We start from the raw sequence: 72,089 nt of genomic DNA on the forward strand, positions 1-72,089 counted from the left end.
TTGCGCCGAGCCGACTGAGAGGGCCATGTGGGGCTGAAGTGTGGCTGTTACAGAGTTGAGTTTTGATAACATATTGTTTAATTTAATGGCCCTTGAAGGTCAATAAGTTGTTCAGATCTGAAGTCTTGGTGTGGCTGCTCTGTGGTTGGTGGACGTATCGTGTTGGGTCTCACGTGTTCTCATTAAGACTTATTTCAGCCGGTGAATTGGCATGTGGCAATCTGTGGTTGGTGGGTTTATTCATGTCTTTCGTCAGGCATTCTAATCACGAATTGTTGGGAAAAGAAATATTTTAGGCTCGTTCAGTGGTGTGTGTGTGTGTGTGTGTGTGTGTGTGTGTGTGTGAATCGATTGTGGGGTCGTCATTTCATTATTTCAGTGTGTGCTACATTATGGGGTATATCTTTACATTGCTACAATGTGTGCTACATTAGGGGGTACAGTATCACATCATTTCTGTGTTCTACATCATAGGTATAGTGTTTCATCGTTTCAGTGTGCGCTGCATTACGGGGTACAGTAGTGTATGGTTTCAGTGTTGGCTACATTGCATCATATCATTTCAGTGTGAACTACATCACAGGGTGTAGCATGTCAATTCAAGATTTCATTGTAAATTGAATAAACAACAGTTCCCTTTTTCTTTTCCTTTTTTTTTTTTTTTTTTTTTTTTTTTACATCAAGCAATTAATGAAAAAAACCTATTCTAAAAATGAATTTTTAAAATAGATTTTTTTCTTTTGAGAAACAAGCAGATGAAAAGCAACAAGAAAAAAAATGCACATTATACAAGAACAGTGTGATAAGAATAGCATGTTCTGAGTCCAGTGTGTGATATGTCAGCAGAGGCGGACTGGAGAGCAGACAACGGGACAAGAGGCTTCCAGGATCCACGCCGCCAGAGTGTACCTGACTACAACATAGCTGGATGACCGTGTTGTGCTCGTGGACAGACTACGACCCACCCTGCGGCGCTCAAAGAGAACTGACAGTTTTAAACAACCCGCGTGGAGATGAGCGCAGAAAACACGAACGATCCAGTGCAGATGTGAACATTACGTAACCACGACCAATCAAGTGTATAGAACAGATTCTGTGTATCACCACCTACCAAACTCTGTCTCTTCATTACCAGCATGTTCATCGCCCTGACGCTCACACACACACACCTTCACAGCCAAGCCTCCAGACACACATCACCTGCACATCAGCTGTCGTCATTCCAGCCAGTGTTGTGCACAGGCAACACGGACACAATGTTCTGGCGTGACACGCTCACTATGCCAGTAGCTGACAACAGGAACGGCAGTGGTGGGACAGAACTAACTCGTTCTGCCACCACAGCCACTAGAACTATAATCGAAACGAGCCCTGATAATGACAGCAGCAGCAGCACCACCACCACCACCAATATCTATGATATGGACTCTGACCCTACCGCCACTAATAACATAAACAACGCCAAGAACAATGTCTTGTTAAACAAGCCCAGATTCCGCAGCAACATCAAAAGCAGAACGGCGGCTCCAAGGTTTCGTCATAATGCCACCCTTACCCCATGTGCCATTACCCCCTGTGGCGTGACACCCACTACCATCCCCATCCCCATTACCAACAACAGTATCACCCTCACCCCCAGTACCATCCCCATCCCCATTACCACCACCAGTATCACCCTCACCCCCAGTACCATCCCCGTTACCACCACCAGTATCACCCCCACCCACAATGCCAACCACACATGCAACACCTCTACTCCCATCAACGCCATCTCTGACATCAGCAACCCTGGCGTCACCATCTCTGACATCATCACTGACACCACCACATCCAAACTGAGCACCACCTCCAACACAACATCTTCCACCACCAGTACCACCACCTCCTTTACTACCCTAACTACCACTAGCACCACTGTCAGCACTAACATCCCTACCCCCACCACCACCACCACCAGTGAGGAGCACATTAGCTCAACCACAGCCAGCAGAAGAGGAGAACGTTTGAAACATGACCCCCTGTCCCTCAAACTAGGGTGCGTGTGTTGGTGGTGGTGGTTGAGGGTCGTGCTGATGACGGTGATGATGGTGACCCCATCAGCGGATGGGAGCGTGCTGGACATCGTGTGCTCCAGCATCTGCGGCCACGGCACCTGCTCCTACCCGGAAACCACTGGCGACACGAAGCCCACAGTCGTGTGCCACTGTCAGCCCGGGTGGGGTGGGGATCACTGCCACCTGCCTTGCACTCGCCCCTGTGGTGTCCACGGTCAGTGTGTGTTCATTGGCGACCAGCAGAAGTGCCTGTGTCCCCCGGGCTTCAGCAAGCACGACTGTTGCCGCAACGACCTCCTCCCCAGTCTGCTCCAGCTGCTCCAAGAGGGGCCCTGCCTGATCACTGATTCCTCCCCTCACCCTTCTCTTTCGTCCTCTTCCGGCGACATCTCTCCACGAATGACCAGGGCCCCAGCCACCACTGCCTTTCCTCTTTCACCTCGCACAGACAAAACGGCGTATCTGCATCCCACCACCCCTTCCTCCTCCGCCTCCAAAGAAAAGATCAAATCAACACAAGTCACCACCACCCCTTCTCCAAAAGGCAAAGTGGGATCACCACGTACCGGCCCTGCTGACTCCAAGCACCAAATGCCGGACACCCCCCAAACCCCGGCCCCTGCTGCTGTCGAGAGTCACGTGACTGTAAGAAGCGCGCGTGCAGCTGGGGACACAAAGCAAGCGCTCTTGGTCGCTCTGGTCACCAACCCACGTGACCTGGTGCTGCAGAACGTGCAGAAAGGGGCCAGTCAGTGCACGTCCAATTTCGTCTGCCATCACGGCGGCAGGTGCGTGAAGGGCCGTTTTGGCGGGTTCCGCTGTCAGTGCCGGCCGCCGTTCTTCGGCACGTTCTGCGAGCACAGCTGTCCGCGGCCCTGCCTCAATGGCGCCCGCTGTCTGAGACTGAGGCAGAGAGGAGCTCAGCTGACTGACGACTGGGCAACCGGCATCTTCGTGCTCCGCTGTGTGTGTCCGCCGGGCTTCTCTGGTGCACAGTGTGAGATTCAAACCGCTAGGTGACTCACTCTCTCTCCATGTTTCTGTCTCTGTCTCTCCACGGACCAGAACGAAGAGCCAGCAACTGTCATATGTGCCAGACAACTTAGATCTTTCTTCCTCATCGGTCTGCGACACCTCTCAGTTTCATCAGCAGCATGACAATGACAGTGAGTCAGTAAGTGAAAGTACAGTGGGCGGATTCGATGCTGGCGTTGTGAAAAGTTACGTTGCTACATTAACTGACAGATCTATACAATGACGCTTGAGGGACAAACACAGAAACACAGCATTTCGAGAGATTGTTCTGAATAGATCTGATTGTGAAGATGTGTTGTGATGTGAATCAGACGATAATATCGTACTGGAATATCCGAGCAGTTCAAATAGTGATGTGGAATGTGCATATAGTTCGTAAAACAAGATGAGAAAAACATGTTAAAGGAAGAACGTGTTAATTTGTCCAATTTGAGAAAAGGAAAACGTATCCACAAAACACAATACACTGACACCCAAGCACATGCGGAACGAGATCTACAAACTTTTAGTTGTCTGATCCAGTTTTACCTGGGGTGATGTGTTTGCTGCCCAGCCTCGCCTTGTAAACAGAATCGCTTTTCAGTGACAATCTCGGTATTGACTATAACGGTTGTGTCATATGACTTTACACTGAAAACAAGATAAAACACTGCCATGGTATCCATGTTTGTGACATCGCGTCGCGCATACTGATGTTTGTCGTGTTGCATTGCTGAATGGGCTGAACAGCTCAATGGCATTAAAATTCGTTCGTTCGTTCGCTCTCTCTCTCTCTCTCTCTCTCTCTCAGCATGATGCTTCGATTTTTCCTTGTCATTACATTTTTCTCGTTTATTAAATCATTTTCGTTACGTCCCCCCCCCCCCTCCCCCCTAACTTACATTGAAGAAAATTGTTCTTCTATGCCTATGCTTAATTCTATATCAGTTACGTTTCGACAGTTTGGGATTCAGCCATATTGAGCAATAGAACAATTTCTACTAAAGACACTAAAGATATCAGTGAGTGTTACGAAGGAAGCGCAGATGTGTTACAATATTGTCCAGCATTCCGAATATTTAGAACACCAGTCTGGACTTACAGCGTCTTAATTCAAACATTGGGTGTGCCATTGAAACTACCATTGACAACACGGTTTCGGAGTTCGATGTGGGAGGTGTTCGGAAATCATATCGCCACTCTTAATGTTATATCTCATCACTCCTAAAGACATTGTTTAATGCAAAGACATATGTCGCCATTTTTAAAGTTATATCTCATCAATCCTAAAGACATTGGTTAATGCAAAAACATGTCGGCATTCTTGAAATTATATCTCATCACTCCCAAAGACACTAGTTGATGCAAAAACATTGTCACCACTTATAACGTTGTATCTTATCTTTCCTAAAGTCATTGGTTGATGGATATAAAAAGGCAGAAGTGGGGACCAGCACACACAAAAACCATAGCTCCCAGGGAAATCATTCTGTGTCTGTCAAACAATAACAAAGCATTTCTATGAATGCTGTGAATCTGACGTTATTTTACTGATCTGCCCTTTGGTGTGTGGATTTGTGTGTGTGTGTGTGTGTGCGCGCGCGCGTTTTTTGTTTGTTTGGGGGGCGGGGGGGGGTGTTTGTTTTTGGTTTTTTTTGTGGGTTTTTTTGTTTTGTTTTTTTTTGGTTTGGTTTGTTTTTGGTTGTTTTTTGTTCGTTTTGTTGTTGTTGTTTGTTTTTTGTTTGTTTTCTGTTTTCTGGTTGTTTTCAAACAAAATCAAAACATTTCTGTGTGAATTCGACGTAATTTATTTTCTGTCACTTATATTTACACCCTATCCCGTTTTTCTTATGGATCTCCGCCACCCATCACATCTGTCTTCTTTCAAAGCAAACTTTAAATAGACCTTACCTGTTCAGCATGACCTATGGATGTGACTTAACATAGCCGTGTGTGTGTGTGGTATGTTTTTATGTGCTGATGAATGTCATTATTAAGTATTGTTTGTGTTTATCATCATCGTCGTCATCATCATTCTTATTATCATTATTATCATTATCATCATCATCATCATGGTTACATCGTCAAAGAATAAAAAACATTACGGTATTAATCTGACGTTACTGTTTAATTAAGAATACTGCACTGGTTTGTACTTGGATGGCGATTGTATGTATATATTGGTTGGTATGCATCTTGCGAATATGCTTCATTATGAAGAATCTATTTCAAAATAAGTGATTTTTTTTCGCTGTTCATACATATCTAACCATGCATCTATTTCGAAATGGACGATGTTTTGCTGTTCACATATTTCAAACATAAGTTTGTCTGCATCTTGTGAATCAGCTGCATGGGTCTATTTCAAAATGAATTAGTTTGTGCTTTTCATACATACATACATAAACATATGTCGTTGTTTTTGCTCGTATACTTATGACTGCATTGACATGTGATTTTTTTTTCCTGTGTCATATTTGCTCTGCGAGGGTTTAACAAAGTGATTAGCATTATATGTGTCGTAGGCATAGTATGGTATTGTAGTTTGGTGTGGTGTGGTGTGGTGTGGCGTGGCGTGGTTTGGTGTGGCGTGGCGTGGCGTGGTGTGGCGTGGTGTGGTAGTGTAGGATTGGGTGGGGTATGTGATTGGATATGGTAGGATATGGGATGGTAGAACAGGATAGGGCAGGGTATGGTGTGATATGGTATGGTATGGTATGGTATGGTAGGTTAGGTTGGGTTTGGTTAATCTATGGTATAGTATGGTATGGTATACATGCTCTACATGCCAAGGACTGTTTTTAAATGAATGTGATCTTGTATGAGTTGAAATGGCTGCTTTGCATGTAAATATATTAATATATTGTATATATATACCACCGAGGCAACCATGTGTTTGCTCTGTATTGTCCATGTGTTCTGTGTGGCTTGTTCGGAATTAAAGAAGCTATGCCAGTCTTGAATAAAAGCTTATTTGTGTTTGCACATTTCTTCTGTCTTTGTTGCTGTGTCCACATATCAGAGGATCGGTATAAGGACAGGCCCGGCGCTTCCTTTTTGAGGAAGTGTCTGGGTTTGTTCCAATGTACCTTTTATTTACATGTGTGCTAGCTAAATCGGTAACGTAAGCAGCACTGACTTGAAGTTGTGTACCTTGTGAATGGAGAGAGTTACCACTCTTTACTATTTATAAAACAAGGAAGGTTTATTAGTGCGACCGTATGTGACCAAATCTCTGTATCCTTGAGTGCTAAAGATCAACTGCTTTCTTTGACTTTTTCTCTCGACCCTTTTTTTTTTTTATAAGCTCTCTCTCTCTCTCTCTCTCTCTCTCTCTCTCTCTCTTTCTTTCACTCTCTCTCATAGTGTGTGTGTGTATCTGTGTTACCATGAATTTAAAAAGACGTATTTAATTGTTTCTCCCGCATTGTTTAAAGGGCTTTAAGGCCGAGCTGACAAAACATGTCGGTGTTAGTCTCTCTCTCTCTCTCTCTCTCTCTCTCTCTGTGTGTGTGTGTGTGTGTGTGTGTGTGTGTGTGTGTGTGTTGCGTGTTTACATTTTAAAGAATCCAGTTTACTGAATACGTCGTCATTGGAGACTATACATTAAACAAATTCATGCCAGAGAAGACGACCACTTGTCAGTTTTTGTCATATACAGAAAATAGTCTCCCCTGATCTGACAACAGACCTGACATGCTTGCTGGGCGCCTGTCTCCCAACCCCAAAATATCCAAACTTTTCGAATCAAAGACTTCCATATAGACTGAACCTTGTTGCTTTGATGACAACATATCCATGAAACACAAAATCAGACTCATGCATGTACTGGTATATTCCACCTACCTGTAGCCTATGTCTGCGAGACACGGACCCTCACAGAAAGAATGTAAGCCGTGGAAACGAGAAGTTTACGCAAGATACTTAACATTTACATACACTAATCATTTCACCAGTGGACTCGTGCGCCAAAGTGGACTATATGAAGACCTGCTGACATCAGTTAAGAAAATAAAACTACATAGGTGTAGCCATCTACAAAGATCCAACTGTCATGCTAAAAACAACCCTCCAAGGAAATGCTGAGAGAGGGGATCCAGAGAGGAAGACAGAAAAAAAATGGTAGGTTGACAACATTGCAGATATGGACGGGGAAAAAACATTTGCAGAGACACAGGGAAGCTTTTGGCTCAACCAACAGAACTGGAGGAATCTGGCGAACAGTTCTTCAGTGCGGTGCCCTGATGACTCTTCAGAGTTAAGAAGAAGAAGAAAGGACAGCAGAAGTGGTGAGATAAAAACCGAACAACAGTGGAGTGATGGCCCAGAGGTACCGCGTCCGCCTAGGAAGCGAGAGAATCTGAACGCGCTGGTTCGAATCACGGCTCAGCCGCCGATATTTTCTCCCCCTCCACTAGACCTTGAGTGCTGGTCTGGACGCTAGTCATTCGGATGAGACGATAAACCGAGGTCCCGTGTGCAGCATGCACTTAGCGCACGTAAAAGAACCCACGGCAACAAAAGGGTTGTTCCTGGCAAAATTCTGTAGAAAAATCCACGTCAATAGGAAAAACAAATAAAACTGCACGCAGGAAAAATACAAAAAAATGGGTGGCGCTGTAGTATAGCAGCCCGAATTTCACAGATAAATCTGTTGTGATAAAAAGAAATACAAAATACAACGTACAATAGTGCCCACGAAACGTCACAACAACATTTCCATCAGCCATTATCATTGTTTACACGCCTGAACCCGGTATCAGCCACTGTCATTGATTCTTCTGCCCCCCCTGGCCAGAGGGAAATAGCCCGTGAACCCAGCCATCACCAAAACATACACCGAGATCCATATTGCGTGCGACGTCCTGAATCTGACAGCGTGTGTGTGTGTGTGTGTGTGTGTGTGTGTGCGCGCGAGCGCGCGCGTGTGTGTGCGCGCGCACGCACACGCATATTACTGAGACGGAAAGAGAAGGGGAAAAAAACTTAAACTAAAGAAAAAAAAAAACGAGACAACGCCAACAGTTTCCTTCCCCAACAACAAAAGTGATCAGCAATGCGAAACAGGATTCACGCGTTGATCTCAACATCCATGTGAACGGCAAAGAAAACAACTTTTTGTAAACAGATATTCAACGGAAAAGACTGAAGAAAGAACAGAGATTTTTCGGCGGATAACAGCCGTATGTGCATTGGAAAAACCCAGAGTCTGTGTGTGGAAAAAACGCAGGGTATGTGAATGAAAAACTGCAGAAAACATCCTGTTCTCTCACGCAGCCGGTTTCCCTCTTTGTCAAAGCAGTCAAAGACAGCATTAGCTGGACAGCCTTACATGGCACTGCTGACTTTGAGGTCAGAGGCTCTGGTGACTGGCGGCAAAGGAAATGGCCTGTGTTCTGGAAAAGCCAGTCCAGCCGTTGACAAAGACGTATTGCAAGGTCTTGCGCCATGCCGGCCCGAGTTTGTCAGGACACAGCTGATAAATATTCATGAATTCTGAGCGAATACCACGGTCCCGGAAATGCCGGGGGGGCTCAACGTCTAATGGAGAATTCCCTTATCTCTCTGCTCTTCCCCATTGCAGTTTTTGCACCCACACAGACAGACAGACGAAAAAGGCAGAGGTGTTTGTGCTAGACTCCTGCTGAAGAGGGCCGCACGCATTACGTCAGAGGACAAGGGCATTCAAGTTATCAGTGACATTTTTACCACACGCTCTGCTCTACCCTTGAAGCTTCCTCGGGTTGTTGACTCCAATTTATAGCGCTCCGCTGTTCCCAAGCCCGTTGGACTGTAAAACAGTCATAACACTCTACTGCTCCGAGGCATGTTGGACTGTAAAGTGGAGTGATGGCCTAGATCGAGGTAACGCGTCCGCCTAGGAAGCGAGAGAATCTGAGCGCGCTGGTTCGAATCGCGGCTCAGCCGCCGATATTTTCTCCCCCTCCACCAGACCTTGAGTGCTGGTCTGGACGCTAGTCATTCGAATGAGACGATAAACCGAGGTCCCGTTGCAGCATGCACTTAGCGCACGTAAAAGAACCCACGGCAACATAAGGGTTGTTCCTGGCAAAATTCTGTAGAAAAATCCACTTTGATAGGAAAACAAATAAAACTGCACGCAAGAAAAAAAATGTGTGGCGCTGTAGTGTAGCGACGCGCTCTGCCTGGGGAGAGCAGCTCGAATTTCACACAGAGAAATATGTTGTGATAAAAAGAAATACCAATACAAATACAAATAAAACAGTCATATCACTCTACTGTTCCCAGGTATCATGGAATGCAAAGGATACATAGCACTCTACTGTTTATAGGCATGAAAGAATGTAAACAAAAAAACAAAACAAAACAAACAAAAAAGAAAAAAGAAACATGGCACTCTACTGTTCCCAGACCCGTTAGACTGTAAAACAGTCATAGCACTCTATTGTACGTCATGATGGAATGTAAAACAGTCATAGCACTCTATTGTACAACGGCATAATGGACTGTAAAACAGTCATAGCACTCTATTGTACAACGGCATGATGGACTGTAAAACAGTCATAGCACTCTATTGTACAACGTTATGATGGAATGTAAAACAGTCATAGCACTCTATTCTACAACGGCATGATGGATTGTAAAACTGTCATAGCACTCTACTGTTCAACGGCATGATGGACTGTAAAACAGTCATAGCACTCTACTGTTCCCAGCCATGATGGAATGTAAAACAGTCATAGCACTATTGTTCAACGGCATGATGGAATGTAAAACAGTCATAGCACTCTATTGTTCAACGGCATGATGGACTGTAAAACAGTCATAGCACTCTATTGTTCAACGGCATGATGGACTGTAAAACAGTCATAGCACTCTACTGTTCAACGGCATGATGGACTGTAAAACAGTCATAGCACTCTACTGTTCCCAGCCATGATGGAATGTAAAACAGTCATAGCACTATTGTTCAACGGCATGATGGACTGTAAAACAGTCATAGCACTCTACTGTTCAACGGCATGATGGACTGTAAAACAGTCATAGCACTCTACTGTTCAACGGCATGATGGACTGTAAAACAGTCATAGCACTCTACTGTTCAACGGCATGATGGACTGTAAAACATTCATAGCACTCTACTGTTCAACGGCATGATGGACTGTAAAACAGTCATAGCACTCTATTGTTCAACGGCATGATGGACTGTAAAACAGTCATAACACTCTACTGTTCAACGGCATGATGGACTGTAAAACAGTCATAGCACTCTACTGTTCAACGGCATGATGGACTGTACAACAGTCATAGCACTCTACTATTCAACGGCATGATGGACTGTAAAACAGTCATAGCACTCTATTGTTCAACGGCATGATGGACTGTAAAACAGTCATAGCACTCTACTGTTCAACGGCATGATGGACTGTAAAACAGTCATAGCACTCTACTGTTCAACGGCATGATGGACTGTAAAACAGTCATAGCACTCTATTATTCAACGGCATGATGGACTGTAAAACAGTCATAGCACTCTACTGTTCAACGGCATGATGGACTGTAAAACAGTCATAGCACTCTATTGTTCCCAGCCATGATGGACTGTAAAACAGTCATAGCACTCTATGATGGACTGTAAAACAGTCATAGCACTCTACTGTTCAACGGCATGATGGACTGTAAAACAGTCATAGCACTCTATTGTTCCCAGCCATGATGGACTGTAAAACAGTCATGGCACTCTATGATGGACTGTAAAACAGTCATAGCACTCTACTGTTCAACGGCATGATGGACTGTAAAACAGTCATAGCACTCTATTGTTCCCAGCCATGATGGACTGTAAAACAGTCATAGCACTCTATGATGGACTGTAAAACAGTCATAGCACTCTATTGTTCAACGGCATGATGGACTGTAAAACAGTCATAGCACTCTATTGTTCAACGGCATGATGGAATGTAAAACAGCCATAGCACTCTGTTCTTCAACGGCATGATGGAATGTAAAACAGCCATAGCACTCTGTTATTCAACGGCATGATGGAATGTAAAACAGCCATAGCGCTCTATTGTTCAACGGCATGATGGAATGTAAAACAGCCATAGCACTCTGTTGTTCAACGGCATGATGGAATGTAAAACAGCCATAGCACTCTATTGTTCAACGGCATGATGGACTGTAAAACAGTCATAGCACTCTACTGTTCAACGGCATGATGGAATGTAAAACAGTCATAGCACTCTATTGTTCAACGGCATGATGGACTGTAAAACAGTCATAGCACTCTACTGTTCAACGGCATGATGGACTGTAAAACAGTCATAGCACTCTACTGTTCAACGGCATGATGGACTGTAAAACAGTCATAGCACTATTGTTCAACGGCATGATGGACTGTAAAACAGTCATAGCACTCTATGATGGACTGTAAAACAGTCATAGCACTCTACTGTTCAACGGCATGATGGAATGTAAAACAGTCATAGCACTCTATTGTTCCCAGCCATGATGGACTGTAAAACAGTCATAGCACTCTATGATGGACTGTAAAACAGTCATAGCACTCTACTGTTCAACGGCATGATGGAATGTAAAATAGTCATAGCACTCTATTGTTCCCAGCCATGATGGACTGCAAAACAGTCATAGCACTCTATGATGGACTGTAAAACAGTCATAGCACTCTATTGTTCCCAGCCATGATGGACTGTAAAACAGTCATAGCACTCTATTGTTCAACGGCATGATGGAATGTAAAACAGCCATAGCACTCTGTTGTTCAACGGCATGATGGAATGTAAAACAGCCATAGCACTCTGTTGTTCAACGGCATGATGGAATGTAAAACAGCCATAGCGCTCTATTGTTCAACGGCATGATGGAATGTAAAACAGCCATAGCACTCTGTTGTTCAACGGCATGATGGAATGTAAAACAGCCATAGCACTCTATTGTTCAACGGCATGATGGAATGTAAAACAGCCATAGCACTCTGTTGTTCAACGGCATGATGGAATGTAAAACAGCCATAGCACTCTGTTGTTCAACGGCATGATGGACTGTAAAACAGTCATAGCACTCTACTGTTCCACAGTATGATGGAATGTAAAACAGTCATAGCACTCTACTGTTCCAAGGCATGATGGACTGTAAAACAGTCATAGCACTCTATTGTTCAACGGCATGATGGACTGTAAAACAGTCATAGCACTCTATTGTTCAACGTCATGATGGAATGTAAAACAGTCATAGCACTCTATTGTTCAACGGCATGATGGAACGTAAAACAGCCATAGCACTCTATTGTTCAACGGCATGATGGACTGTAAAACAGCCATAGCACTCTATTGTTCCCACGTCTGGTGAAATGAAGGAAGGAAGAACATGCCTTTTCAAGATCCCTTGCTAGTGTTCTCGCGATTCTTCACTCCATGACTTTTCAGTGATACGGACAGGAAGATGTATATAGTAGCGTTTGGCGAAATCTGTTCTAGTTTTGTTGTGATAAGCCTCTTGGCTCTGGGTACAGTACCCTCCGCATCGGCTCGTGCAGTGTGATGCAGTGGTGTAGCGATTTCCTTGTCCGTTAATAGCGTAGCATTCTCTGCGGGCAGAACGCTGTATGACATGAAGGCCGATGTTATGTCATCAGGTCTGTTGACAGTTCCTCCGATTTGTGGGAATTTCCCGCATCATGCAGATCTGCGGCATGAGCTTTTAGTTCACAGAGTTTGTGTGTGTGTGTGTGCGTGTGTGTGCGCGCGCGTGTGAGAGATTGATTGATGTGGATACTTCTATAGCGCCTATCCTCGGTCAGAGACCAATGTTCTAAGCGCTTTACATACACGGGGACATTTGCACCACAGGCTGCCTACCTGGGTAGATCCGACTGACGGCTGCCACTGGGCGCTCATCATTCGTTTCCTGTGTCATTCAATCAGATTTCAGACGCACACACATACACACTCAGACAGACATGTAACATTTTACGTGTATGACCGTTTGTTTGTTTTTTATTTACCCCGCCATGTAGGCAGCCATACTCCGTTTTCGGGGGTGTGCATGCTGGGTATATTCTTGTTTCCATAACCCACCGAATGCCGACATGGATTACAGGATCTTTAACGTGCGTATTTGATCTTCTGCATGCGTTTACACACGAAGGGGGCTCAGGCACTAGCAGGTCTGCACATATGTTGACCTGGGAGATCGGAATAATCTCCACCCTTTACCCACCAGGTGCACCGAGATTCGAACCCGGGACCCTCAGATTGAAAGTCCAACGCTTTAACCACTTGGCTATTGCGCCCGTCGACAGTTCCTGATTTGTGGGTATTTCCCGCATCCTGCAGATCTGCGGCATGAGCTTTTAGTCCACAAATTGTGTGTGTGTGTGTGTGTGTGTGTGTGTGTGTGTGTGTGTGCGCGCGCGCGTGTGAGAGAGAGAGGGAGAGTGTGTGTGTGTGCATAAACAGGACTATGACAGCACCAACACAAATACGTGTGAAATACGTGCCGAGTGGTGGTGGAAATGGGAGGCGGGCGTGGGGTGTTGACAAGGCGACTCACACATCAGGGGTATTTACTATTCCACGCACATTGCGGGGTCGGGGGTTGTCAACACAAACACTGAGGATCGTCGCAGGCCGAAGAGAGAAGTGGATCGCTTGCTGCCCTGTCTTCCTGTCCCTCTGTCCAGATCATCGCCTGTCTCCCAGCATCACCCGTCTCCCTGTCTCCCTGCCCAGAATATCGTCTGTCTCCCTGCCCAGAGCATCGCCTGTCTCCCCGTCTCCCTGCCCAGAGCACCACCTGTCTCCCTGTCTTCCTGTCCAGAACATCTCCTGTCTCCCTGCCCAGAACATCACTGTTCTTCCGCTATCTTCCCCCTTCACCTCCTCGCTCACCCTTGGTCTATCAAGTTCATCTGACCCAACGTGCCAGCTCGTCAGTCTGCTCGGGAGTCCTCACAGAGTGCCTGGCGTACCTTGCTTCGCAAGCTGTTTACGCGGTGGCATGATTCCAGTGTCAAACCCAACGAAACTACTGCTGTCACTAACAATTGAACCCTCAACCACCAGAGACAACCCTTCAGACCAATGACGCGTTAACCGTAGAGCGCTCAAAACCAATGATTATCAGGTGCCTACAATGCATCAAAACATGTACACTTTGAATCCCTGCGCATACAGACCAACATCAGCTACCTGAAGAACTTACCAGTGCAGCAATATCACTGTAGGGTGGTAACATGAACCATTTTGAAAACAATCACATACCACAAGACACCCTACCACCTGTCCCCCTAACCTAAATCCTAACCCAGCTAAGACGGATCCCAACACAACCTAGCTAAAAATTACCCCGCATCTCCACCATTTGTCATGCGTGCTAAAGCGGACGTGCACCCTCCCCAATATACCCCACTACAGACGCCACAACACAAGCCCACACAGAAACGAAATTATGTAATGCATTTAATGATTGTGTATATGTCTATAGATGTATGTAAATTAAAAAAAATGTTGTTGTTTTTTTTTTAATTATCAAGAGCATACAAAAAACAACCACCCCCCCCCCCACCCCACCCCCCCAAAAAAAACGGCAGCAGAACTACAGCTTTAGTCTTGTCACATTTTTACCACAAGGGCACTGGTAAGTGAGATGTCAAACCACCATCACTAGAAGCACAGGATGGTCTTTTGTTTTCCACGATAAAAAAAAAAAGTATTAAACACATGAACATAGGAGTGTTGCTGACGCTGGCGGACGGAAGACAGGCCCCCAGTATGGAAAACGTCAGCGGAGCCCTCAGCGGATCCGTCGCCGGCTCCGAGAGACCGAAAACCATTGATGAATAATTATTTCGAGAGATATCAATTTTTTTCAAATATTATGGAAAACATACGTTTATAGTTGGTTGGTTGGTATATTTTTTTTTAAGTGAATGACATTATCAATGGTTGCCGGCATCTTTTTCCGCACGCCTCGCCGCCTCGACGCCGTAAAAAGATAGATTAATAATTATCTCCCTTTCTTCCAGTATTTCACATGTCATAAAACAAAATCATTTACCATATACAACAGTACTGTTTTCTACAAGCATAAATTTACTCCCGATGTTAACTCGTGGCCTCTAGTTGGACGAGCTCCTTAAACCTTAACAAAAATATCCAATAAAATTGTCTTGAGCATGTAAAAAGCAAGATATCTAAAATTATCCCCTTCCATTGAAAAACTCCTACTTGGGGGCATACATGTCAAAAATGTAGCTCCTCCCCAATTCTTAAATTTCAATATTTATTCCTTATATTTCCACTATAACATTTGAGCAACATATAACAACTCATCGCCCCTTCACAGGCTTATAACTTCCACAATAATAAACCATGACAAGAGAAAGGTCACAACAAACAGGAGACAGAAAATACAAACGTAACATTGAACCACGACGGAGAAAACAATACATAAACAGGTCTGGAACACAAGCTCCTACCTAGAGCGACGTGACGTTGCCCCACGATTAGAACGGAGGCACAACGCCTCAAGACGCGCGCCAGGCAACTGGAGAAACGCTGACAGGACAAGACAAAAGCCACCCACTGGCCACCGCACAGTGTTCTGTAAACGAACAACGGGTGCTACACCGAAACACAGAAATGAACAGTTCCACTGGCGGACATAAAGTCGTTTACAGAGGGAAAATAAAACAAAAAACGAACATCAGCCGCTAAGCGCTGGTTCTACCACCGTCCTTCTCCAAGGACTGACTCCCTTCGAGTGAAGCTAGGGACAAACCGGCGAGGAGCATTTGAAGCACTAGAACTCCGCTCACTCTGTTCACTCAGCTTCCTATATATTTGTTTCCGTTCAATTGCACGAGACACTTACAAACCATAGAAAACATGACACAACAACACGATCTCTCTCAACGCTCGAACGCCCAGCCACCAAGGGGAACACGCACGATGGAAAACATCGTGCACGCGCATCAGAAACACACCCGCCTCTAAAAATAATGCAGCGACCCACCAGCCTCCGCCAGCTTCGCTTGTCATGATAGAAGAAAAAGGGAATGAGATGGACTCGAACCCCCTCCATAAACGTAAAAGAAAAGAAAAAAATAGCCGAACCATTATGTCGTCCGTGACACAGAGCATCACCTGTCTCCCTGCCCAGAACATTGCCTGTTTCCCTGTCTCCCTGCTCAGAGCATCACCTTCTCTCTGTCTCCCTGCCCAGAACATCACCTGTCTCCCTGTCTCCCTGGTCCAGAACATTGCCTGTCACCTGTCTCCCTGCCCAGAACATCACCTGTCGCCATGTCTCCCTGCCCAGAGCATCACCTGTCTCCCTGCCCAGAATATCACCTGTCTCCCTGCAAAGAACATTGCCTGTCTCCCTGCCCAGAACATCACCTGTCTCCCTGTCTCCCTGTCCAGAGCATCACCTGTCTCCCTGCCCAGAATATCACCTGTCTCCCTGCACAGAACATTGCCTGTCTCCCTGCCCAGAATATCACCTGTCTCCCTATGTCCTTGTCCAGAGTATCGCCTGTCTCCCTGCACAGATTACCACCTGTCTCCCTGTCTCTCTGTCCTGAACACTGCCTGTCTCCCTGTCTCCCTTTCCAGAACATCGCCTGTCTCCCTGCTCAGAACATTACCTGTCTCCCTGCCCAGAACATCGCCTGTCTCCCTGTCTCCCTGCCCAGAACATCACCTGTCTCCCTGCTCAGAACATCGCCTGTCTCCCTGTCTCCCTGCCCAGAACATCACCTGTCTCCCTGCCCAGAACATCACCTGTCTCCCTGTCTCCCTGCTCAGAACATCACCTGTCTCCCTGTCTCCCTGCTCAGAACATCACCTGTCTCCATGTGTCCCTGCCCAGAACATCACCTGTCTCTCTGTCTCCCTGCCCAGAACATCACCTGTCTCCCTGTCTCCCTGCTCAGAGCATCACCTGTCTCCCTGCCCAGAACATCGCCTGTCTCCCTGCTCAGAACATCGCCTGTCTCCCTGTCTCCTTGTCCAGAGTATCGCCTGTCTCCCTGCACAGATTACCACTTGTCTCCCTGTCTCCCTTTCCAGAACATCGCCTGTCTCCCTGTCTCCCTTTCCAGAACATCGCCTGTCTCCCTGCTCAGAACATTACCTGTCTCTCTGTCTCCCTGCTCAGAACATCGCCTGTCTCCCTGTCTCCTTGTCCAGAGTATCGCCTGTCTCCCTGCACAGAACATTGCCTGTCTCCCTTTCCAGAACATCGCCTGTCTCCCTGCTCAGAACATCACCTGTCTCCCTGCCCAGAACATCGCCTGTCTCCCTGTCTCCCTGCCCAGAACATCACCTGTCTCCCTGTCTCCCTGCTCAGAACATCACCTGTCTCCCTGTCTCCCTGCCCAGAACATCGCCTGTCTCCCTGTATCCCTGCCCATATTCTATATATCATTCCAGTACACTTGTCTGCTAGAATCAATACTTGCACTGTAGTATGACTAATATACTAATGTACAAATATTGATCCTAGTTGACAAGAATACCAGTATACCGCTATGCAATCCTAGCTGACAAGTATACTGCTATACAAGTATTGGTCAGGTGGTTTGGGCCAGCTCAACAGACTCGCCAAACACTTGGCGGAAGGCCAAAGTCAGCTGCTGGAAAAAAAAAATCTGCTGGATGATCGATGTGATGGATGGTCAGATGGATGGTCATTGCACAATGTAACAGCCACGTGTCGTCAGCGTAATGCGTCATCGTTTCACGGCAACGATTCCGTGTCAGTACACTGTTTTCCCACGTCTGTGTGTGTGTGTGTGTGTGTGTGTGAGCTTTTTTTTTTAAGCAATAGTTATACACTGGTTATCTTCTCTAGGTGTGTGGGCAGAAATGATGCAACAGTCGTCCGTATGGCGCGGTATATTATGTAGTTATCCCTCACCCCTGCCCACCAAGGACGGGATGAAAACAGGCAAATAATTGCTTATTCCTTTCAGTTCAGTTCAGTTCTGTTGCTCAAGGAGGCGTCACAGCGTTCGGACAAATCCATATACGCTACACCACATCTGCTAAGCAGATGCCTGACGAGCAGCGAAACCCAACGCGCCAAGTCATTCCTTGAGAAAAAATGATACCAAATCAAATAAATAGATAAGTCATCAAATTAATGAATCAGTGAATTAGAATTACTCAGTAAATGAATCTGAAAATAAAATGAAATAAGATTTTTGAAATAAGTAAGCAAAATTTTAGTAGATAAAGTTATAAAATGGACTGTACAAAAAGTATCTAAAGAATAAAATTTATAATAATCATCAACAAATTAGTAAGGAAACAAATTTAGATGGAAACACAGACACGCACGCACGCACGCACGCATGCATGCACATACACACACACACACACACACACACACACACACACACACACACACACACACACACACACACACACACACACACTGCCACAGATTTGCCGCAAGAGGGATCGGAAGAGATCTCCGATGCCATGTCGCGTCTAGCGTGTTGCTCAGTCTGCTGTATTTTGGGAAAGCCCAGAAACACCGTTCCGTTTTGAAGAAAGTTGCACAATGTTGATATGGAAATGATGCCAATATTCGTTTTTGATTTGCAAAGGATCGTGCTCTACCTTTCATGCTAGAGGCGATCAATGGTGTGATGGCTTTGTACCTGGTTTTTGAAGTACTTTTCTGAGGATTTCCGATTTTCCCAGATGTAGGCCGCTCGTTGCTGCGTTACCAGCAAGCCTGTCAGCTCGCTCATTTCCATTTAGCCTACACATGCATGATGACCATGTATGTTTCTGAATCCGATTGTTGCGCATTGCCTCATGTCACTCTGGGCTCCCCATTCCATTTTCATTCCTTTTTTTAAAAAAATTCTTTCCTATTTTATTCCTTTCAAGTTCCCTCAATATAAGAATTTCGATTTCAATTTCGATTTCGATTTCGATTTCTCTCTCTCTCTCTCTCTCTCTCTCTCTCTCTCTCTCTCTCTCTCTCTCTCTCTCTCTCTCTCTCTCTCTCTCTCTCTGGCTGTGCCACTGAACCCATGCTAAGTGTAAAGCAAACAAAGGAAAAACGACTTTATGACAAATTGTCCGAAGACAATTGATACTCTTCCCTGTGTATTGTCTTTAAGAAAAACGTGTCTCTCTCTCTTTGCACTATCATTACTATCATAATTTAATTAAGCGATCTTTGAGGGCATGAGGTTGGAAAGAAACTTACTGGGGTAAGTGTATCAGATAGGAAAGAGAGGAGATAGGTGCATCGGGAAGGAACGCGGGGTGATAGGGTAGGTGTGTATCAGGTAGGGAAAAGAGGTGCTAAGGTAGGTGTATTAGGTAGGAAACAGGGGTGCTAAGGTAGGTGTATCAGAAGGCTTCAAGCAAAAACCAAGGTCATGACAGACATCATCAGAGACTTTTTGTTTGCTGATGATTGTGCCCTCAACGCTGGATCTGAAGCTGACATGCAACTCTGCGTCGACAAGTTTGCCACTGCCAGCAGGAACTTCGGCCTTACCATCAGCACGAAGAAAACTGAAGTTCTCCATCAGCCAGCCCCAGGGAAACCCCACGTTGAGCCCAACATCACAGTCAACGGTCAGAGACTCAGTGCGGTGGAGCGGTTCACATACCTTGGCAGCACACTGTCACGAAATGCGACCATCGACGATGAAGTGAACGTCAGGATTGCAAGAGCAAGCGCAACCTTTGGCAGACTCTATGCAAATGTCTGGAACAGAAGAGGCATTGGTCTCGAGACCAAGCTAAAGGTCTACAGAGCAGTAGTTCTCCCCACACTACTGTACGCCTGCGAAACTTGGACAGCGTACCAACGACACGCCAAGAAGCTGAACCACTTCCACACAACATGCCTCAGGAAGCTACTGAACACCAAGTGGCAAGACAGGACCCCAGACACGGAGGTGCTTGCAAAAGCCACCCTTCCCAGCATCTTCACCATCCTGATACAGTCCCAGCTTCGCTGGGCTGGACACGTGGCGCGCATGCCAGACCATCGGCTGCCCAAAAGGCTCTTCTATGGCGAGCTGCAACAAGGGAGGAGATCACACGGAGGCCAGAAGAAGTGCTTCAGAGATACTCTGAAAGTCTCTCTGAAAGCGTTTGACATCAGCACTGACTCCTGGGAGGAATCTGCAATGGACCGTGACAAATGGTGCGCTGCTGTGCACAAAGGCGCCAAGTTGTGCGAGGCCAACACGACTGCTGCAGCTGTTCAGAAGAGGCAGGCCAGAAAGTCACGGGCAAACAAGCTCCCTGACAATGATATGCGTGTCTTTGTCTGCTCCAACTGTCAGCGAAGATTTCGTGCGCAGATTGGACTATTCAGCCATCTGCGCATTCACAGATAGACTCATGAGCACCCCACCACCACCACCACCACCACCACCCTCCCCCCACCCCCAGCTGGATGACAACGATGGTCATCATCGATCTCGATGGACACACACCACCATCAGGTAGGAAAGAGGGGTGCAAGGGTAGGTATATCAGGTAGGAAAGAGGGGTGCTAAGGTAGGTGTTTCAGGTAGAAAAGAGGGGTGCTAAGGTAGGTGTTTCAGGTAGAAGAGAGGGGTGCTAAGGTCGGTGTTTCAGGTGGAAGAGAGGGGTGCTAAGGTCGGTGTTTCAGGTAGGAAAGAGGGGTGCTAAGGTCGGTGTTTCAGGTAGGAAAGAGGGGTGCAAGGGTAGGTATATCAGGTAGGAAAGAGGGGTGCTAAGGTAGGTGTTTCAGGTAGAAAAGAGGGGTGCTAAGGTAGGTGTTTCAGGTAGAAGAGAGGGGTGCTAAGGTCGGTGTTTCAGGTAGGAAAGAGGGGTGCTAAGGTAGGAAAGAGGGGTGCTAAGGTAGGAAAGAGGGGTGCTAAGGTAGGAAAGAGGGGTGCTAAGGTAGGTATTTCAGGTAGGAAGGAGGGGTGCTAAGGTAGGTATTTCAGGTAGGAAAGAGGGGTGCTAAGGTAGGTGTGTCAGGTAGGAAAGAGGGGTGCTAAGGTAGGTATTTCAGGTAGGAAAGAGGGGTGCTAAGGTAGGTGTGTCAGGTAGGAAAGAGGGGTGCTAAGGTAGGTGTGTCAGGTAGGAAAGAGGGGTGCTAAGGTAGGAAAGAGGGGTGCTAAGGTAGGTATTTCAGGTAGGAAAGAGGTAGGTATTTCAGGTAGGAAGGAGGGGTGCTAAGGTAGGTATTTCAGGTAGGAAAGAGGGGTGCTAAGGTAGGTGTGTCAGGTAGGAAAGAGGGGAGCTAAAGTAGGTGTGTCAGGTAGGAGAGAGGGGTGCTAAAGTAGGTGTTTCAGGTGGGAAAGAGGGGTGCTAAAGTAGGTGTTTCAGGTGGGAAAGAGGGGTGCTAAAGTAGGTGTATCAGGTAGGAAAGAGGGGTGCTAAAGTAGGTGTTTCAGGTGGGAAAGAGGGGTGCTAAAGTAGGTGTTTCAGGTGGGAAAGAGGGATGCTAAAGTAAGTGTATCAGGTTGGAAAGAGGGGTGCTAAGGTAAGTGTGTCAGGTAGGAAAGAGAGGTGCTAAAGTAGGTGTTTCAGGTAGGAAAGAGGGGTGCTAAGATAGGTATATCAAGTAGGAAACAGGGGTGCTAAGGTAAGTGTATCAGGTAGGAAAGAGAGGTGCTAAAGTAGGTGTTTCAGGTAGGAAAGAGGGGTGCTAAGGTAGGTGTTTCAGGTAGGAAAGAGGGGTGCTAAAGTAGGTGTTTCAGGTGGGAAAGAGGGGTGCTTAAGTAGGTGTATCAGGTGGGAAAGAGGGGTGCTAAAGTAGGTGTTTCAGGTGGGAAAGAGGGGTGCTAAAGTAGGTGTTTCAGGTAGAAAGAGGGGTGCTAAAGTAGGTGTATCAGGTGGGAAAAGAGGGGTGATAGGGTAGGTGAGTCAGGTAGGAAAGAAGGATGCTAGGGTAGCTGTATCAGGTAGGAAAGAGAGATGATAGGGTAGGTGTGTCAGGTTGTGAAAGAGGGGTGTGATAGCGTAGGTGTATCAGGTAGAGGTAAGACGGGTGATAGGGCAGGTGTGTCCGCCGGTAGGAAAAGAAAGATGCTAGGCAAGGTGTGTCAGGTAGGAGGAAAGAAAGAAAGAGGGGTAGCGCTAGAGAGAGAGAGAGAAGGTGTGTCACAAGAACAGTGCTCAGTTGTACGTCAGTATCAGCCAGTTTCTAACTCCTCTGGCACCGCGCCATGCGGGAGAGTGGCACCGGTGAGACCCACTCCAGGCAGACAAGCTGGGACCAAGGCATTACGTGTGTGCGGGCCCGCCTGCGGGGCTGCCTGGCTCGGGGCCAGACCTCGAAGCACGCGCGGTATTGCGCTGGTCGGCTGCTGTACGTGCAGAAGGGATTGGTCCTGCTGTGCGTATGTGCGAATGAGCCACACCACCACACAGGCCCCGCATTTCTGTGTGTGGTGGTGGTGCCGTCTGTCTCTAGTAGTTCAGTGCTGTAAGGTGTGCTCTCTCGGGTCAGTCTGGCTTCCCGGGTCTTCATCCGCTACCACTTGTCTCCCTGAAGGACTTGCCCGCCTTCTGTTCAGTCTGTCTTTGTTCTGACTTGACTCAGTTGTGAATGTGACTGACTCTGTACCGTGAATGTCTTTGACTGAATGACTTGTACCGTGACTGACTTGTGCTTTGAATGATTGATTTGCACCGTGACTGACTTTGAATGATTTGCACCGTGACTGACTCAGTGACCTGTTGCAGTGAATGACTTCAGTGTAACTGGACCAGTGTGCTTTAACCAATCAAGCATTGTGCTGAAACTGACTTGAACTGTGACTGCTTTCTCCTGTGACTGGGTTGTGCCGTGAATGTCTTGACCTGTGCAGTGAATCAGTGACTTGTACCGTGACTGACCTGTGCAGTGAATCAGTGACTTGTACCGTGACTGACCTGTGCAGTGAATCAGTGACTTGTACCGTGACTGACCTGTGCAGTGAATCAGTGACTCAGTTGTACCGTGACTGACTTGTGCAGTGAATAGAACCCCCGCAGTGCAGCATTTGCTTTCTCTGAGCTGATCGGCAAATCAACCAGGTCAGTGCAAGGTCCTCTGTGATTGCAGATGCTCCGTGCGTATAAGAGGTCTCGGGCGCCCGATCGTGCATGTGGTGTTTGTGTGTGTGTGTGTGTGTCTGTGTCTGTGTCTGTGTGTCTGTCTGTGTCTGTGTGTCTGTCTGTGTCTGTACTATCTGTGTGTCTGTATCTACCAGTGTGTCTGTGTCTGTGTGTGTTTTTTGGTATATGCGTGAGCGTGTTTGTGCGCGCGCACGCGCGCATATGTGTGTGTGTTTGTGTGTGAGAGCGAGAGAGACTGGAGAGAGAGAGAGAGAGTGCATGCGTGTCAGTGTGTGTGTGTGTGTGTGTGTGTGTGTGTGTGTGTGTGTGTGTGTGTGTGTGTGTGCCGGTGTGTGTGTATGTGTGTGTGTGTATGTGTGTGTGTGTGTGTGTGTGGCAGTGCGTGCGTGCGTGCGTGCGTATGTGTGTGTGAGTGTGTGTGTGTGTAAGTGAGTGAGTGAGTGAATGCCATGTGTGTGCTGTCACTGTTTGTGTGTGTGTGTGTGTGTGTGTGTGTGTGTGTGTGTGGTAGAGGACTCAGTTATGTCGATAGATAAAAGTTTTCCCTTGGTTATACATTACTCGGTAGAGCAGAGAGTATTGCAAATACACATATGCGTAAGCCATTGCACAATGGTACAGATATTCTTATTTCACTGGGCTCAGCTGAAACATATTTTGATTATCATTATTGCTGAAATGATGAAATGGCAGTGGTTATCATGGCTTCATGTGGACCAGTGTGTGTGTGCTCCAGTCAATGTCGTAAGTTCTGTTTACAATGAATCATGTATAAGTGCGTGTGCCGGCCCCAGCCACTACAGTAATGTTACAATCTGTCATGTATGTAAGCATGTTTGTCCCACTGAGTCACTATTTAAAGTTCTACTACAACCTATCACTAATCTAAAGTTCTACTACAATCCATCATGTATGTAAAGTTCTACTACTATCTATCGTGTATCAATGCGTGTGCCCCGGTCACTGAAATAATGTTACAATCTATCATGTATTTGAGCATATGTGTCAAAATGGTTCAAAGAGAAAGTAAAACGTTGTCTAAAAGATACTTTTTTGCAAGATTGGCATAGACATGTCGATAACGATGCTATGCATATTAATTACAGGATGTTTGAACCAAACTTTGGCCAAGATGCTTATTTTTCAGTGTTATCAAATAATTGTGTAATTGAGTTAGTTAAGTTTAGAACAACTAATAATCCTTTGCCTGTTAATAGACTGCGTTTTGACAATTTACCCAGAAATGAAAGAATCTGTGATAAATGTTCCACAAACGACATTGCTGATGAGTTTCATTATTTGTTTGTGTGCCCATTTTTTGAAAGCACCAGACAAAAACTGATGTTTACCTAGGTATTACAGAATCCGCCCAAACACCACTGAGTTCCACCTATTATTTTCTGAGAAAAAAAACACACAAAAGAATACTGTTAAAACTTAAATCCTTGGTTTCTACTGTTCGTAGCTCTCATTATTAATGTTTTGTCTATTGATGCGATTTTTTTTTAATTGATTTTGTTGTTGTTTTTTGTTTGTTTGTATTATGAGTGAAATAGTACTTGTCAATGTGTATATTAAGTGATTGAACGAATGAGCCTACTTCTTGCTTTTGACATCACTCTTTTTGTATTTATTGGATATGTGTAAAGGATGAACGTATCATAGTAATGTCTCAATGCCCCTATGGGGCACACGAAATAAACTCCTTGCCTTGCCTTGTGTCCCGGTCACGATCTAAAGTTCTGCCTGTTACAATCTATCATGTACCTAAAGTTCTACTACAATCTATCATGTATCAGCGCGTGTGCTCCAGTCACTAAAAGAATACTGCAATCTATCATGTATGTAGGTATGTGTGTCCCAGTCACGATCTAAAGTTGTATTGCAATTAATAATGTATCTCAGTGTGTCTGCCCAAGTCATTTTCTAAAATTGTGTTACGATCTATCATGTATCTTAGTGTGTGTGTGTGTGTGTGTGTGTGTGTGTGTGTGTGTGTGTGTGTGTGTGTGTGTGTGACCCAGTTCTGTTACCTGACAATCTATCATGTATCTACATGTGTTTGCCCCAGTCACTATATAAATCGTTATTACAATCTACCATTCATGTCGGTGTGTGCCCCAGACACTATCTAAAGTATATTACAACAAGTCATGTATCTAAGTGTTTGTTCCCCAGTTGCTAAGGCTCTCCTACAATCTATCACGAATATAAGCGTGTGTCCGCCAGTCACTATCTAAAGTACTGTTACAATCTATCATGTGTCAGAATGTGCGCCCCAGTCATTTTGTAAAGTTCTGTTACACTCCATTAAAAAACAAACAAACAAACAAAAAAAACAAAAAAACTTGTTCACCGCTAAATAAAAAAAATTAAAAAATTGTCGTCGAAAAAAAAACCCAACTATATTTGATTCACGTTATGATATGAAAATGGAAACAGTTTATTTATCGTTATTATTCCTTTAGACTATTGTTTGGGAATGAACGTGCTGTCAGATCTGCAAGAAATGAAAAAAGAAAAAAGAAAAGCACAAAAAACACACTATCTTTAAATTGCTTTGCGCTTGAGCCAGTCTGTCAAACGCTATGCCGCTTGATGTTTCCAGAATACCCAGAGAGATCCACTCATTTTCACTGTTGATTACTCAGAGCAGTCAGCTGTTCAAGTTTAGTCACATAAATAATATCCAGCGCCTAGACATAGATATGCACCATAATAGAAACAGAAATATATACCAAGTGTTTTATAGACTAAAGCAAGATGCTTGCAATGTAGTTAAACAATATCTAGTGTTAATGTTCCACTTGGCAATTAGGACACATCTGTCAAATCTTTATCAGGAATGTATTTACTGAATTATTTTTCCTGTGTTGATTAAATTTTTACATGCAATGTTTTTGTTGTTGTTTTCATTGCCTATGTTCTGTGTTGTTACATATATAATCGTCTGCATCCATGTTGTAAACAGAGAGGTTTTTGTATCCCTGTTTTTGTAGATGTTTTTTACATCCCTGTTGTTGTAGAGAGGTGTTGTCTGTATTTCTGTTGTACACGGTGTTGTCTGTATTCTTGTTATTGTAGAAAGGTTTTGCCTGCACCCCTGTTGTAAAAAAAAGGGGATGTTGTCTGTATCCCTGTTGTACTACAGAGAGGTGTTGTCTATGTCCCTGTTGTTGTAGAGAGCTCTTGTCTATATCCCTGTTGTTGTAAACAGATATGTTGTCTGAATCCCTGTTGTTGTAGAGATATGTTGTCTGCATACTTGTTATCATAAACGGAGGTGTTGCATATATCCCTGTTGTCGTAGAGATATGTTGTCTGCATCCTTGTTGTTGTACACAGAGGAGTTGTCTGAATCCCTGTTGTTGTAGAGATATGTTGTCTGCATACTTGTTATCATAAACGGAGGTGTTGCATATATCCCTGTTGTCGTAGAGATATGTTGTCTGCATCCTTGTTGTTGTACACAGAGGAGTTGTCCGAATCCCTGTTGTTATAGAGAGCTCTTGTCTGTATTCCACCTATCATTTTCTGAGAAAAAAAAGAGAAAGAATACTGTTCAAACTTAAATCCTTCATTTCTGCTATACGTAGCTCTTTTTTTATTAATGATCTATTGATACGATGTCTATTGATACGATTTTTTTTAATTGATTTTTTTTTTTTTTTTTTTTTTTTTTTTTTGTATTATGAGTGAAATAGTACTTGTCAATGTGTATATTAAGTGATTGAACGAATGAGCCTACTTCTTATTTTTGACATCACTCTTTTTGTATTTATTGCGGAATATGTGTGAAGGATGAATGTATGTAGTGTTTCATTGCCCCGAGGGGGCACACGGAATAAACTCCTTGCCTTCCCTTGCCTTGCCTTGCCTTGCCTGTTGTTGTACGCATAGGTGTTGTCTGTATCCCTGTTGTCAGTTATAAACAGAGGTGTTGTCCACTGAGAGGCGTTGTCTGTATCCTTGTTGTAGAGAGGCGCCTTGTTGTTGTAGAGGTGTTTTCTGCATCCTTGTTGTGGTACACTGAGGTCCTGACTGAATGATGTATATCTTGTTGTGTACACAGAGGTGTCTGTATCCCTGTTCCCAGGTGGCACAGATAGAAGGAAGGAGAATGGGGAAGCACTCCTCGTTGTTCCGCATGGTGGCAGCACTGCTGATAGCGTTCACGTGGTCCGGCGGGGTGGGGGCGGGACGAGTGGAGGGGTGTAAGAAAGGGAGAGAACCGGGCGACAAATGGTTCGACGGATGCCAGTGGTGTGTCTGCACCGCGCGTGGACGGCACTGCTCCTCCTCTACCTGTTCTGGTCAGTTGTCACACACACACGCGCGCGCGCGCGAGCGCGAGCGCAAACACACACACACACACACACACACACACACACACACACACACACTGGCACACAACTCTTCCTGCTTAACTCACTCAGTACGGCCAGTCCTCTCTTCTCCTCTACACAGACCCCTCGGATGTCCAGTGGGTGTCTGAATGACCCAACCTTTAGTTTCCGTCGTCAGAATTGTGGTATTCTTTGTCAACATTCACCTCTTCAGTATAAGAGCCTTCCGCTTGCAATATTTTGATGATGGTAATTGGGACGAAACGCTGTTAACGTCGTCTCTTTCGCCGTTCGTATCGAGAGAGTTAATTGAGTCTACTTACACTGATGTCACTACGACGATGTGTCAAGTGAACAATGTGTGGACAGATCACTGTGACAATGTGTTATGTGGACAGTGTGTGGACAGATCACTGTGACAATGTTTTATGTGGACAGTATGTGGACAGATCACTGTGACAATGTGTTATGTGGACAGTATGTGGACAGATCACTTGACAATGTGTTATGTGGGCAGTATGTGGACAGATCACTGTGACAATGTGTTCTGTGGACAGATCACTGTTACAATGTGTTATGTGGACAGATCACTGTGAGAGTGTTATGTGGACAGTATGTGGACAGGTCACTATGATAACGTGTTATGTGGACAGTATGTGGACAGATCACTGTGACAATGTGTTATGTGGATAGTATGTGGACAGATCACTGTGATAATGTGTTATGTGGACAGTATGTCCTCTCGCTGGAGGATGCTGTACTCTAGTGGCATAAAGACGTTTGAAAAAAAGAGAACGCTGGCCATTAAGGAGAAGCGTGAGCTCAAGAAGCAGAGCTCAACTTCTGGAGACGTTTTCCCTTTCAACACCTGTGGGGCCTGTTGCGCATTCAGAATCGGCCTCTTCTCCCATATGAGGACACACACACCGACAGATAAGCCTGCCTGCCTGCTCGTCCGTCGGACCGACGGGAGACTCCATCATGTGGACAGATCACTGTGACAATGTGTTATGTGGACAGATCACTGTGACAATGTGTTATGCGGACAGAATGTGGACAGATCACTGTGACAATGTGTTATATGGACAGATCACTGTGACAATGTGTTATGTGGACAGTATGTGGACCGTCAGATCACTGTGGCAATGTGTTATGTGGACAGTGCAGTATGTGGACATATCACCGTGACAATAATACTATGTGTACAGATCACTGTGACAATTACTATGTGGACATAACCACCGTATTGACGGACGCAACAGCCGAATGATTAAAGCGTTGGACTTTCAATCTGAAGGTCCCAGGTTCGAATCTCGGTGGCGCCTGGTGGGTAAAGGGTAGAATTTTTTCTGATCTCCCAGGTCAACATATGTGCAGACCTGCCAGTGCCTGAACCCCCCTACGTGTGTATACGCACGCAGAAGATCAAATACGCACGTTAAAGATCATGTAATTCATGTCAGCGTTCGGTGGGTTATGGAAACAAGAACATAGCCAGCATGCACACCCCCGAAAACGGAGTATGGCTGCCTACATGGCGGGGTAAATAAACAAAACGGTCATACACGTAAAATGTTAAATGTTACATGTTTCTCTGAATGTGTATGTGTGCGTGCCTGAAATCTGATTGAATGACACGGGAAACGAATGATGAGCGCCCAATGGCAGCCGTCAGTCGGCTCTACCCAGGTAGGCAGCCTGTTGTGTTAATGAACCCGTGTTTGTAAAGCGCTTGGAGCTTGGGAGGATAGGAGCTATATAAGTATCCATATCATTCATTCATCCATCAACGATGTGTTATATAATATACTGGCAGGCCTCGTGGATCATGTGCCGGCCTGTCACGTGACGGGCCAGAGATGGACAGACGGCTGCTACCGATGCCGCTGCAGACGTCACGGTATCACGTGCCGCCTTGACGTCACTTGTGCTTCGTTACGTCAGCAGCCCCTGCCCTGTCTGGCGGACGAGCGGTGTGTGTGTGGTCCCGACGGTGTACCGTCGTGCACAGCAGAGGTGATGGACAGAAACGCCTTCACGGCACGGAGAGTCCATCTGGGCTTCTCAAGGGAGGGACTCGGCCACTTCTCCCGCGGTGCACTCCGGAGCCAAAGGGGGCTCGTGGCGTCTTCACGCCGACGTCTTCAGTCCCTCGTGGCGCGTGCCGGGCATCATCGCTTGGGCCAGGAGGAGAGGAGCTCTGTCACCGCCCGCAGTGCCCCCTCCAGCCAGTCAGAGCTGCTCATCATGTCCGACAACCTGTGTCAGTTCGGGGCCCGCTGGTACGGGGGCAGTCTGCGCTGCTACTGCGACCTGGGAGGAGCCATCGCTTGTGGCAACCCCGTCTTCGTGCTGGCCTTCTTCGATGACGTTAGGGTAGGTGTACTGATGACTTTAAGGGTAGGTGTGCTGGTGACTTTAAGGGTAGGTGTGCTGATAGGTGTACTGATGACTTTAAGGGTAGGTGTACTGATGACTTTAAGGGTAGGTGTGCTGGTGACTTTAAGGTAGGTGTGCTGATGACTTCAGTATAGATGTGCTGATAATTTAAGAGTAGGTGTGCTGTAGACTCCAGGATAGGTGTGCTGGTGACTTCAAGGTGGGTGTGCTCATGACTTACAGGGTAGGTGTGCTGATGACTTTAAGGGTAGGTGTGCTAGTGATTTAAAGGGTAGGTGTGCTGGTGACTTACAGGGTAGGTGTGCTGGTGACCTTAAGGATAGGTGTGCTGGTGATTTAAAGGGTAGGTGTGCTGGTGACATAAAGGGTAGGTGTGCTGATGACTTTAAGGGTAGGTGTGCCGGTGACTTTAAGGGTAGGTGTGCTGATGACTTTAAGGGTAGGTGTGCCGGTGACTTTAAGGGTAGATGTGCTGATGACTTTAAGGGTAGGTGTGCTGATGACTTTAAGGGCAGGTGTCCTGATGACTTAAGGGGTAGGTGTGCTGGTGACTTTAAGGTTAGGTGTGCTGGTACTCTAAGGGCAGGTGTGCTGATGACTTTAAGGGTAGATGTGCTAGTGACTTTAAAGGTAGGTGTGCTGATTACTTTAAGGGTAGGTGTGCTGGTGACTTTAAGGGTAAGTGTGCTGGTCACGTTAAGGGTAGGTGTGCTGGTGACTTTAAGGGTAGGTGTACTGATGACTTTAAGGGTAGGTGTGCTTGTGACTTTAAAGGTAGGTGTGCTGATTACTTTAAGGGTAGGTGTGCTGGTGACTTTAAGGGTAAGTGTGCTGGTCACTTTAAGGGTAGGTGTGCTGGTGACTTTAAGGGTAGGTGTACTGATGACTTTAAGGGTAGGTGTGCTGGTGACTTAAAGGTAGGTGTGCTAGTGACTTAAAAGGTTGGTGTGCTAGTGACTTAAAGGGTAGGTGTACTGATGACTTTAAGGGTAGGTGTGCTGGTGACTTAAAGGTAGGTGTGCTAGTGACTTAAAAGGTTGGTGTGCTAGTGACTTAAAGGGTAGGTGTGCTGATGACTTCAAGGGTAAGTGCGCTGATTACTTTAAGGGTAGGTGTGCTGATGACTTTAAGTGTAGGTGTGCTGATGACTTTAAGGGTAGGTGTACTGATGACTTGTGCACTGTTACTGTATCTGTGCTGTCACTGAAGCTCTGTGCACTGTTAGTATAACTCTGTGTACCATCTATGTAGCTCTACACGCTATCGATGTAGCTCTGTGTACTGTCACTGTAGCTCTGTGTACTATCAATGTAGCTCTGTGCATTGTCATTGTAGCTCTGTGTGCTGTCAGTGTAGCTCTGTGCACTGTGGATATAACTCGGTGTTCTATTAGTGTAGCTCTATGCACTGTCAATGTAGCTATGTACGTTGTCAATGAAGTTTTGTGCGCTGTAAATATCTTGTGTGTGCTGTCAACGAAGTTCTGTGCACTGCCAATGTATCTCTGTGTGCTTTCAACGTAGCTCTTTGTGCTGTTACTGTAGATGTGCGCTCTCACTGTAGCTTTGTGTGCACTGTCATTGTAGCTCTGTGTAATATCACTGTAGCTCCGTGTACTGTGTCTTTCTTTAGTTTAACGTCTTTTCACTTTGAGTGATACCAGCGCAACTGTGTACTCTCAATGTATCTCTGTGTGCCGCAGGTGGAGAACCACCCATGCGAGGAAGGTCACACCTGGGAAGACGGGTGTCGCGTGTGCACTTGCCCCGTGAATGGCGTCATCTTCTGTCGACACAGTCAAAAGTGCCGAAAGCGGGCTGCCCTTCAGGGTGAGAGCGACAGCAGTAACAGGTTCGCAGAAGGCATTTCAGACGTTGGAGAGTTGGACGAGGAGGGTTCCTTGTCGGTTGCCTCCGCTCTTGGTCCCGCGCTACAGAAGAAAGCGGGCTGTCTGCCCGGGTCAGTGTGGACGACGAGGTGCTGGCAATGCCGCTGCACGCGCCACGCTCATCAAGTCTGCCGTCCTCGACCCTGCGCTGACCACGACATCACGCCTCCCACCACCCAGGGTATCGACCACCAGGCCTTGAAACCCCCTGCTTCAAACAACCAAGCCAGAGGCGGATCTACCAGCCTGGGTCCTCCCCCTTTCAAGCGGTTCCGTGGCCCAATGATGGTGGTGCCCACGCCTGCAGGGCTGTTCCAGCCCCCAGCCTACGCTCTGTGGTCCGTCAGACCCGCGAACATCCAGCAGTGCGGACGGTTCCGAGTGGGGGAAAAGTTCTGGCACGAATGCAACCTGTGTCTTTGCACCAGGAGGGGGCCCCGCTGCCAGGGAAAACTGTGCCGTTAGGGTAACCTGGGACAAGACTGGGTTATGAAAACTGTGTCATTAGGGTAACCTGCGACAACACTGGGTTATGTTAACATTGGACAACACTACTGGGTTTAAGTTAGCCTTGGACAACGCTGAGTTAACCTGGGATGACACTGTGTACTGGTATGGGGACCCTTCGGCCATGGTAATAAGTATCAATAACTTGGGACAACATGGAACATGAGCAGAGCATTGAACAGACTGTACCTGTGCACCACCATTAACCCGGAGTATTGATTGATCATTGAACAACCAGACACCCCACTGCCCAGCAACGAGAGTCACTAACAGCCAGACACCCCACTGCCTAGCAACATGAGTCACTACATTGAACAGCCAGACACCCCACTGCCTAGCAACAAGAGTCACTACATTGAACAGCCAGACACCCACTGCCCAGCAACAGGAGTCACTACATTGAACAGCCAGGACTGACTGGAACTGATGACCCAAGTGCTTGAGTAAAGAACTACCACCACCAGAACTTAACCACGTGCATTGAACAATGGATTATTTGACGGGCATGGGAACATGTGCAGTGTTTATAGATGAACAGGCGAGTGACCGTAGTAGTGCCGATGCAAGGACAAGGGGAATAGAATCCCGCTCTTCTCCTGATCTTGTTCTTGTTGCTTAAGGTCCAACCGACAGCACAGGGCCAGATCAGGACTCTCCTGATCTGCATGAATCAAGTCATCGGTTTCCATGGACATAATGTTACATATAAATGATACGGACAAACCTTTCGAAACGAAAGAGTTGAAGGGGTAGTGGTGGTGGAGAGAAAGACAGAGAGAGATTGATAACGGTCCTGTATTTACCGATGGGAAAAGTACTGATTCATGTGATCCGCTTCCATACTTGGCAATACTTCTTTAGTTCTGTACCAGTTTCTACAATGCTACAAACTGAATTTAACATTTCTCCAATGATTGCTCATTTGCTATAGAGATATATAATGGAAGATATACATTAACGTTTCTTATGAACATCTCACCAAGGTTACACTGCTACACGATGGTAACATGATATATTAGAAGATGGCTTTCACATCTTATTAAGAAATTATAGAAAGGATTAAGATATGTACACTGCTCCTCTTTCTGATGTCATTTCTGGCCATTCTGTTCTTCACCACTCTTTTGCTGATGATACTCAGCTACAAAAGTCTGCAAAACCAAACCAAGTACACAGTTTGATTCTGTCAATGCAGGATTGTATTCTCGAAGTTAAATCCTGGATGACATTCAACAAACTAAAGCTGAATTATGACAAAACTGAAGCTATGATTATTTCCTCTGCAAGAATGTCCACATCTTCTTCTTTTCCTGCCTCTATTGTGGTTGGTGATGCCACAGTTCAGTTTCCTAAATCAGCAAGGAACCTTGGAGTCATTCCTAACTCAAACCTCAGCATGCATGCTCAGGTAGAAAATCTGATACGCATAGTCAATTGTGAATTCCGTCGCATCAGCTCTGTCTGTCAGTACCTTTCTGTTGAAACTACTAAAACTCTTATTTCTGCTTTTGTGCTGTCACGAATTGACTACTGTAATTCTCTTCTCATAGGCTGTCCACATAATATTCTTCAGCGAATTCAAAAACTTCAAAACAATGCCCCACGTTCTCCTCACCTCCGCACTCTACATTGGCTCCCCACTGAAGCGAGAATTAAATACAAAGTTGCGTGTCTCTGCTATTCTGCTTTCCACTCCGCAGGACCTACATATTTTTCTGACCTTGTTAGTGTTTACACTCCCGCAAGAAATCTCTACTCTTCTTCTGACTGTTACCTCTTGAAACTTTCTCGTGTCAATACAAGAACCTATGGTGAACGTTCTTTCTTCTTTGCTGCTCCTCACATCTGGAACAACCATATCCGTGCATCTGATTCTATTTCTGCTTTTCGATCATCATTAAAAACTCATCTTTTTAAAACCTATCTATAAGCACTCTCAGCTTCCTTGTTCTCCAACACCACCCATGTCAGCTCACTTTGGATGTATGTAGAGTGGGAAAGGGAGAGTGTGTGTGTGAGAGAGAGGAGGCGGGGAGTGGGGGGGGGGGGTGAGAAAGAGTTGTCATGAATGTTTTATGTAACTTGTAGTAATATTTTTCTTTCATGTAAAGCGCCCTGAGATCTTAGAGAGAAAGGGCGCTATAGAAATGTACATTATAATTATCATTATATAAAAAAAAACCGTAAAAAAAATATCTATCTATATATATATATATATATGTGTGTGTGTGTGTGTCTGTACAATGAAAAAACAACAACAGAAAATGTATCAGTCGAATGTCACACTCAAACAAGTGAACATGTACAAAAAAAATAGACTTGCTCACACACACACACACACACACACACACACTTATGACTATAAGAACAACTGAAAGTCTAATTTCCAAAATCCAACAAAAGAAACTTCATCTTAAAAATAATAAAATATACGAAAATAAACCAAAACTCCTGAAACAATATTGTGACTCGAAAAATATTTCAAGCAGCTTTGACGTACCTGATACCCTTAGTGTCAATAAATGAAGTGTTTATGTCAAACATTCTCTCCTATGTCTATGGTAAAATTGATTATAAAGTTAAAAAAAAATATATAAAAAAATAAAAAAAGAACTATTTCCCATTAAAATTCAAACAATCTGAAATCGCTTCCGGGCCGAGTTTACTCCCTTCAAAATTTGGTGTACTACAAGGATCAGTGCTTGGACTGTATTTGTTTTCTATGTATATTAATCACTTGTGATTGCAAACAGAGCGCACATATGAATGTTCGCTGATTACACTTCATTTCAATCAAACAATAGTAATCATTCTGAACTTGTGAATAATCCTCAAAACAATGTAACACAAAACTCAATGGAGGAAACCCCAGTGGACATAACCTAAACCCATAATATGAAAAGTGGACAAAACCCCAGTCACGTCACTGTCAACAGTATGTAGTAGTGGGTGTGTATTTTTTATTTATCATCCCGATACAGTTTACATGAATACACATGAACATATTCTGGGGGACTGGGACCAAATCAGACAAGAGTGACAGTTCGTTGCTGCCCTGTATGATAAAACAGTGTCGTTTGGAACAAGCCTTAAAACACACACACACACACACACACACACACACACACACACACACAAAAAGCACAGCATGAGAATTTCATTGAGAAGGAAATTTAAAGGGATCCCTCTGATCTTTTTAAAGGATTGTCCTTGTATCAACATTTAAAACACTTATGTCTATCTGTCTGCCGATCTGTCACTATGTCTGTCTGTCTACCTGTCACTGTTTCAGTCTGTTTGTCGGTCTATCCGTGACTGTCTCTGTCTGTCTATTTGTCACTGTCTCTATCTGTCACTGTCTCTGTCTTGCTGACTGCCTGTCTATATACCCTCCTCCAAGTCTCCACTTTGACCTGTATCTGGCTGGCTGTCTTGTCAGTCCTGTCTCTGTGTCTCTCTCACAAACACACACACATGTGCACGCACACACACACACACACACTCCCTCATCCTGATTGTACATTCATTTGCTATTTGTGTTGTTTTTTTTCCAAATATGATTTCTAATGTATTGCTTGTAATGATTGGTTTTTGTATATGCTATTTGTGTTTTTCCAAAATGACATATTTCTTGTGTATTGCTTGTAATAGGTTATTTTTTCCTGCCTTTTTTAAAAAAATGATCTTTTCTTCATTTTTTTTGCTGAGGGCAGGATAAAAAAAAAAAAGCTCCATGAGCTTATTCTTTTACCCTCAATAAAGATCTTTCTTTTTTTTTTTTTTTTTTAGACTTGACTTGATTTCACAAACACATATATACATCATAGTACAATCACACCACACACTCATGTGCAGTACCACCAAATGACACAGGTGTGTGTGTGTGTGTGTGTGTGTGTTTGTGTGCTGGAGCCTGGGTATGCACGTTCGTCGAGAGGGAGGGATGGGCCCTGTGAGATTGCAAATTGTTGCATGTGTGTTGTTTCTCTGTGCATGTACACTATATGGGGAAGGAATCCGTTTCATGGGAGGCACTCAGAGCCCACTACATGGGGAGGGAATTTGCGCCATATGAGTACTATACTTCTTTCCATGCGTGTGAGTGTGCCTGTGTGTGTGCAAGCATGTGTGTGTATGTGTGTGTGCGCATACGTGTGTGTGTGTGTGCGTGCTGTGGTTTGTGTCGGATATTGTGGTAAAGCATTTTAAGCTGACTGAAAGTGCTATATAACTGTACTACTATTCTAAGAAGAAGAAGAACAAAGAAACAAAACACTAATTTTCTCTTTTTTTCAATATGCATTTAATCATCTCCTTCCTGTCGCAATGCACATTCACAAACACTTCAAGTACCATCAATAACACACACACACACATACTTACAAGCATTCAACAATGAAACTTACTTTATATGTAACCCTAATCCCCGCACACATACTCGCACACACACTCATACCATAATGGCTATATACAGAGTGTCATATGCATACAAGCACACAACAGGCACACACAGTATAATTTGTCTTTCTGTAGCATATGAATAGTTCCATCACTGCTCTATTGGACACATGGTCATCAACTATCAAGCTGACCCAGATCCAGACATCAGTTGTCTCTGGGCCGCGTGGGAACAGTTTTGTTGTATCTTCTAGCTGCAATATCATATTGTCTAGATGAGTCCAATGCTGGCTGGGTCTCTGGAACCAGGCGGTGGACTTATTGATGCTGCTGTAGCCCAGAGATCAAGGCTTGCTGATGTTGCTTCAGGCCAGAGATCTAGGCTTTCTGATATTGCTGTAGCTCAGAGATCCAGGCTTACTGATGTTGCTGTAGCTCAGAGATCCAGGCTTACTGATGTTGCTGTAGCCCAGAAATCTAGGCTCATTGATATTGCCATAGCCCAGAGATGTAGGCTTGTTGATGTTGATGCTGCCCAGAGATCTAGGTTTGTTGATGATGCTGTAGCCCGAAATCTAGGCTAGTTGATATTGCCATAGCCCAGAGATCTAGGCTTGCTGATGTTGATGCTGCCCAGAGGTCTAGGTTTGTTGATGCTGTAGCCCAGAGATCTAGGCTTGTTGATGATGCTGTAGCCCACAGATCTAGGCTTGTTGATGATGCTGTAGCCCAGAGGTCTAGGTTTGTTGATGATGCTGTAGCCCAGAGATCTAGGCTTGTTGATATTGCCATAGCCCAGAGATCTAGGCTTGCTGATGTTGATGCTGCCCAGAGATCTAGGCTTGTTGATGATGCTGTAGCCCAGAGATCTAGGCTTGTTGATGATGCTGTAGCCCAGAGATCTAGGTTTGTTGATGATGCTGTAGCCCAGAGATCTAGGCTGGATGATGTTGCCATAGCCCACAGATCTAGGCTTGTTGATGTTGATGCAGCCCAGAGATCTAGGCTTGTTGATGTTGCTGTAGCCCAAGGATCTAGGCCTGATGTTGCTGCAGCCCAGAGGTCTAGGCAGTGCGCTTGTTGATGTTGCTGTAACCCAGCCCCAGACACGTCAGCATCACTTTGTCCTCTCCCCCCTCCCTCAAGGCCCCCCCATCCACCCCCACGCCCTGTGTCTCAGCACCTTCCACTTTGAACACCACCTGCAGGAAGGAACGCATGTGGCGCAGGAACTGTACTCTGCAACAAAAACACCACCATCATCATCAACTGTATATCACTTTCAACAACAGCATCACTAAAAACATCTGCAGCAACATCATCAACTATCGATATACATCACCTGCAACAGCAACACTCTACAAAAACAGTGGTGGTGATATGACAGAGCGGGACAGAGGGAGAGAGAGAGGAGGGGGGATGAGGAAGTGAGAGGGGGTAACAGAGCAAGAGAGGTGGACAGAGGGAGAGAGGGGGAGACAGGCGGGGAGAGAGAAGACAGAGAGGGATGAACGAGAGAGGGGGACAAAGAGAGAGAGAGACGTGGGAGAGGGACAAAGAGTAGAGAGGGACAGAGGGGGAAAGACAGGGACAGAGAGAGAGGGGGGAGGAGAGATCGACACAGATGTTTTTCTGGGGGGTTTTTGTTGTTGTTTTTTATTATACATAAGTCACCTTTATTGAAGCCACAAGGGTAGTCATTAATTCACAGAGATGAAGATACAAGAGGTATTAGTTTGATAGAACATCAGTACAAACTTTATAGAGGTTTTAAACAGTTTTTATTCGGTAACTCCCAACATGAAAAGGCACAGTCAATATCTTGTTGTATATATATATATATAAGCATAACATTAAAAAAGTGTATGTTGATAAAGAAAATGTTTTATTCTACAAAACTGAACTCTTTTTTTTTCAATAGCTTCTTAGACAGAGATGAAATATGTTTGGACCAATAGAGATTATTGTCAATGATTAGCCCAAGAAGTTTATGAAAATCAACTTCTTCTAGCAATTTATCAAAGACTTTGATATCAGTTAATCTGTGCTGTATGTTTTGACCTTTTTGTTGTGTTGTAACTAAGTTGGGACTTAGGAGAATGTAGGGCCATATGATATAAATCAGTCTATTCAACGAGATGATCTACATCCTTTCCTTTTGTAAACTGATGCGCAGTGTACTGGCATTGAGTCTCTGTTGTGAATAGTATGATCAGCAAAAAGTTCACAAAGTGATGAAACAAGCAAAGGAAGATCAATACTATAATTGAAAGCAACACTGATCCTAAAACTGATCCCTGTGGAACTCTGTATTTAATTGTCATGAAAGAGGACACAGTAGAATCTTTAAAATCAACTTGTCTTCTACAGAGGTAGAGAGACGGGAAGGGGAAGAGGGACAGGGGGACAGAGACAGGGACAGGAGAGAGGGGGGATCAGAGGGGAGTGGGTGGGGGGGGGCAGAAGGACAGAGGGGGAGATGGGACAGGACAGAGGGGGGCGGAGGAGAGAGAGATGGAGAGAGATGGGGACAGGACAGAGAGAGAGAGATGGGGACAGGACAGATGGGAGAGAGATGGGGCAGGACAGAGGGGGAGAGAGAGGGAGAGAGATGGGGACAGGACAGATGGGAGAGAGAGATGGGGGCAGGACAGATGGGAGAGAGAGATGGGGACAGGACAGGGGGGGGGAGATGGGGACAGGACAGATGGGAGAGAGATGGGGCAGGACAGAGGGAGAGAGAGGGGAGAGATGGCGACAGGACAGAGGGGGGGAGAGAGATGGGGGCAGGACAGAGGGGGGGAGAGATAGGGACAGGACATAGGGGGGGAGGGGGGAGAGAGATGGGGACAGGACAGAGGGGGAGAGAGATAGGGGCAGGACAGATGGGAGAGAGAGGGAGAGAGATGGGGACAGGACAGATGGGAGTGAGATGGGGGGGATACAAGGACAGGGGAGAGAGAGGGGACAGGGGGGAGAGAAGGACAGAGGGGGAGAGAGAGGAGACAGGACAGGGGAGAGAGAGGGAACAGGGGGGGGGTGAGGGGGGGGGAGGACACAGAGAGGGAGAGAGGGGAGACAGAAGGACAAGGGAGAGAGGACGGAGGGATTGGGGTAGGAGAGAAGGACAGAGAGGGAGAGAGAGGAGACAGAAGGACAGAGTGGGAGAGAGAGGCACAGAAGGAGAGAGAGGAAAAGGGGACAGAAGGACAGGGGAGAGAGAGGGGATGGGGGTGGGGGGGAAGAGAAGGACAGAGGGGGAGAGAAAGGGAGAGAGAGGAAACAGAAGGACACAGAGAGAGAGAGAGAGGTGGAAAGAGATGTCAGGACGTACGTGTAGGGGGAGAGAGGCCCCATCAGCACTTTGGACACGTCCTGCTGTCCCAGGGCCATGCACAGCAAAGCTACACACTGTGACGTCGAGTCTACACAGCCCCCCTGCACACACACACATACATCTCCATGTAACGTTAAGTTCACAAACACAACCCCACCCGCCTGCACACATAAACACACACATACCTCACCATATAATGTCAAGTCCACACACACACACACCCCTGCACACACACACATACATCACAGTGTAACGTCGAGGCCACACAGACCCTCTGCACACACACACACACACACACACTCATTATATATCACCACATGATAGGTCACACCACTGACACAAAGACAGCTAGACAGACACAGACAAATACATCGAGAGAGTCAAAGGTAGCCACAGGCAGACGCAGACAGCTAGACACCAACAGACAGACAGGCAGGAGTGCCATGCGGGGCAGTGACGTACCCTGTAGATTTCCTCCAGAAGCTGTACTGCAGCGGCCTTGCCGATGTCATCGGGCACAGAGGGGGGGTCAGATGACCCTTTCGGCACCGAGCAACTCTCTGCTGTCAGGAACGCTCCATTCGTCGTTTCCGCCACCAGCGTGATTCCAAAGCCTGGGGACCTGCATGGCATTACACGTGGCACGTTGTACATGGCCATGGCATTACATGTCACATGTTGTACATGTCCATGTAATTACACATCACATGTTGTACATGTCCATATAATTACACATCACATGTGACATATATCCGTGTCATTACATGTGAAATGTTGAACATGTCCATGGCATTTCATGTCAAATGTATACATCCAAGTCATCAGACATATAATATGATATTGTAATGTCAATGCCATTACACATCAAATGTTGTACATAATGATACTCCTATTACTACTACTACTACTACTAGTACTACTACTACTAATAATAATAATGATAATAATAATAACAATAATTAGTACATATTTGGTGCAAACTCTCCGTTGAGTGTGGGAGGAGACAGGCATATGACTATGCTTTGTCTTTTCCAAAGGCCATTTTGAAGAGGTGGATTTTTATGGACAGAGCTTAGTCAAGATATCCACCAAGTTTCTGACATAATTTTGAAGGATGACACCAGGATTGGAGACAGTCCAGGTACGGTCCAAAACATGACTTGTCACAGACGTTGAGCCTACAAATAAGGGTTCTGCCTTGACATTGTGAAGTCTGAGCTTGTCATAATGTCAACTAGCATCCATTCCTTCACTGCAACAATGCATATCTCCATGTGCTTGCAAAGAATAGGAAAACAACCTGCTGAAGAGCCTTTTCGGAGTTGGGTGTCATCTGCAAACTCATGAAAATCACAGTGATGCTGGCTAATGATGTTGCACAGTGGTTGAGTGTAGAGACTAAACAGTACTGGACCAAAAACTGAACCTTGGGGAACAACTTATCAAATAGAAAGAGAGCTGGATTCTGAATGAGAATTTGAGATGAACACCCTTTGAGTGCAGCTGGAAAGGTAAGATTCATGCAAGAAATTCTAAAAGTATGATGAAGATAGTCAATGAGTCTATGTCATTACACATCACGTTATACATATCCATGTCATTACTTGTCACATGTTGTACATGTCCTTGGCATTACATGTCAAAAGTTGTACACATCCATGTCATAACAATATAATATTTTACATGTCCTTTCATTACATAAGTTGAACATGTACTTGTTGTTACATGTCAAATGTTGTACACATCCATCAAATCACATGTCCCATGTAGTACATGTTCATGTCATTATGTGTCATGTTATACATGCCCTTGTCAATACATCATACATGTCCCATGTTGTACATGTCCATATCATTACATTTCACATGTTCTACAAGTCCACATCATTACATGTCACATGTACATATCATTACATGTCACATAATCTACATGTCCATATCATTACATGTCAAATGTTACACATGTCCATATCATTACATGTCAAATGTTACACATGTCCATATCATTACATGTCACATGCTGTAATACCCATGGCATTACACGTCACATGTACATGTCCATGTCATAACATATCATTACACGTCACATGCTATACATGTCCATACCATCACAAGTCACATGTTGTAAATGGTCAAATCATTACACATCAAATGCAAATGTCCATGTCATTACACATCACATGTACATGTCACAAGTTGTACATGTCCATGTCATCACATGTCACGGGTTGTACATGTCCATGTCATTGAACATCAAATGTACATGTCCATGTCATTACACAAACGTACATGCCAATGTCATTACACATCACATATTCTAATATCACTCAAAGTGAAAAGATGCTGAATTAAAGAAAGAACACATCACATATTGTACATATCTATGTCACATCATGTCAAACGTTGTTTTACTACAAGAGAACTATGACGCAAACTATGTCCCAAGTCTATGCAGGATTCCCAGACGACTAAGTTCACTGACTTTCCAGAGTGTCGCCCCTTGCAGCAGTCAGTGGTGATGAAGACGTCGGGCAAGAAGGAGGTGAGCAGTCCCTTGGCCGCCTCCACCATGCGGTTACAGCAGGTGGGAGACACACGCACCGACCACCTGCCAGGGTCAAGGTCAACAACACACACCTTCTTCCTTACAAACACACAACACAGATCAGGACACAAAACAGTCACACACCCAGGACACACATCACACAGATAGTATGTATACACCAACAGACATACAGACAGGACACACATCACACAGGTCAATATATACACAACAGACACAGACTTAGGACAAACATCACACAGATCACAATACACAACGGTCACACCAAGAACACACATTACACTGATCACAATACACAACACACACATCAAGAACACACAGCACACAGATTACAACACACAACAGACACACCACGGACACACATCACACAGATCAATATACACAACAGACACACCTAGGATACACTGCACACAGATCACAATACACAACATACAGCTAGGACACACTACACACAGATCAATATACACAACAAACACACATCCAGGACACACATCACACAGATCAATATACACAACAAACAAACACCTAGGACACACTGCACACAGATCACAATACACAACAGACATACAGCTAGGACAAACTACACACAGATCAATATACACAACAAACATACATCCAGGACACACATCACACAGATCAATATACACAACAAACACACAGCTAGGACACACATCACACAGATCACAATACACAACAGACACACATCCAGGACACACATTACACAGATCAATATACCCAACAGACACACACCAAGGACACACTGCACACAGATCACAATACACAACAGACACACACCTAAGACACACATCACAGAGATCACAATACACAACAGACAGAGAGACATACACCAAGGACACACAACACACACACACATATATCTATATATATATATATATATATACATATATACAACAAACACACACCTATGACACACAGCACACATATCAGGATAAACAACAGACACATACAAACCTTACACAAGACATACAGACAATCGCCACAGACACACACACATCACACAGCCAAAGGATACGCAATTCCTCGAATTTTCTTCACTTTGCCAGCTTGCAAGAACTGCAGAGGTCGTAGCTTCTGTCTGCAGGGACAGCGCAACAGCACTTTTCCTCCCCCCTCAGGGGCAGCTGCTCGCTGTAGGATCTGAAACACGTGCAAACACCAAGGCTATAGTCTGACTGAGCTGTGCTGAGTACAGATCTATGGAAAGCCATCACTGCTGGTCCTCATCTCTCTTGAGTTTTACTGAAATTGATGACAATGTCACCCTTGTTTATGACAGGTATCCACAACATGTAAAACATATGAAAACCCTGGACTAGTTGAGACACAAACCTAGGGCACATATCACACAAATCATAATAGTTAACTCACTCGCTGCCATTGTCCGCATATGCGGACATCGTCGGAGAAAGCGTTGGATGCCAATGTCCGCATATGCGGACTTGGATTTTAAAAAGTTGTGCTGTCGGAGTGACGCGTCGGATGCGAAAATCAAAAGCAGATGTGATATCTTACGTCACCTCTGGTCAGCTTTTCATTCACACACGCTGCGTGTGTGTCGCGATAAGCTCAACCGCACTTGATAACAAAGCGTGCCCCCTGTCAGCTTTGTAAGTTGTTTGACAAGATGGCGTCACGGCGAAGTGTTCGACACGGTCGGAGAGGTGAAATGTTACTCAGCGTCGAAGATGCTTTGGAAATGATCCAAACTGAAGGCTCTGATGTCGAAGGAGATAATGTTGATTCTTCGGACAGTTAATTTGAACCAGATCCCGATGATCTAGAAACAGATTCGGCCACTGAAGAGAGTGTTTACAATGGAGAGGAAAGTGAGGACATTGTGCCAGCAGATGAGACAGACACAGACGACGAAACCACTGAGGAAATGGACGATTTTGCAAGTGTTTTCACCAGTGATTGGACTGACAATTTTTCCTTTTTCCCTCTTGCACATCCCTTCACTGGCATACCAGGTTTGTCAGCTGACTGGCCAGTCAACACCCAGCCGGTTGAGTTTTTTTCTTTGTTCTTTGATTTTCATTATGTAGAGACAATATTTTTTCTTGTATGGGTGAATTTCAACTTTCTTCACCACCTGTTCATACTTCATTGCATGCACTAGGTCTTCAGTTCCTCAAATAGTGTTAGAATGTGATGTGGAACATGTTGGTGTACCTTTCTGATGGGTGCAAAAATGCTAAAAAACACACTAAATATGGATACCGCGATCAACATCAAGACGGTGAGTAAATACTTTGATTTTTTGCACACATATGGAACAACATTCCTTGCATACATATACTAAATATCAATTGTCTGGGTGTTTATTTGGTTTTTTTACAATTTTTTCCCCATCCTATACAAACCCTGGGTTTTCAGGGATTGGCAAGGGCAAAAACTCTTGGCATGGAGTGAGTTAATACACAACAGACATACACCTAGGACACACAACACAAATATCAGTTCACACAACAGACATACTCCTAGGACAACACAAAACACACATATCAGTACATACAACAAAAAAACACCCTCCCCCTCCCCCGCCCACCTCCCCACAAAACCTGTATACACACACACACACACCTTCAGCTCCAAACCCTCATCAGTTCCTAAAAATTTTGTGAGGACAGGCAAAGTGGAACGCCTGATCTGATCCACCTGAAACATGAAACACATTACGATTGTCAACATACATATATCACCCTTATCAGTTATCATCAAGCAAGTTGTCAACATATCACTGTTATCACAAGATACATTGTGATTGTCGACATATCACTGTTATCACCAAGCACTTTCTTAACATATCTTTGTTAGTCAGTGTCATCACATAGCACATTATTAACATATATATCATTCTTATCACCAAGCACATTTCATCATATCACTTTTATCACATGGCACATCATGACTGTCAACATATCATTGTTATCAAACAGCACATTCTGTCATACTCATAGTGACTGTCAACATATCACTGTTATCTGAATCAGAGAGACAGTGACACAAGAAGCAGTACAGACAGAATCAGAATGACAACAGAAGTACAGACAGACAGGGACAACAGGCAGACAGACAAACAGGGCAGAGGCACAGAGCCAAACACAGGGAGCGTTACTAACAGAGGGGTCCATGAGAGTGTTGGTGACGCCGGTCAGGGTGATATTCAGAGGGTGTTTGGTGAAGGGAGCCAGACACAGCAACACCTCCAGGTAGTAACCAATGGACCGCTCGGGGTTACACTCATGGCTCATCTCCCCTCCCATCAGCAGCCCTGGGCGGTAATGCAGACTCGTGCCTAAACATACACACACACACGCACACAAGTTTCAAGTTTTGATTATGCTTTCACTCCTGTTGGAATATGGAGGACAACTACAAAATAATGATTTCATGCCTATTTCCAACTGCAAAACTGTGTCACAAAGCATTTGAGAAAACATAAATGTCTTTTACCCCAAAAGAGTATCTGGACAACATTTACAGCTAGCTCCTTGTCATACGCCCAAACAAATGCTAAAGAAAGCTGATTTTTCGCCATTTAAAAACACACATGACTTAAAAGTTAAATATATCAATCATGTTCACCGTCACACGCAAAATCTGACCATTCAGTGATTCACGCCTTCATGGACAAGTTTTTGTCACAGCCCCATTCTCCAAACAAATGCATTTTTTTAAATCAATGAAAGCACAATAAAATTTCTTCTTTTCCATGGAAAATATATACATTAAATTAGCGATTTCAAAACAAACATTTGATCTAATCTAGAATGCGACTGTCTAACTACTGCTTGAGCCCCTGAAAGAAAAAGGTTTGCATTAAAATTATCAGTCTGCCTAGCATTCAGCACTGACGTGAATAATTTTCCAACACAGCTGAACGGTGTTATTCCCCTATAATAATCACAGTCACGTTTTTCACCTTTACCTTTATACAATGTTAAATACCAAGCCCAATACCCATTTTTCTGGTATTACACCTTCAACCAGCACCTTGTTAAATAATTTACAATATGTCTGTAAGCAAATGGATGTTGCTGATGATATATTCATTACGAATCACATCTTCGCCAGCACTGTCACCTTTCTTAAGTAAGTGTTTTAATGGTTGAGGTAATTTCATCTTCAATGATTGGTGTGTTTAAACTATCATTATGCAATCAAATATCATAATCATATCAGTGTCATACTTTCTCTTCTCCTTTTCCCTCTACCTTTCATACTTTCTCCCCTACCCCACACCCTCAGCAACCCTGACTGTTTCATTCTAACTCTCCTCTTTTTAGTTTTTCTTCTTTCTTTCTCTGACCCCTCTCATTGGCCTCCCCCACCCCCACTCCCTAAACCCATCCCCTCCTTCGAATTCCTGTAGTCTGCCAAGCTTTGTCTTTATACTGTGACCACAAACTGTCTGTCATTACCAAGCTTCGTCTGCATACTGTGATAATGCACTGGCTGCCATTGCCAAGCTTTGATATTCACACACACACACACACACACATAAACACACACACACACACACACACACACAATCTAGATATTATCTAGATGGCTTGATGTAAAAAAGCAGTTGTTGCTTATTCAATTACCATCTTGAAATAAAAATGTTGACTTGACTCGGCTTCACACACACATACACACAGCAGACAGATACCAAAACATGTTTGACACTCATCTGGTGTCTTACATGTTTCAATTCATCTTTAACTTGTTTATTTAAAATCTTTCAAACCTTTGTGAATCATATCATATTCACCTTTTTTTTTCCCCTTTCCAGTTCATACAAAAACTGATAAACTGTACCATACTGATCCCTTTTCACTCCACTACTGTCTTACTCTTAGCTAGTGGCCAGTTTCAGGTTTAGTATTAAGAAATAACATTGTTGTGACAAAATCTGTCTGAGATTGTGAGAGAGAGAATGGGCACAGACAGGTTGACAGAAGCACCTTACCTGAACGGCTCACAGAAATCAATGAGCCATTTGTTAGTCCATCCACTAAACGTAACAGGTTTGCTTCAAACTCTGGAAAAAAAACAACAACACTATAATATAGTATATTACAAATCAATATAGGTCAAGATCAACATCAATGTTAAAATCACTACTCAGACTAAAGTAAATACTTATCATTGTGCTAACTACTCAACAGCCAAACCAGAAAGTGTGCAAGCTCTAACAAGTGTGCAAGCTAACAAGTGCACACACAGCAAAGAGTCATCAGCATTTGTATCTTCTTTTTTTTTTTAATACTTTCTAAACCAGTTGCTGCAGTCTCAATACAGGTAATCATAATGCACATTATATGTGTCACTGTTTGTATACAGGTATAATTTTTATTTTTTATTTTTTTATTTATTTTTTTTTACAAACATTAATGTGTATATTATAGATACTAAGATAGATATATGTATCTGTCCTGTAGATCTATGTAAATATGATTCATAATTATTATACAATACCATACACTGATACAGACATGTGCAAATATATTGCATAAGATGATAAAGGAATAATCATACTTTATTTATGGACCTATACATTATGTAATGATGCATTATATTTATAATTCACATTTATTAAAGCACACACACTACAATAGACTACTGGAGAGTTCCATGTTTACATGACTTATAGACGTGCTTCACATGATCTGTGCTCATAAAGCTGATTATTGGCTCTCCAAAATTTCAAGCAATAAACGCAATCGAGAGAGGCAGAACGTGTGAAACAGCAGACTTCTTTTTTTGATTTGTTGCTCTTTCATTGTGTGTGCATACGATGGCACTTCATTGACCAGAGTATAGGAATGGAAGCTATCAGTATCAACTGAAGAAATGGAAGACAGCACATGTTTGCTGCTTTTGTGTATGCCAGTCCCTTTGGCATTGCTCAAATTTCGATTAAAAGTTAAGATGTGAATGTGTTAAGATCCAAGATATTACAAATCAACATTAACTTATTCTTCTTTTTCTTCGTGTTGAGTAGCCACAAACGACTTGCTCTTTCTTTCTTTTTCTTTGTGCTACTTCCATTTAGAGGGATGCTGTATTTTCCCTTGGTGATGAACCCCTCAACCCCTCCCCAACACCCCCCAAAAAACAACAAAACAATAGATTTTCCTTAAGCTGTTATGGGAGTAGCTGCATCAGTGCATGTGGAACTTTCAGCAAGCTATCATGACAGAATTGAATTTTGGGGGGTGCGCTCATATTTTATAATTTATTACAAGTCAAACTCAAAGTAATATTTCAGTTCATTTCGATATTGTGGAGCACACCTTTCCGTCTTTAATGATAAGGGTCCAAGATGATGGGATGAAAATGTAGCTATACTGCTGTCAAACACTGATGTTTGTGGAAATAAAGGCAAGACTGCGAAGACAAAACCACGTGAGTAACACATACCTTTCAAGCCTGGTTCTTGCTCTCTACTCCTGATCTTCTTTACAATGACACTTCTGCCACTGACCGTTGCGAGCACCAATCTTTGTCGAAGGAAATTACTTCCTTCGAATTTTAACAAGTGTGCTTCATTACTGTTCGCCATCTTTTCTCTGACAAGGTAGCTCCGTTTTCCTCTTCTCCACTGTTTACCGTGCTTTCCCACGTGCACCGGAAGTGCAACAGTTGCGTCTTTCTAGAGAAACCATGAGGAAAATAGGATTAAACCGAATATGCACGAGGTAGCAACATGAGGAGCAATGAAGTATGTAGAGACAGGCCGACACAATCTACAAGGAAATGCTAATCTGCGCTTTCCATCAGCTATACGAGTTCAGGCTTAAGGAAATTGTTTACAATTGTAGCCTTAAGCATTCTAACAAGGTATGGTGTATTTCATTGTAAACTCGTCAATCAGTTTCAATAAAACTGTAATTTGCGGGGTCAGACCTGGCCCTCCTGGAAGGGCTCTGAGAGATCGTGTGGCAGACGCCAGCTCTACTACACACCAAGCTCCATGACTCCAGACAGGATTTGGAGAGGACGACATCATTCACCGATCAGGCGGGCTGGACTAACACCGTGGAGTCAGTGGCGAATAAATGAGAAGAAGAAGACTGAACTGAGAACTCATTGAAGTGCTCCATCTATCTATCTATCTATCTGTCTGTCTGTCTATCTATCTATCACACACACACACACACACACACGCGCGCGCGCGCGCGCGCATTACGCATGTTCAATCAAGTCCGGTTTTTTGTTTTTCTTACATTTTGAAACTTTTGGTCGTTTCCGACCGCTTTCTGTAAATTCGGCAGAGTAGCTGGAACGGAAGCGAAAGGAAAAAGGAATTTTGAAGCTTTTAACGCAAAGCAGAAAGTGGTGCAACATGCTTCGTCTGCTGAGTGAGAGACAAAACGGTGTGACGTCTCCTTTACTTCTGAGGAGAGCGCAGACAGCTCGTCGCCACTTTGATTTGGAGCTCAGCAAAGACACGGAGGTTGAAGATTCTCATACAGGAGGCATAAACTCGCTGGATTTGGATGTTGCGGAGAACAGATAGTGAGTGCATGTGTATTGATCAGTATTGAACTTTTATACATTTCATGAATATGTGTCGATCAATATAGTCAGTACATTCTTTTGATCAATAAAGTTAGCACATGCGTATTTAAAGTACGCGTATATTGACCAAAAACATAACGAAGTACACATACACTGTTGATTCAAATTTACAAAGTACATGAGTATTGATTAAATACATTGTACTGATCAATATAGTTAGTATTTGAGTATGCATTTGTCTTGATCATTGTAATGAGTTTTGCCATCGAGTATAGTATATCACTCCAGACCAGCATAGGCATTAGACTAGAGCATTGGTGTGCTTCATGCCTGTGTAGAGAGTAGACCACTCCTGACCAGCATGGACTGGAACATTGATGTGCATCATGTCTGTGTAGAGAGTGACCACCCCTGACTAGCAAAGGGTGCTGATGTACATCATTTCTGAGCAGAGTAGACTAGCCCTGACCAGCATGGAGTGTGCCAGTTTTCATGTAATGGTGTGGTGTGTGTGTCAGTATACATGAAAAGTTGTGGTGTTGTGTGTGTCAGTACTACATCCACATGTGTATTTACTGTAATGTTCAGGTGCTGTGTTAGTCAGTATGCATACACATGTACAGAGTATAGGTTTCATGTTATTCATCAGTCATTGACACAGCATACAATTTTGAAATGACCCATCAGTGCGGCAGCCAGTCAGTCACTTGACTTGAGTGTCATGGACAAAGTACAAATTCAGTAACAAATTTGGGGGGCTTAGGGTGACTGATTGGGGTGCCGAGGATGGGAATAAGGGGTTGTTTTTCCTGACCTGTTAATGTTCAAAATGACCAAATGATTGTGTGGTGAAATGGTCACATGGTGGTGATAGCCTGTGGTTTCCTTAACCAAACCAGAACACTGCATGTAATGTTATGGAGCTGAGTGTGTCAGTATACACACAGTGTTCCCAAAAATGTACATATGTGCGTAAATGACGCACAGATTTACAACTTTGACGCACAAAATTTTGTACTAGGTGTGTCTTCACTGATGTACTAGGTGTGTCATCACTGACTGGTGTACAATGTGTGTTGCTTCTGACTGTTATAGTTATACTAGGGGTGTCATCATTGAATGATGTACTAGGTATGTCATCACTGACTGATGTACTAGGTGTGATGTCACTGATGCACTAGGGGTGTCATCACTGACTACTAGGTGTGTCATTACTGACTGTACTAGGTGTATCATCACTGATGTACTAGGTTTGTCATCACTGATGTACTAGGCGTTTTGCTTCTGACTGATGTACTGGTTGTATCATCACCATCTGTACTAGGTGTGTCATCACTGACTGATGTACTAGGTGTGTTGTCACTGACTGATGTACTTGGTGTATCATCACTGATTGGTGAACTAGGTGTGTCATCACCTGACTGACGAATTCTCTGTGTCATCGCAATGTCCAGGTGGTGGACACATTCACCTTCAGTGATCTGGTACACTGTCACCACATGTCACCTGTTGCACGGAAGCACTCTCTGGTGGCAGTGGGGGCTGGGCGGTGCACGGTCAAACTTGTGGACGTCAGATCTGGCTCTGCCTCCCACCAGCTCAAAGGCCACAAAGCTTCTGTCTTGTCCGTGCAATGGTCATCACGCCACGAGTTCCTGCTGGCCTCAGGAGGGTGGGTGCTCACTTGTTGCCACTGTTTTGACATTGTTGTATTAATTAACGTGGGGTCACATGTCAGTCATGTCAGTATTGATTAGTGTTTACTGAAGGTCCGTTTGATTTGTAGCATTCAGTTGTAACCAACAAAAAATTTTTTTTTTCCTTCTGCTTTGATAGAAACACACAGAACTACTGTCCTCTGACTAAAGCTGCCACTTAACAGTGCTGTTTTGTTGTGTGGTTCTGTTGGGTTTTTGTGTGTGTGTGTGTGGGGGGGGGGTTGTTTTTTTGGGGGAGCTTTTTTGTCTGACAACAGTTTGTGTTTAGCCGTTTATCACTTGTCAGCACATTGTTGATCACCTGTCACCACGCTGTGATCACCTGTCACCACACTGTTCATACTCTTTTATCAAGTGTCACCACACTATTGATCAACTGTCACCACTGTTCATACTCTTGATCAACTGTCACCACATAGTGATCATCCGTCACCACACTGTTCACACCGCTGTCATCTGTCATCACACTGTCACTACACTATCAACAATTTTTGTTCACACTGTCAACAGTCCATGTTGTGTTACAGGTTGGACAAGAAGGTGATCCTATGGGATGTGAGAAAATCCAAAGGAGAACTGATGATGTTGGATCAGCACCGTGATAGACAGGCAGGCAGCTCACGTTGCGGTGAGTAGACACCCATAAATGTTGATCGGTAGACAGCCATTAGACAGCCATAAACACTGGTCAGTAGACAAGTCAGTAGACAGCCATAAAAATATACACTGGTCAGTGGACAGCCATTAACACTGGTCAGTAGACAAGTCAGTAGGCAGCCATATTTATATACACTGGTCAGTGGACAGCCATAAGCACCGGTCAGTGGACAGCCATTAACACTGGTCAGTAGACAGCCATAAACACTGGTCGGTCGACAGCCATTAGACAGCCACAATCACTTGTCAGTAGACAGCCATAAACACTGGTCAGTAGACAGCCATAAACACTGGTCGGTATACAGCCATTAGACAGCCATAAACACTAGTCAGTAGATAGCCATTAGACAGCCATAAACACAAGTCAGTGGACAGCCCATAGGTGAGTAGACGGTCTGTAAATACTAGTCAGCAGACAGATATAAACACTGGTCAGTAGACAGCTATAAATACTGGTCAGTAGACAGCCATAAACACTTGTGAGTGGACAGCCCATGAACACTAGTGAATACATCGTGTTTGTATATATGTGTGTGTGTGCACACTTGTTCCCGTATGGTGATCATAGTATTTATGGATGTTTATGTATATATGTATGTATGCTGTTTTTGTTATGAATGCCTCAAGCTCTGTGCATTATCATTATTTTAAAAATTAAATTACAGTAAATCTGTATTTTTGTTTCCACATTGTTTCAGACAAAACGGCCCATAACCACACTATCAACAGCATTCACTTCACTCCGGATGGCCTTCACCTGGTGACCTATGGCACTGATCACCAACTCCACTTGTGGGATACCAGCTTTGGTGACTTGTTGCCAGTGAATTATGGGGTGGTGGAGAACACAGTGAAGAAAGCATTGCAGATGGAGGTGGTGGCTGACTGCTCCCCCCGCGCTCCTCTTCGTTCCCTCCAACAGCACCATCCGTCTGTATGACCTGTTCAAGGGAGAGCAGTTGACCACTCTGAGTGGACACTACTACAATGTCAACTGCTGCGTGTCTCACCCCGACTCTCAGTTCTTGTTCAGCGGTGGCAAGGACCACAACCTGTTGGTGTGGACGCCCCACGTTGAGAGGGACCAGCAAGACGGTGCTTCCTCCTCGCCTAAAACACCCGCTGGCTCAGCGGCAGTGACTGCTGATGCCTGGAGCAGTGACGAAGAGACTTGAACACCATGTGACAGCAGTGACAAAGAGACTTGAACACCATGTGACAGCAGTGACGAAGAGACTTGAACACCATGTGACAGCAGTGATGAAGAGACTTGAACACTGTGAGAGCAGTGACGAAGAGACTTGAACACCATGTGACAGCAGTGACGAAGAGACTTGAACACTGTGAGAGCAGTGACGAAGAGACTTGAACACCATGTGACAGCAGTGATGAAGAGACTTGAACACCATGTGACAGCAGTGACGAAGAGACTTGAACACCATGTGACAGCAGTGATGAAGAGACTTGAACACCATGTGACAGCAGTGATGAAGAGACTTGAACACCATGTGACAGCAGTGACGAAGAGACTTGAACACCATGTGACAGCAGTGATGAAGAGACTTGAACAATATGTGATAGCAGTGATGTAGACGAACACTGTGAGAGCAGTGATGAAGAGACTTAACACTGTATGTGGCAGCAATTTTCCTCACCCTTCACACATGCTGACAGGGCCACAGTGGTCATTGCTAATGCCTGGAGCAGTGATGAAGAGACTTGAACACAGTGTGACAGCAGTAATGAAGAGACTTAAAGTTAAACACTGGGTGCATGTGAGAGCAGTGGTGAAGAGACTTGAACAATCTGTGACAGCAGTGATGAAGAGACTTGAACAATCTTTGACAGCAGTGATGTAGAGACTTGAATGATGCGTGACAGCAGTGATGTAGAGACTTGAACGATGTGTGACAGCAGTGATGTAGAGACTTGAACACCATGTGACAGCAGTGATGTAGAGACTTGGAACAATATATGATAGCAGTGATGTAGAGACTTGAACGATGCGTGACAGCAGTGATGAAGAGACTTGAACACCATGTGACAGCAGTGATGAAGAGACTTGAACAATTTGTGACAGCAGTGATGAAGAGACTTGAACAATCTGTGACAGCAGTGATGAAGAGACTTGAACGATGCGTGACAGCAGTGATGTAGAGACTTGAACGATGCGTGACAGCAGTGATGTAGAGACTCAAACACTGGGTGCATGTGAGAGCAGTGATGAAGAGACTTGAACAATATGTGACAGCAGTGATGAAGAGACTTGAACAACATGTGATAGCAGTGATGTAGACTTGAACACTGTGAGAACAGTGATGAAGAGACTTAACACTGTATGTGGCAGCAATTTTCCTCACCATTCACACATGCTGACAGGGCCACAGTGGTCATTGCTAATGCCTGGAGCAGTGATGAAGAGACTTGAACACAGTGTGACAGCAGTAATGAAGAGACTTAAAGTTAAACACTGGGTGCATGTGAGAGCAGTGATGAAGAGACTTGAACAATCTGTGACAGCAGTGATGAAGAGACTTGAACGATGCGTGACAGCAGTGATGTAGAGACTTGAACGATGCGTGACAGCAGTGATGTAGAGACTTGAACGATGCATGACAGCAGTGATGAAGAGACTTGAACGATGCGTGACAGCAGTGATGTAGAGACTTGAACACCGTGTGGCATCAGCGACGATGACACAGCTGTTCACAGCACACTTCAAGTCCACATGTTGTGGTGTGAAACGAGCCCGTGGACTCTCAGTAACCTCACAATGGTAAACACACAGTACTGACACTGTGGCAGGCAGATGAGCAAAGACCACTCTTTCCCCTTTACTTGGTTGTGCATAGCACGTGCCTTTTGATGTGCACAAGCCAGAAAAGAACTCTAACACAGCACCAGTTTGTTAAAAAGACATATTCTGTGGTGTTATCAGGTATTATAGTGTGCAGGTAGTGTCACCTACACCACCCCCACCGTGTCCCCATCCCTTCCCCCCGACCTGACCCCCCTTTCTTATCTCCCTCCCTGCTCCATCCAGTCCAAAGTCCAGCCTTTGAGGTCGCACTGACACCGCGCCACCCTCCTTCCTTTCACCTGCCCTCACCCCCACTCCCTAGTTGGCTGTCTTTGTTTAGCGGGTTCGCCATAACCTGGCCCAGCTGTTGAAACACATGCAGTTATGTGATGCCTGCCGCAATCCCTCTGCTGAAGTAGATGTCGGCATGTCAGAACATTCCAGAAAAGTGGTCTGTCTTTCAAGTTGTCCCCCCCCCTCCCCTGCTTTATGTTGGAAGTGGTTTATGTCAGGCTGTGTGTTGCTCATGGTGTGTAAGGTGTCCTAAGTATGGTGAACTGCTTGTTTGGTGAACTGTGTGTGCTGTATTGGGAAGTAAAAGTAAACACTCTAATAAAGACCACTCCATGTGGCCCTGCTATTGGTGTAAGGAGAGAGTGTGAGCAAGTGAGTGCCACATCATAATCGATCCATCGTTCCCCTCTCTGTTCCCCTCTCTCTTGGAATCGAACCTTCTTTCCCCAGTTTTTACACATGCATATATATCTGAAAGCAACACATTAAATTTTGTTTTGAAACTAAACACATTGGCAACAATCTATATGCATGCACAGATGGCTAGGGATTGAAAGAGAGAGAAATAGATATATATCCATTGGCTGGATACCACAGCTTCATGTTAAAAACATGCATTGTTTTTAACTAATTGTCACAGACAAAAAATACTTTTTTAGCCTCAAATTCAAAATCAGTATCATGCACTTTCTACATGCATATATTATACACAGCATGATGTGACAAATCAAAAGTTATGAAAAGCTACCCAACTTTTGCTATGAAGACAAACTTCAGTGGAGTGAAAATCATTTGTTGTAGTCTGTTCAGTGGATAATTTATGCAGAACGAATATGGCAACGCACAGAAACACATCACTGATGAATGTGGGAAACGTGTGAAAGATCAAACGGAGCTTAAATTTATGAAAAAACAGAACAGTTATTGGAGTCAATGATGTACCACACGCTTTAGGCACAGTAACACGGGATGAAAGAAGATGGGAAGGAGATCAAAGAGAAACTGTAGGATTGGTAGGGCAAAATCCTTGGGCCAGCTACTGCTCTTTAGTTTATCAAAGTGACAACATGCTGGACATTGATCAATCATGAACATGCAATCAAAACTGGACCACAAATTGTATAAGTAGTGTGTGCACAAGTGTTCATTGTTGTGAAATCAACAAAGCACAGCTGGCTCATATCACAGTGCCATCAATGATTTTTTTGATTTTTTTATTTATTTATTTTTTTTTTTTTTTGAGGAAGGTAGCAGAATGGTTAAGATGCTTTTCTGCCAATACTGTGTCTGTGAAGGACTGGATTTGAATCCTGCTCTCGTGTATTTTTTTTTTCCAAGTTTGGCTGGAAAATCAAAGTAAACAGAGCATCTTGTCTTTAAGATGAGCTGATAAACCATGGTAAAAAAAATAAAATAAAAGAGAGAGAGAGAAACTGAGGTCTTGTGTGCAACATGCACTTGGCACAATGAAAAAGAACCCATGCAACTAGAGTGTAGTTATGTCCTCTGGCAAAATTATGTCGAAGAAATCCTATCTGATACTGTGATAGGTATACAAAATATATGTATTCACTCAAAGCCTGACTAGCAGGTTGGATTTGCTGCTGTCAGGCAACTGCCTAGCAGATGCGTGGTAGTGTATATGTCAGAATGCAGTGACACCTTGAGAAACTGAAAGTTTTAAAAAGTGAAATTCAATCATTTGGTGCAGAAAACACCTGGGTGTTGTCCTTTGAGGTCTGAGTTAATGTCAATGCCATGATGCACAGAAAGTTCCAAAGTATAATTCTCACACATTCTTATATTATGATATTCATCTTTTTCTGTCTTTTCGCATGTTCCAGGAATATATATCCAACTTAAGGTGTTAACTCTCTGAAAGTGCAGCGTGAATGTGTGTTGAAGTGATGGTTCCATCGTGTTACAGTCTGACACCATATCACAAAGACCACACTAAACACATCAATTATGGATTCTTCACCTCAAACTCTTCTCACTGCTTGTGCACATATACTTTTTAATTAATCACATTATCAAAACTCCTTGAAAACTGTAAACCAAGTACAGCACTGAGTCAAAAATGCAACAAAATCGGTATCCCACTGGCAATTGATAGTAAGAACAAAGAACCCATAATTAGCATGGCCAGCATGCTGCATTAGTGAAAAATGTGACTTGTCTTGAAAAATCAAAATGGCTAAATTAACACTCAGAATTTATGAATAACTTGCTATCGTGCCTCAGCGGGAAACGTTTTCTGTGAACTTGAATCTTAATGTAGAGAATAATTTCGGGAACTGTTATGCATACAATGCATCATAATTTTATCTCAACAGACACGGAGTTGCAGCAAATTAAACTTCAGAGCCTTGTTTCAAGTTTTGACTTCAATTCTTCTTCTTCTTCTTTGTTCATGGGCTGCAAATCCCACATTCACTTGTATGTACACAAGTGTGCTTTTACATGTATGACTGTTTTTACCCGGCCATGTAGGCAGCCATCTTCAGGGGGAACTTAAATTCAAAACCAGCCAACATGTTACTCAGTTTGCTATGGAAGCAGATGAGATCACTCAGTGGCACAACAACCTTCAAGAGACATCGGGTTGCTCTCTGTTTTGTAAACACCCAGGCACAATAATGCTGTTAATCATGTGCCTTTCGTTATCATCCCCCCCAAATAACATTTATTTATATCGTGTATGGTAACACCTGGCAGCTGCATGCTCCGCATGAGGAGTGTATGTATATTGATTGTCAGTTGAAATAAGAAATACAATAAAATCTCTGCACACACGCTGCCCTGCTGTTCACTCTTCAAAATCTATTCATCTTGACATGACTTCAGATTGTTGCCCCATTGGGCTTTTTCCAGAAGACTTAAAAGGGAGAGAGGTAAAACACACAGCTGCAGGCATTGATTATGCTGGTGGAGATCTGATCTGTCTGTACAGCTCCTCGTTGTATGTGTGTATTTCTCGAGTCTGTGTCAGTGTGTGTGTGTGTGCATATGCGTATGTATGTGTGTCTTTTATGTTCTTTTTTCGTGTATTTTATTTAGTATACCAGCGATAGTGCAGGCACTGTGCACCCACAGTGCTCAAGTTATCTATTATCCTTGGAATTTTTTTTCTCTCTCTCCCTCCCTCTGTCTCTCTTCCAATCTTTCTCATTTAGGTATACATATTTTGTTTCAGTTGTTCATCTGTCACATGTTGGACCTTTTCACAATATGTCCTGTATTCTGTATTATGTTTGTTTGATTTGTGTTGAACATATATAATATGTATTACACAGGGCCGGGACTGGGAGAAAAAAAATCACACAATTATGTATTTGTTATCCTCAAAAATAGAAAATTGTCAAGTCAATCAATCACCGAACCTCAGACCCTGCATTGCAGTTCAGTTTTATTACCTTTTATTAAGTATAGGTTTAACCTCAACCACCTTCCAGCTGTCTAGTATTCTGCTTTTCACTATATTTCTGGTTTCCTTCTCATCACGCCCAAGAAGAAGAAGATCATCATCATCATTATCCTTGGTACAGTCACATATTGACTACTGTGCCCCGTGGATGCGTGGAGGTGGGATACCTTGGCCGAAAGTATAAGACTTTGATAAACGAATGATAATTGCGGGAATTCTACTGTATGTGGGTTTTTGCGGCATATATATGCTTTCGCTTTGCCTCCACTCAGGGGTTTGCCGATCCTGGCCATCCTAGGGATGAGCCAGGCCCAGGCCCACTTCTTTTTTTCCTGCAGTTTTGGGTTGCCCAGCGTGTTGGCCAGATCTCTTTTCCACCCCCTTAAAGTGGCAGATGTGGTGTGGTGCAGGCCTGTATGGATCAGCACGCGTTCTCTAATGTTTTCTTAGTACTGAGAATAACCTGTGATATCTTAAATTAATACTTGTTTTCAGCTTGAAACTGAAACTGAAACTCGGAGGAAGGAAACGCGTCTCACACACGGACTTCCGTGGTCTCACATGAAGGCGATTTATTGATACTTGACTCTCGACTAAACACACACGCACATTACCGATACATACACATTACATTTCTCCCCAGATATTTCACACAAATAAGTAAAATATGGGGCATGATCTGTTGTTTTGTATCAAATCTTTCCTGTAAACTCAATGCGCATCAGTTGAAGGGAGACCATCAGGATTACCAAATCGTAAAATGTACCGGAAGTGGTCATAGTTGCCAGACCATGGCCAACTAATTCTATCATTTGTTTCCACATTTTCTCTGCGTCTCGGTTATTGTTTGTGGAATTCAGTCACAGGTGAGTACCTGTTGATCTGTACGATAATGCATACGTATGTAAAATATGCCATGTAGCGACGTTTTGAAGATGACGGCAGCTCTGCCTGATGTTACTGTGTGTCTGGTTCTCACTTCCACTTGTTATCGTGTCGAGTGCTGCTAGGTCACCTGTCCAGATTGTTTACTTCATGACTTGTTAGTTTGATCTAGCCTCGAACCGATCGATTTCTGTTGGACTTGGAGGAATGCTGAAACTGTCGTCAGATGGTTTAGGTTTATGTACAAAGTTTTTTCAGTCGAACTTACAGCCTTATCTTCAATGATGTGTGGCGAGCACAGTTCTGACGACGGTCAGACATGATGGTCATGGACATTGGATGAAAAGAATCTTCATCTTTTTCTTTTTCCAGGAAGCGTCAAATGTCATTCAACGACCAGTATTAAATTTATGCATGTAAAATATGTTTATATATGACAAATGCCCAAGAAAGGTTTGGGGGGAAAAATGGATATGGTAGAGGGGGACAAGACAAGACAAATTCTTTATCATTGAGGATAATAGATAAGCACTGGCGCGCTTTTTTTCATCCAGTCCCCGCCCTGTAACAGGGTCTACACTACACAAAACTACATTATATATGTCATTGCATGCACTACACAATGCTACTTAAAGTCATAGAATATGAATACTATACTACATATGATAAGGCATAAGCATGGTAAAAATAACACACACACACACATACACACAGAGGCCAAAGCATGGTATTAATAATCGACATATAAAAAAATTTTAATTAATTAAAAAAACAGAACACACACACACACACACACACACACACACACACACACACACACACACACACACTCACTCACTCACTCACTCACTCCTCTCTCTCTCTCTCTCCCCCCCCCCCCCTCTCTCTCTCTCTGTCTCTCTCTCTTGCACATGCACATTTACACACACATAAGCATACATTGTGTGTGTTAAAAAATACTATACTAATGTGAATATGAAACAGTAAGTCTAATAAAAAATACACATAGCAGTAACAGGTGGGGGGGGGGGGGGGGTACTCATTGCTAAAGGAAGCATAATTCAGCATATAAAATAGTATGAGAATAAAAACGTCACAGGTGAACGAAAGACAGACAGAGGGAGACTCAGAGAGAGAGAGAGAGAATAAAACAATATCAACTAATGAATAGACAACCTCATATTACATGGAACATGTGGTAAAGAACAACAGGTCAATATGGAAGACAAAGTATCATGCATTTTATCATCGAATCCACACACACACACACACACACACACACACACACACACACACACACGCACATATATATATATATATATATATATATATATATATATATATATTATACATATATATATATATATACATATATATATATTATACATATATATATATATATATACATATATATATTATACATATATATGTATATATATTTATATATATATATATATATATAAGGATATGCGCTTATCAGTATACATCGAATTGACAATGGAGCAACTGGCAACTACTGCATGAATATAACTACATTTAATGGAAAGAAATGAAAGAAACTAAGAAGCAAACAGAAGTAACATGAATTACAAACGAATGAAATATGAAATAATACTTCAATTCACACACATAAAAAAAAGGGGTACAATATAATATGATGAGGTGGGGGAGTAGGGGGACCTGGGCAACCGTACACACCAAGAGTCAATTGGTATGAGCAAAGAGGACATTACACTGTCATAAGGTGGGAAAGATAATGTTTTTTGAAGGTAGTAGGGCAGTGGTGTTGTTTGACTGTTGCTGGGAGTGAGTTCTATAGAATGGCGCCTGAGCAGACCAAACTGGATTTGAACAAATCAATTCTTGGGATTGGGATATGGACTTTTGGGGGATTCCTTGATGAATTTACAGAGAATTTGTTTATCAGTGTTGGTGGTGTATTTCCTGTCATAATCTTGTGCATTGTTGTTCCTTTGACAAGGGTGATGTATGCTGTTCTTTTACAGTGCATGGGACCAGAGATAGAAGGGGAACGGGCCATGATGAATGCAAAAACTTAATCAACAGTGAGGAGAGAGAAAGAGAGAGAGAGAGAAGTCTTATAAATGCTGATTATACATCAAAAGAATTTGAAATATTCAAAGTATTGTGGATGGGAAAGAAGGAAAGAAAACAGATGGGTGAACAGAAACACATCATTAGAAAAAAAGGATCAGACATGATGCAATGTAAAATCAAAGGTAAACGGTGGGACAAGTGTCAAACTGTCTCCATGTACAGATCACTGACTGAACTCTTTAGCATCATATTCATTACAACTTATACAACTGCATACTGTAAATAAGGTTCTGTTTTCATTTATTCTACTCAACACTAGTCTAAACATTAAAAGTAGTAAAAGGAAAATTCATCAAAAATGTGATAAAAAGCATAAAATTGATCACTCAGCTTACCACGTGACTGAAAAAGGCTACCCTGAGGCCTCGGTGTCTGTCTTATAGAACTTTGTACTTGTAGATCAAAAAACTCACATGGTCATACTGCCCGGGACATGCAGGAGTTAAGGGAAATGAGCGAGCTGACAGACTTGCTGGTAACGCAACACCAACGAGCGGCCTACATCTAGGAAAATCGGAAACCCTCAGGAAAGTCAAAGAATATCAAAAAGAACAGGTACAAGGCCATCACACCATCGATCGCCTCAAAGAAATAAAAGCAGAGAGAGGGAGCGGCCGTAATTCTAACATGAAAGGTAGAGCACGATGCTTTGCAAATCAAACAAATATCGGCATCATTTCCAAACCAACATTGCGCAGATTTCTTCAAAACGGAACAGAGTCTCTGTGGGCTTTTCCAAATACAATAGACTGAGCAACACACTAGACGCCACGTTCTTGGCATCAGAGATCTTTTCCCATCCCTCTTGCAGCCAATCAGTGGCAGCCTCTGTGTGTGTGTGTATGTGTGTGTTTGTATGTATGTGTGGGTCTGTGTTTTTGAGTGCGTTTGTGCATGCGTGAGAGTGTAAGTGTACACAAGTGTCAGGAGAGTTCTGTGCATGTGTGTGTGTGTGTGTGTGTGTGTTGTGTGTGTGTGTGTGTGAGGGGGAGGTGGGGGTGCAGGGAGGAGGTGAGATAGAGGATGAGGTATGTGAGTGTATGCATGCCTACACTGTGGGAGCATCAGGATATTGGAACGTATATATTATATATATATCTTTGTATATATGTGTGTGGGGTTGGGGGTGGGAGATATGGGCGTGTGTGTGTGTGCTTGTACAAGTAAGTGTTCATCTGTGTGTGTGAGTGTGTGTGCGTGTGCGTGTTTGTGTGTGTGTGTGTGTGGGTGTGCCGTGGAAGCTGCGATACATAGACTAGAAATGAGTGTGTGGAGGAGGGGGTAGAGGAGGTGCAGGGAAATTTGTGGTGTGTGTGTGTGTGTGTGTTGGAGCTCATGTACGTTTATATGTATTTGACTGTTCTTTCATATCTGTGAAAGTGCGTTTTTGGGGCATATCTGTTATGCATGTGTGGGTGTATGTATGAATGTGTGTCTTCATGTTTTATATTTATTTGCTTATTTATCATCATTGTTGTCTTATTTATTTAATTATTTATTTATTATTATTATTATTATTTTATCATTATCTTCATTACTACTATCTTTTTTTCTTTCTTTTTTTATATCATAATTATTATTCATTTATTTATGTATGTACGCTTATCTATATATATATATATATATATATATTTTTTTTTTTTTTCTCAAGGCCTGACTAAGTGCGTTGGGTTACGCTGCTGGTCAGGCATCTGCTTGGCAGATGTGGTGTAGCGTATATGGATTTGTCCGAACGCAGTGACGCCTCCTTGAGCTACTGAAACTGAAAACTTGTAGGCTCTGGAGCTGGGGGCCCTGCAATAATATGCTGCCCTCCACCCATGTGCAGCAGTCCCTGATACGAAGCAAGCAGCATGATGCTGGCCTTATTCAAGTTTGTTAATGTCACCTTGATTGTATGGATCCCATACAATCACCCCATATCCCATGATGGGTCTGACACGGGTGATATATGCTGTTCTTTTACAGTGCATGGGACAGTGGCATAGGTTATGTCACAGAAAGCCTAAAGTGGTGTTGGCTTTCTTGGTGGTGTGTGTGGTCATACCATGTGAAGCTGTATGATATCAGGACAGCTGTCTATGGGTTTTTGTCCACTTTTTGCAGGATTTCATTGTTTAAGCTATACATGTAGGATGTGTTCTTGATACTGAGGACATATCACTTCTTAGTATTGAACTTCATTCCCCAGGTATCAGCCCAGACTTCTAGTTCTAGGCGTTTTAGATCTTCTTGTAAGGTGATATGGTTGTGGAAGTTCTTGATCTCCTGGTACAGAAGGCAGTCATCTGCAAACAGTTGCAGTACTCATACTGAGATTTGACTGTCATCAGCAGATTGTTTATGGCACAGGAAGAGGAGGGGTCCCAGGACAGTACCTTGGGAGACTCATGTTTCCACTCAGACGTCTTTGGAGGTTTCACCATCCAGAACCACTCTCATAGACCTGTTGATCACGTTTGGGTCCATCTTATGATCTATGCATTGTTCCTTTGATGACATAGTGGGAGAGCTTGTGGAGTAGCTTTTGGTGTGGGATGGTGTCAAATGCCTTAAGTATTGAAGTCAAAAATGGTGAGGTCAACATTTACAGTACACTATTGTCATAGGAATGTGTTAGGTCATGAATGGCGGTGAGTAGATGCATTTCACATGAGAAACCTGCTTTGAGACCATAGATGTGACACCAGTGGCTGTGGTGTGTATGATGTGACACTGGTGGCTGCAGTGGGTGTGATGTGATGCCAGCGGCTGAAGTGTGTGTGTGTTTGATAGTGATGTCTAAGGTGTTGTCCACAGCAGCAGCGCTTCCTGTTCCAGCAGCAGTGGTCACCATGGACACCGGGATGCCGCGTCCTCCCCCCAACACCAACAACATGCCGCAACAGCAGCAGGGGCCAGGGGCACGTAACCACAACCCTGTGATGCACGTGCGAGACCGCCTCTTTCATGCTCTGTTCTATCGCATTGCCATTACCTACGCCCGGGCCTTTCCGCGCTCTGTGCGACGCGTTATAGAGTTTGCCATTCTGGTGAAGGTAATTGGAGTTCTGACTTGTGGGGTTCAGTTGAGGGTATCATTGAGGTTTGGGCAAAATACTGTGTAGTGTGATGTGGAGTTCAGTTGAGGTTATCATTGAGGTTTGGGCAAAATACTGTGTAGTGTGGTGTGATGTTCATATGTGGGTATCATTGAGGTTTGGGCAAAATACTGTGTAGTGTGGTGTGGGGTTCATTTGACTTTAAGGGTATTATTGAGGTTTGGGCAAAATTCTCTGTAGTGTGGTGTGCGGTTCATTTGAGGGTATCATTGAGGTTTGGGCAAAGCAAAATACTGTATTGTATGGTATGGGTTTCAGTTAAGGTTATCATTGAAGTTTGGGCAAAATACTGTTGTGTGATTTTGGGTTCAGTTGAGGGTAGCACTGAGGTTTGGTCAAAATACTGTAGTGTGATGTGGGATTCATTTGAGGGTATCATTCAGATTTGGGCAAAATACTTTAGTGTAGACTGGTGTGGGGTTCATTTGAGGATAGCATTGAAGTTCGGGCAAAATACTGCAGTGTGGTGTGGGGTTCAGTTGAGGATAGCATTGATGAGGTTAGGGCAAAATACTGTGTAGTGTGATGAGGTTCAGTTGAAGGTAGCATTGAGGTTTGGGCAAAATAATATAGTGTGGGTTTCATTTCAGTTAGCATTAAGGTTTGATGGTGATGGTGGCAATGCGTGCAGGCTTTCGTTGTGCTGTCCATCCTGGTCTACATGCACGTGGTGTTTGCCAGGACCCCAGTGAACTGTCTGTCCCATGTGGCCCAGTCCTGGCCGCGCCACGGCATCTTGCGTGTGGAGATCGTCCGCAACGCCTCTGACAATTACTCCATCGTCAACTCCTATGAAAAGGTGACACTGCAACACACTGCTCACACTTTTTGCAGATCAATCATGATGGGCAAAGCAGGAATTGTCTCTTTTGTGATGATACTCTGGAAACTGAAATGCATTTTCTTTTGGTCTATCCTAAGTACTGTTCTCTGCATTCCCAGTTTATTCCTGCTGAATTTCACAAATATCCAAGTGCATTTGAGATGTCCATTTTATCTTGTGCAAGTGAGAGACTGAATGTCAGTATATATATATATATATATATATATATATCTATATATATACGCAAGTTTGTGTTCAAAGCGTTTTCAAAACGAGCAAATGCTGTAGAATCATTACTGATGCCCATGTAGTTCATTTATTGTCCAGATGTTCATTTCCCTGCATTAATTCCTTTTGCCTTTGTGAACTTTGTGTTAAGGATCTGTGGTCTGACAATTTAAATATTTCGACTTTGACTTCAACTGGTGGAGAGAAATCAGATGAGGGAGAGTTTGTTGTACATTTGTACAGTTGTCTGACCATGCAAAGAAAATGACAAAAGAGAGAATGTTTGAGGAAAAGAGGAAAAAGTCATATCAGCAAAAGGGTAAAATATCAGGAGCAAAAGTCTTACCTAACAAAAAGGGGTAAAATATCTGGGGTAAAAGTCACTGAACAAAAAAGTAAAATAACAGGGACAGAAAAAAGAGGTAAAATACCAGGGGTAAAAACTTCTTCTGAACAAAAAGGGTATTATATCAGGGGCAAAAGCTCTTCTAGAAAAGTAAGATATCGGGGGGCTAGAGATAAAAAGCGTAAATGTTAGGGATTAAAGTCCTGAAGGGGTGAAATGTCAGGGGCAAAAATCCTACGAAACAAAATGATAATAATCATCATAATAATGAACATATATTCAGAGCTTATTCTCAAATAAGTGCTCAAAGCGCTTTATATGCATAAAAAAATGATAAGTTGTAGGAGTGAGATTAAGCAGTTTGCAAGACTCGTTTACAGGGCGATGAGTAAATATCTGTGTGGCGTGTGTGTGCTCAGGAGAAACCATGCTTAGCAGGCGTGTGATGTGTCTGTTCAGGAAAAATGTGCCATGTTTATGAGGCATGTTGTGTGTGTACAATGCGACATGCCATGTTTACCAGGCATGTGATGTGTCTGTTTAGTGAACATGCTATGTTTTCCATGCTTGTAGTGTGTGTGTACAGTGAAACATGCCATGTTTGTCAAGGTTGTGATGTGTGTATTCTGGAGAAACATACCATGTTTACCAGGCATGTGTTGTGTGTCTGCAGTGAAATATTCCATGTTTAACAGGTGTGTTATGGAACATGCCATGTTCAGCAGGTGTGTAGTGTGTACATACAGAGAAACATGCCATGTTTAGCAGGTGTGTGGTGGGTGTGCACAGTGAAACATACCGTGTTTACCAGGCGTGTTTTGTGTGTGTACAGTGAAACATGCCATGTTTACCAGGCGTGTGATGTGTGTACAGTGAAACATGCCATGTTTACCAAGTGTGTTTTGTGTGTGTAAAGTGAAACATGCCATGTTTACCAGGCGTGTGATGTGTTTACATTGAAACATGCCATGTTTACCAGGCGTGTGATGTGTGTACAGTGAAACATGCTATGTTTACCAGGCGTGTGATGTGTGTACAGTGAAACATGCCATGTTTACCAAGTGTGTTTTGTGTGTGTAAAGTGAAACATGCCATGTTTACCAGGCGTGTGATGTGTTTACATTGAAACATGCCATGTTTACCAGGCGTGTGATGTGTGTACAGTGAAACATGCTATGTTTACCAGGTGTGTGATGTGTGTGTACAGTGAAACATGCCATGTTTACCAGGCGTGTGATGTGTGTGTACAGTGAAACATGCCGTGTTTACCAGGCATGTTTTGTGTGTGTACACTACAGTGAAACATGCCATGTTTACCAGGCGTGTGATGTGTGTGTACAGTGAAACATGCCATGTTTACCAGGTGTGTGATGTGTGTGTACAGTGAAACATGCCATGTTTACCAGGCGTGTGATGTGTGTACATTGAAACATGCCATGTTTACCAGGCGTGTGATGTGTGTACAGTGAAACATGCCATGTTTACCAGGCGTGTGATGTGTGTACAGTGAAACATGCCGTGTTTACCGTGTGTGTAAAGTGAAATATGCCATGTTTACTAGGCGTGTGGTTTGTGTTTACAGTGAAACATGCCATGTTTACCAGGCGTGTGATGTGTGTGTACAGTGAAACATACCTTGTCCAGCAAGCGTGTGGTGAGTGTGTACAGTGAAACATGTCATGTTAAACAGGTATGTGGTGTGTGTAAACAGTGAAATATGCCGTGTTTAGTAGACATGTGGTGTGTATCAACAGCGAAACATGCCGTGTTTACCAGGCATGTGGTGTGAGTACAGTGAAACATGCATTGTTTCCAGAGCAGTAAGTTTATGTCTGTGGTGTGTGCTTTTAGGAGTACAGTGATATCAATCTGTTCACGGACATGGGCATCATTGAGGAACTGGGTCTGGGTTACTCTCTCAATGACTCTGACCCTGAAGAGGAGGGCAAGGAGGCTGCTGCTCTGTCAGAGGAGGTGACCCCTGGGGATGAAGGTCACAGCCAGGTTGACCTCTACCCAGGCCACAGCCATAGTCCACAAACACAGGTGGGAGAGGAGGAGGAGGAGGAGGAGATGGACGTGAAAGTGGTTGACAACACCACACTGGAAAACAAACTGCTGGACGACCTTCACCTTCCTGACCAAACGGCCGTCCACCAGCAATACTCTGAGCTGGAGATGCTGGCCAAAGCAGGTAGGTCCCATACACTAGTCTGTGCTTGTATTATGGACCTAGTCTGTTCTTGTACTGTGACCGTGGTCCGTCCTTGCACTGTGACCCTGGTCTGTCCTTGTACTGTGACATTGGTTTGCCCTTTTACTGCGACCCTGGCCTGTCCTTGTACTGTGACCCTGGTCTGTCCTTGTACTGTACTGTGACCCTGGTCTTTCCTTGTACTGTGACATTGGACTGTTATACTGTGACCCTGGTCTGTCCTTGTAATGTGACCTTGGTCTGTCCTTGTACTGTGACCTTGGTATGTTATTTTACTGTGACCTTGGTCTGTTCTTTTACTGTCACATACGGTTTGTTCTTGTGTTTTGACCATAGTCCATTCTTGTACTGTGACCTTGGTTTGTCCTTGTACTGTGACCCTTGTCTGTTCTTGTATTGTGACATTGGTTTATTCTTATATCTGTATTTTTTAGTCCGGAAAAGAACAGTGTGCTATTTGTGTATTTAAGTCAAGTATAGGACAGGGTGCTATGTGTGTATTTTGGTCAGGAAATGGACAGTATGCTAAGTTTGTGTTACTTTCAGGATAAGTAAAATGCGCTGTTTGTGTGTTTCATTCAGGGAAAGGACGATGTGCTATGTGTGTGTTTCAGCCTGGAAAGGAACAGTGTGCTAAGTGTGTGTTTCTTTTAGGAAAAGTACAATGTCCCGTGTGTGTGTTCAGGAAAAGAACATTGTGCAATGTGTGTGTTTCAGTCTGGAAAAGTACAATGTGCTGTGTGTGTATTTCAGTCAAGAAAAGTACAGTGTACTGTGTGTGTATTTTATGTAAGAAAAACACAATGCACTGTGAGTGTGTTTCTTCAGTCATGAAAAGGACAGTGTGCTAGCTTTGTATGAATTTTCTGTCAGGAAAAGTACAATGAGCCGTAGTGTGTATTTTACTCTTTAGTGTGGCCAGAAGAGAAGTACATTGTGGAGTACGCACTGGAGTATGGCTTCCTGCGTTTGTCGCCCAAAACACGACAACGGCTCAACATCACCGTCATGCTGGTCACTTTGGGTCAGTATCGCTGTAGGTCTGTCTTTATCTGTCCTCAGTATCACCACTGGTCTGTCTTTGTTAATGTCTGTCTGTCTGCTCTATCACCACTGGTCTTTCTGTGTTTCTGTCTGTCTGGGAGCGCGCGCAGATTGACCGTTGTAGTTGTGTAACACTTGGCGGACCCACCACGAGAGAAGTGTGTGTGGGCAGTATTTGAAATTGTGTATAGGGCCGAAACGGTCAAGTGTTAAAACCACTGTGGCCAGTATGTATGTGTATGTGAAAGACAGCCTACAAGCGTCAAAGCAAAGATAAGTGATTTTTCTGTGAAGTTGATTAATAATTTGTTATCGCGTTATTGTTTAATGCTTGAATTATTAGTAAATTAGTGAGAGGGATCAAAACTTGTCATCCCATCGTTGTTTAGTTGTTGAATTGTTAGTGAATGACAGAGAGGGCCTATAAGCGGTGCAGCACCGGCTGGGAGCGCGCGCAGATTGACCGTTGTAGTTGTGTAACACTTGGCGGACCCACCACGAGAGAAGTGTGTGTGGGCAGTATTTGAAATTGTGTATAGGGCCGAAACGGTCAAGTGTTAAAACCACTGTGGCCAGTATGTATGTGAAAGACAGCCTACAAGCGTCAAAGCAAAGATAAGTGATTTTTCTGTGAAGTTGATTAATAATTTGTTATCGCGTTATTGTTTAATGCTTGAATTATTAGTAAATTAGTGAGAGGGATCAAAACTTGTCATCCCATTGTTGTTTAGTTGTTGAATTGTTAGTGAATGACAGAGAGGGCCTATAAGCGGTGCAGCACCGGCTGGGAGCGCGCGCAGATTGACCGTTGTAGTTGTGTAACACTTGGCGGACCCACCACGAGAGAAGTGTGTGTGGGCAGTATTTGAAATTGTGTATAGGGCCGAAACGGTCAAGTGTTAAAACCACTGTGGCCAGTATGTATGTGAAAGACAGCCTACAAGCGTCAAAGCAAAGATAAGTGATTTTTCTGTGAAGTTGATTAATAATTTGTTATCGCGTTATTGTTTAATGCTTGAATTATTAGTAAATTAGTGAGAGGGATCAAAACTTGTCATCCCATTGTTGTTTAGTTGTTGAATTGTTAGTGAATGACAGAGAGGGCCTATAAGCGGTGCAGCACCGGCTGGGAGCGCGCGCAGATTGACCGTTGTAGTTGTGTAACACTTGGCGGACCCACCACGAGAGAAGTGTGTGTGGGCAGTATTTGAAATTGTGTATAGGGCCGAAACGGTCAAGTGTTAAAACCACTGTGGCCAGTATGTATGTGAAAGACAGCCTACAAGCGTCAAAGCAAAGATAAGTGATTTTTCTGTGAAGTTGATTAATAATTTGTTATCGCGTTATTGTTTAATGCTTGAATTATTAGTAAATTAGTGAGAGGGATCAAAACTTGTCATCCCATTGTTGTTTAGTTGTTGAATTGTTAGTGAATGACAGAGAGGGCCTATAAGCGGTGCAGCACCGGCTGGGAGCGCGCGCAGATTGACCGTTGTAGTTGTGTAACACTTGGCGGACCCACCACGAGAGAAGTGTGTGTGGGCAGTATTTGAAATTGTGTATAGGGCCGAAACGGTCAAGTGTTAAAACCACTGTGGCCAGTATGTATGTGAAAGACAGCCTACAAGCGTCAAAGCAAAGATAAGTGATTTTTCTGTGAAGTTGATTAATAATTTGTTATCGCGTTATTGTTTAATGCTTGAATTATTAGTAAATTAGTGAGAGGGATCAAAACTTGTCATCCCATTGTTGTTTAGTTGTTGAATTGTTAGTGAATGACAGAGAGGGCCTATAAGCGGTGCAGCACCGGCTGGGAGCGCGCGCAGATTGACCGTTGTAGTTGTGTAACACTTGGCGGACCCACCACGAGAGAAGTGTGTGTGGGCAGTATTTGAAATTGTGTATAGGGCCGAAACGGTCAAGTGTTAAAACCACTGTGGCCAGTATGTATGTGAAAGACAGCCTACAAGCGTCAAAGCAAAGATAAGTGATTTTTCTGTGAAGTTGATTAATAATTTGTTATCGCGTTATTGTTTAATGCTTGAATTATTAGTAAATTAGTGAGAGGGATCAAAACTTGTCATCCCATTGTTGTTTAGTTGTTGAATTGTTAGTGAATGACAGAGAGGGCCTATAAGCGGTGCAGCACCGGCTGGGAGCGCGCGCAGATTGACCGTTGTAGTTGTGTAACACTTGGCGGACCCACCACGAGAGAAGTGTGTGTGGGCAGTATTTGAAATTGTGTATAGGGCCGAAACGGTCAAGTGTTAAAACCACTGTGGCCAGTATGTATGTGAAAGACAGCCTACA

General features: G+C 43.9%; 4 protein-coding genes across 10 annotated transcripts in view; 3 read left to right on the forward strand and 1 right to left on the reverse strand.

Annotated features, from left to right (window-relative positions):
* Positions 1 to 22,289: 22,289 nt before the first annotated feature.
* On the forward strand, positions 22,290 to 35,388 carry LOC143280139 (uncharacterized). 2 transcript variants are annotated; one of them, XM_076584706.1, is made up of 5 exons: positions 22,290 to 22,607; positions 23,051 to 23,110; positions 27,249 to 27,465; positions 29,315 to 29,874; positions 31,601 to 35,388. In XM_076584706.1, exons 3-5 carry the CDS (start codon positions 27,273 to 27,275, stop codon positions 32,249 to 32,251), a joined length of 1,404 nt encoding a protein of 467 aa, XP_076440821.1. In that variant the 5' UTR covers positions 22,290 to 22,607; positions 23,051 to 23,110; positions 27,249 to 27,272; the 3' UTR covers positions 32,252 to 35,388. The 2 variants fall into 2 exon arrangements, with proteins under 2 accessions (XP_076440821.1, XP_076440822.1); XM_076584707.1 differs by having other exon boundaries at positions 22,290 to 22,536.
* A 1,861-nt stretch (positions 35,389 to 37,249) lies between these two features.
* On the reverse strand, positions 37,250 to 49,222 carry LOC143280643 (RNA 3'-terminal phosphate cyclase-like protein). Its single transcript, XM_076585369.1, has 9 exons — positions 49,023 to 49,222; positions 47,569 to 47,640; positions 45,734 to 45,909; positions 45,195 to 45,269; positions 43,624 to 43,748; positions 42,510 to 42,635; positions 40,491 to 40,650; positions 40,026 to 40,129; positions 37,250 to 37,930 (listed from the first exon to the last, which is right to left on the reverse strand). Exons 1-9 carry the CDS (start codon positions 49,162 to 49,164, stop codon positions 37,756 to 37,758), a joined length of 1,155 nt encoding a protein of 384 aa, XP_076441484.1. The 5' UTR covers positions 49,165 to 49,222; the 3' UTR covers positions 37,250 to 37,755.
* Positions 49,223 to 50,009: 787 nt separating this feature from the next.
* Positions 50,010 to 55,912, forward strand: LOC143280140 (DNA excision repair protein ERCC-8-like). The gene is given in 5 exon segments (XM_076584708.1): positions 50,010 to 50,120; positions 51,578 to 51,795; positions 52,369 to 52,469; positions 53,197 to 53,390; positions 53,392 to 55,912. Coding segments are annotated over 4 exon segments (750 nt in total). The 5' UTR covers positions 50,010 to 50,120; positions 51,578 to 51,622; the 3' UTR covers positions 53,674 to 55,912.
* A 3,872-nt stretch (positions 55,913 to 59,784) lies between these two features.
* Positions 59,785 to 72,089, forward strand: part of LOC143280141 (membralin-like) — a 37,281-nt gene continuing 24,976 nt past the window's right edge. For 2 of the 6 annotated variants that reach the window (XM_076584709.1, XM_076584714.1), the window contains exons 1-5: positions 59,799 to 59,885; positions 64,822 to 65,060; positions 65,755 to 65,922; positions 68,372 to 68,714; positions 69,649 to 69,759. In XM_076584709.1, the coding sequence (XP_076440824.1) occupies positions 64,857 to 65,060; positions 65,755 to 65,922; positions 68,372 to 68,714; positions 69,649 to 69,759 (826 nt within the window). In that variant the 5' untranslated portion in view covers positions 59,799 to 59,885; positions 64,822 to 64,856. Of the gene's footprint in view, positions 59,886 to 61,910; positions 61,971 to 64,821; positions 65,061 to 65,754; positions 65,923 to 68,371; positions 68,715 to 69,648; positions 69,760 to 72,089 lie in introns of all 6 variants that reach the window. The other 4 variants (XM_076584713.1, XM_076584711.1, XM_076584710.1 and 1 more) reach the window with 4 other exon arrangements.

Source organism: Babylonia areolata, chromosome 3 (assembly GCF_041734735.1).
Source record: "Babylonia areolata isolate BAREFJ2019XMU chromosome 3, ASM4173473v1, whole genome shotgun sequence".
NCBI classification, from domain to species: domain Eukaryota; kingdom Metazoa; phylum Mollusca; class Gastropoda; order Neogastropoda; family Buccinidae; genus Babylonia; species Babylonia areolata.

Coding starts and splice junctions, on each gene's coding strand:
- LOC143280139 (XM_076584706.1), top strand. CDS start 27,273: ATGGGGAAGCACTCCTCGTTGTTCCGCATGGTGGCAGCACTGCTGATA. Junction 27,466..29,314: donor CTCCTCCTCTACCTGTTCTG/GTCAGTTGTCAC, acceptor ATATACTGGCAG/GCCTCGTGGATCATGTGCCG. Junction 29,875..31,600: donor CCTTCTTCGATGACGTTAGG/GTAGGTGTACTG, acceptor TGTGTGCCGCAG/GTGGAGAACCACCCATGCGA.
- LOC143280643 (XM_076585369.1), bottom strand. CDS start 49,164: ATGGCGAACAGTAATGAAGCACACTTGTTAAAATTCGAAGGAAGTAAT. Junction 43,749..45,194: donor ATGAGGGTTTGGAGCTGAAG/GTGTGTGTGTGT, acceptor CACGTGTTTCAG/ATCCTACAGCGAGCAGCTGC. Junction 42,636..43,623: donor AAGAAAATTCGAGGAATTGC/GTATCCTTTGGC, acceptor TGACCCTGGCAG/GTGGTCGGTGCGTGTGTCTC.